Source organism: Henckelia pumila, chromosome 1, assembly GCF_033568475.1.
Source record: "Henckelia pumila isolate YLH828 chromosome 1, ASM3356847v2, whole genome shotgun sequence".
In the NCBI taxonomy this organism is placed as follows: Eukaryota; Viridiplantae; Streptophyta; class Magnoliopsida; order Lamiales; family Gesneriaceae; genus Henckelia; species Henckelia pumila.
This window is the reverse complement of record NC_133120.1, coordinates 25,729,423-25,801,511: the sequence shown is the minus strand read 5'-3', so window position 1 is coordinate 25,801,511 and position 72,089 is coordinate 25,729,423. Positions and strand designations below refer to the sequence as shown.

Sequence of the window (72,089 nt, the reverse complement as noted above, 5' to 3'; positions counted from 1 at the left end):
AAAGGTTTGCCGGGTTTTGACTATCGATTTTCCTTTTGTTTGTTGTCGCCGGTTTATCAATATAATTTATTGGAACGTCTTTTAGTTTTAAGTTGTATAGATCGTTTTCAAGTTGTCCATTTCCAATAAAACATTCATTCTTGTAAATATTGCAAATCCCATTCACAAAATTGCAAGAATAACCATCTCTATCTAGCATAGAAACAGAAATAATGTTTTTAATTAAATCCGGAACAAATAAAACATCTCTTAAAAATAACTTAAAACCGTTCTGCAAAATTAAACAAACATCTCCAATGGCTGTAGCTTCAACTCTGGAACCATTCCCGAGCCTCAGCTGGGTCTCACCCATTCTAAGCCTGCGACTTCTTGTCATCACCTGCAAATCATTACAAATGTGAGATCCACATCCGGTATCCAATACCCAAGAAGTAGTATTAAGTGAAATGTTTATTTCAATATAGAACATACCCTTTGCAGTTCCCAACTGCTCTAGATATTCCTTGCAGTTGCGCTTCCAATGACCGGGCTTCTTGCAGTAATGGCAAACATCCTTGGATTTTCCATTGTTTGAAGCCTTTGTCTTGTGCTTCTTCTCGGGCTCGACTTTCTTGGGTGGGGCAGAACGTTTCTTGCCCTTCATACTTGGCCCCTTCTTAGCAGAAGATGAGGAGCCCACCAAGAAAGCTGGCTTATCCTTCTTAAGTGTGGATTCATATGTAACGAGCATATTGACCATCTCTTCAAGGGTGGCCTCTATCTTGTTCATATTAAAATTTACCACAAATCCGTCAAACGAAGAAGGAAGAGACAGAAGCAGTAAATCCACATTGAGTTCATGCTCCAACACCAAATCTAGGGTCGCTAACTTCTGTATGAGCCAAATCACTCGTACCCCATGATCACGGACCGAAGTCCCTTCACGCATGCGACACGTCATTAGCTCCTTCACAGTAGCGAACCTTTCAGCCCTCGATTGAGCCCCAAAAAGTTCCTTGAGTTGAGCGTGAATGTCAGCAGCATTCACGGTGTCCTCAAATCGCCTCTGGAGTTCATCAGACATCGAGGCTTGCATATAGCATTTGGTCTTGATGTCATGGTCCCACCATGCATCAAGTTTGGCCAATTCCTCCGGACTTACGTCAGCTGGTGCTTCCTTCGGAGGTGATTTCTCTAACACGTAGAGCATCTTGTCCGAAGTCAAGACAATCTTCAACTTCCGGAACCATTCCGTATAGTTTGCGCCAGTTAACTTGTTTTGTTCGAGGATCGAGAATAATGGATTACGCTAATTCATTGTATGAAATACTGAAAAGAAAAACAGACATATATCAATGATTGTTTAACAATTTACTAAGACATAAAATAGGAGAAATTTAATTTTATGAATCTCACTCCCACTATTTTAACGATTTCACTACCCTCTAGTGAAAACGGGAAACTTTTTTCTTAGTGAGAACATGGAGTCCAATTGACAAACTTATGGTCCCGAATAATATCAGCCAACCATAATTCTCAAAAGGTAGAGCCCAATTGCTTCCAAAGCAACCCCCATGTGTTTACTTCATGTCCAATAAGGGCCCAATAATATGACGCCGTTTAAAGTGACATGTCAAGATGACCCATCAATATTAAGTTGTGATGGACGGTCGCCATGTGGATCCCCCAATAATATGAGCCGATCCCATGGGAGTTCCACCCAACTTACAACATGTGTCGATCCAATGTACAGCTTTCCGACGGACGGCCCCCCCCAATAATATGAGCCGGACCGTATCCGCGGGTAGCATCACATACATTGACCGTTGATGGAAGGTAGGAATATTTAAACAAATTTAAATTTCCTTTATTTATCTTGATATCAATTTTAAATCATATTTAAAATGAGGGATTTTTAATTATAAAAATATTTGTCTCATCATATTCAATTTATTGCATGCTTGCCGGATTCACGCAATTATGTCTAAAACATGCATACAATCATAATATCATATATTATATAGGATGATCGATTCCATTTCTAATTGACCCGTGGTTGCCAATCACGAGTCTTAGTCCAATCCTAGGTAATATGCAGTATGCAATGCAATCCTATTACATGTGCTTCCAATTTACATTTCTTCTGTCTTTATTGTCTGCTGGGCCCACCATTTTCAAATCTTGATCTCCCACTAAATCTAATGTATTTACAATAAATAACAATGACAAGTAGGGGATACATTTTTAGGGGTGGGAACGGGCCATAAACCAAGCCCACTTTTATTACATATGGCATTCATACTGGGCCATAAACCAGGCCCATTAATAAAACCAACAACAATAAAAACAAATGTAAATTCCTAACATACACCTACAAAATTGGTCATGGCAATCGATCATCCTTATCCAATAACATTTAATTCAAAATTAATTTATTGGATAACATGCAGTGGCAATTCAAATTTAAACAAGATAAAATCATATTTTACATATAAAATCTCATTTCACATATAAAATCATATTTTATCTCTTTATCAAATAAAATCATATTTTATCTACAAAATCCAATTTTATAGATAAAATCATATTTTACTTAATATATCCATAAGATCAAATCTTATCATCAATTGTACCAAAAATAATTGATTTCAAAATTCAATTTAAGGATAAAATATTAAAATTTTCCAAAAATTCAAATTTATCCAAAAATCAATTTTAAAATTTACGGACTCGAACAATTCGATCCGAAATCTCGTGAACCAATCAAAAACAATTTTTGACCGGACCAAAAATAAAATTTTAACACATTAAAATTAATTTTAAATAAAAAATTTAATTTTTCCCGCGGGCCGCCCGGGACACTCCCGGGCCGGCCCGCACCCGTGGGCGCGGGCCGGGGCAGCCCGGCTGCCCCTTTAGGGCAGCAACAGTTGCTGCCCTGGCGGCGCCTGGCGCCGCCCCTGGGCAGCGCCGAGCGCTGCCCTGGCGACGCCGTGCGGCGCCGTGCGCCGCCCGGGGCAGCAACAATTGCTGCCCCACCGGGCAGCGATCCAATCGCTGCCCGGGTTTTGCCCCGAAAATTTTTTTTTTTATTTAAAAATATTTATTTTGTTTCAAAAACCGAGACTCAAAAATTTTTGTACAATCGATTAATTTAATCGTTTGATCTGAGCAACCTGGCTCTGATACCACTGTTGGAAAACGCGGCTCTCAGATCAATCACGATTGATACCCGGTGCAGCGGAAGTTTAAAAATTTTATTATGGAACAATTCCATATTGTGGGTATCAACCGTTCAACGATTAAATTATAAGTGTGTGTAAAATTAAATAACTATTATTAAATTTTACCTTCAATCTCGAAGCGAGATTATTGGACACCACACAGATTTCTCTGCGCTTCTTGTATCTCCCAGGAACTGATGAACTCCTTCAATCAGGTCCACGAATGAGGTTTTAATCCCTCTGATAGATTGCACTAGAAAATCTATCAGAAGTTTTTCTGCGAAGAGATTAAACGAATCTGATTCGTTATTCCTGACTGCAATTCAAAATCACAGACCGGAATTTTCTCTGACAGAGAGGGAGGGGTGATCGGCCGAATTATTGAGAGAGAGGCTAGGGTTTTTCCGAAAACTCTGTCTCAAAATAATGACCTGTTGTGTTTAATTTCTGTACTGTAATAACTTATTTATAATGCAGGCCACTAACACCTTAGGGCCCATTAGTCATAAGTTGAGGCCCGACAAGCAAAGCCCGCATGTTCAGAAATTAATATAAAATTCATCGTGACTCCGATTGATAAACCGATTTTACCAATGTGCACAGAAACCATTTCTGCACATTTTAAAGTCAAGATAAATTTTCCTGAATCCGAATTCAGTGGTTTCCAAAAATGTACATCCCTATGTCATTTTAGGAAATCCTACTCCCTTACTCTTATTTAAGAAGTCTAACTTCTTTATTCATTAAATTTAACTCTTTAAATTTAACTATCTCAACGGGGATTAAAACTCCATTACACTGTGTGACCCTCAATGGTTCAGGGATACAGCTAGCCGTGGGCTCACAACTCCTTGTGACTCGGAACAACGATTTCCGACTTGCCCAACGAATCATGGTAAAGCGCCTAGCAACATCGCCCCATGATTCCCTAGGTATCACTGATAGTGCCTACAAGAACCAGTAGATTTTGGTTAGCGTACAGTACGGTCCCTTCATCCATATATCCCGATCGAATCAACAACCATTGGTATATCGAGAGTCGCTCAAGATTCGATAACTATGCAATACATCTTGAAGATCAAATTAGTGACATCGCATGTGCTACTAAGAAACCATTTCTTAAATCACATCAAGTACTCTGGCCAGAGATTCGTCACACTAATATCTCCTCAGATCGCATAGGACATCCACACTCGCAAGTATGTGGTGAATCCTTGACAACAATGCATCGACTCCTATATGTGTTGTAACTGTACCCAATCCCGACACCTGATGACCCCCATAGAGTCGGTAAACGAGTCAAAGCACAGTACTAGCATATAGAGTCTCCATGATGTTTCAAGTAGTAAGGACTAATGGTGTACAACCAAAACCGCGGACTTTATCCACTCGATAAGTGATAACCACTTGGAAAGTCCGGATAGGGTAGTTCGGTTATTCATCCTATGAATATCCATTTGCATGCTTCGAACATCTCCATGTTCCCTACCAATGAAACGTGGTACTCCGCATCGCAAATGCTAGTCTCAAACTCGAGCGATCCTTATCCTTATTATCGGACGGCTCAATTGACTAGGAACAGTTTAGAATATACAGTGACTATAAGATGTATTTCATGATAGACATCCCCATGTTCTACCACATCTTACATACACTATAGTATATTCAAGGTCTTTATCAAAACAACAATAGTATATCACAATATAACATTATGAAGAAAGATAAAGTTATTGCCATTAATAAAAGTGTAAATTATATTAAACAAAAGATCGTTTGTACAAAGAGTCATCAAAGCCCATAGCCACAAGTTGGCTCACTGGGCACCCACTCTTTCAACACAGATTTAAGCGGTCAAGTTTTTGGCGCCATTGCCGGGGACTGTTTGTGATATCAGAATTTTTGTTTCTCTTGAGATTAGACTGTATTTTAATATATTTTATTAAATTTTGAAATCTCTTCTTTTCTTTGAAATTTTCAGGTACTCATCTGCTAGACGAAGAGATGGAGGAAAACCGTACTGTTTGGGATCTGATTAGGCCTCCTGTTGAAGGATATGGATCTAGCATCGTTCGCCCCGCTGTTGAGGCGAACAATTTTGAGCTGAAACCCTCTACTATTCAGATGATCCAACTTCAAGCACGTTTTGGAGGCACTTCTATTGAGGATCCTTACGCTCATCTGGAGCGATTCCTGTCGATCTGCGGCACATTCAAATTTAATGGGGTAACCTCTGATGTAGTAAGATTGCGGTTATTCCCATTCTCTCTACAAGGTGAAGCGATTGAGTGGCTTGATGATTTACCTACAGGATCTATCACCACCTGGACTGAGCTTGTTCAAATATTCTTGAACAAGTACTTCCCTCCTATGAATATGACCAAATTGTTTTCAGATATTATATCTTTCAAGAAAAAGGAGGGTGAATCTTTACATGCGGCCTGGATCAGATTCAAGAAAATGTTGAGGATGTGTCCTCAACATAATCTCTCTCAAAGACAGCAAACTCAGACGTTCTACAATGGAGCCAATCAGTCGGTTTGATCTATGCTGGATGCGGCTGCTAATGGATGCTTATTTAGGAAGACGCCAGCAGACGCTTGGGAAATCATTGGCAACATGGCAGAGAGTAATATAGGGTGGCCGGATGTGAAGAAAAAGAAGGTGGCTAGAGTTCTAGAGGTCGATGCTTTAATGGTCTTGAATGCAAGGATTGACGCTCTGACACACCAAGTGGCATTTATGAAAGCAGTGCCAGTAAATCATGTACAAGGGAATCTGCAAGAAGAGCAGCAGTTGTTTGAAGTTGAAGCGGCTAATTTTGCATGAAATCAAGGACGGCAGCCGTACAACTCCTACTACAACAACTATAATCAGAATTAGTAGCCCAAGAAAGAGGAGAAGAAGCCGAGTTTTGAGGAAATCATGATGAAATATGTGGCTGTTACTGAGGCTCGCTTACAGAATCAGGAAAGTATGCTGCAGAAGTTAAAAATTCAGATGGGTCAGATCGCAACCCAATTGTCAAATTGCCTTGCTGGAGCTTTACCAAGTAACACTGAAACAAACCCCAGAGGCGTGAATGCTATCATGGTCGTGACTCGACCACAGTCTGAGGAGCAGCAGAGGGACGAATAGAAGATGATGGACGGGCCAAAAAATTCAAATTCCAAGGAGGAAATGCATGCTAAAAATTCCACAACGGCCGGTAAGAAAGTTAAGACTTCAAAATTTGAAGTTAATAGTGATGTTGATATTTCTACTTTACCTTTCTCTCATAGAGCTAAGCAACTGTTATTTGATTCTCAATTTAAAAAAGTTTCTTGAAATTTTCAAGAAACTACATATTAACATACCTTTTGCAGATGCTTTAGCTCAGATGCCGAACTATGCAAAATTTCTGAATGACTTGCTGAAGAATAAAAAGAAGCTGAATGATCTGGCGCAAGCAACAATGAATGAGGAGTGCTCGGCAGTGCTGCAGAATAGGCTCCCACCAATATCTCAAGATCCAGGGAGTTTTTCTATACCTTGCCAAATTGGAAATTTATCATTGAAGAATGTTCTGTGTGATTTAGGATCGAGCATAAATTTAATGCCTTATTCACTTGCTCAAAAATTAGGTATAGAAAATATTGAACCTGTCTCTATCTCTCTCAAATTTGATGATGGATCTATTAAATATCCGAGAGGGATAGAGGACAATGTCCTAGTCAAGATAGATCACTTTATTTATCCAGTTGATTTTGTTATTCTTGATATGAATGAGGATTATGAGGTTTCACTGATTCTAGGGCGTCCGTTTCTTGCTGCTAGTAGGGCCTTAATTGATGTGGAAAAAGGAGAGTTAGTGTTGAGAGTGAATGATGAGCAAGTCGTGTTTAATATGTTTAAGTCGGCTAGAGATAGCCCAAATTTAAAAGCTTGCTCTGCTGTCAATTTTATTGATGTGATTCATGATGTTGGGGAATGCCAGCAGGTTCAGCTCTCCGACAGAAAATGTCCCTTGCAAAATTTCTATAGAGGTGAAGCATGCAGTTGCAGAACTAATCTGAATTTTTCCAAGATGGTGCATAAGCCACCTTGAATGTCGCCACTCAAGAGAGGAATATAGTCGGGCTATAGACTATAAATTTAGCGTTGGTTGGGAGGCAACCCAGTGTTCTTTACTTTGCTTTTTAGTTTTTTTTTTGCGTATTTTTATTTTTGTATTTATTTGATTTTTGTTTCTTTCCCATGCCAGTTTGTTATGCCTGCTAATATACCCAGTCTGCTGCTGTCGTCCCAACTGATACTGTTAAGAAGGAAGAGGAAGAAGCATAAACCAGGGGAGTGTTATTTTTGTTTTCATTGTGTTTTTGTTCGTCTTGCATTTGTTTGTTTGTTCTTGTATTCTGTTCTTTGTTTCTAAAGCATTGAGGGCAATACTTTTGATAAGTATGTGGGGGGGGGGGGGGGGGGGCATAGACTAGTTTATTTTATTGTTTGTTATGTTTATGTTGCATTAGTAATGTTTTGTGTTTGTTTGCATCTAGTCTGTTTTTGTTGTTGTTTTTTTGTCTTGCATGAGTAGGATGAGTCATAATAGTCAATGATGATGAAGTTTATTTGAAAAAAAAGTTGGATTTTTGAAAAAATTTGCTCTTGACTTGACATGAGAAACTGTAGGTTGAACCGTGAATATTTATAAGCACTTGTGTTAGACCAGTGGACTGTAACGAAAGATTTGATGAAGTTTCTGTCTGTTTGACCATTGCACGGCAATAGGTGGTTTGTGGATCTTGATTGTGTTCTATGAATTTTGATGAGGTTCTAGTTTACACTTATGATCTTGGGCGCACCTAGAAATTTTTTTTTTTACAACTCCATCCGGTCCTTGAAAGGATTGAAATCCTAAAAGATTAAATTCATGGCTAAGTATGTGGATTAAATGGGGTTGATGCTCCATCCGGACTATAGACGAGGGGATTAGAAAAGGAAAAAAAATTTGTATCCTAGCCAGTTATTGCTAAGTCAGCGGGTAATTATTGGGGCTAAAGCAATACCGGGTGCAAAATCCGGAGGTGTGTAATTCATTATCTCAAGGGAGGTGGGTTTAGTCTAGAGGTCGTTGGAAGGAATGGACACTTGAGGAGTGAAACTTGCACTGATTTGTCATAGGTTGCTAAGTAGTTTCGAAACGAATTAGGTCTATGTTATATGAAACTGGAATGACAGTTCACACACACATGTTCACGTTAAACCGAATGTGTATTATGAAAATTTGAGAGCGTGTGTGATTTTGTTTTGTGATAACTTCTCGGAGGCTGTGCACTATCATGAATCGTCCTTACTTATGTTTTTATGTGCATATTGTTTTTGCATGTCTTGCTCGAGGGCGAGCAATGTTTAAGTATGAGGGTGTTGATAAGTACATTTTGTATGAATTGGTTCGTAATATTTTTATGTTTATTTTGGGTGTATTCATATTGTTTTGTGTGTTTTTATGTGTTTTATTGTATTCATGTGTATTTCACTCTCCAGGTTTTCTTTGTAGAAAAAATAGAAATTAAAAGAGTTTTGAAGATAAGAGAAGAAAAAGAAAAAAAAAGAAAAAAAAAACAAGCGCTAAAGAGGTGGTTTGCACAACATGTAGTGCAAACGCTCAATCCGGAGAAAACAAGCGCGTTAGCGCATGGAAGCATGAGATTAGCGCAATGACTTGCGCTATTGGGAGAATGATGATGCGCGATAGCGTAAGAAGATGGGCAATCATGCAATGAAGAGATGAAGACGCGCGCGAGTGAGTTTCATCCTCGCGCGAGCGCGTCAGGGAATTCCAGCAGAGTTGAATAAAGAACTCGCGCGAGCGATTTTATATCTCGCGTGCGCGCGAGAGGAGTACAGAAGCTGTTTTGAAGGCTTGCGCAGCGAGTTTTCTTCCAGGCGCGGGCGCGAGTTTGGGAAATTGAAAAGTCGGAAATTGTATTTTGTGAAGGAAATTAATTGGTACGGGATCCGGGATACTATAAATAGATGATTTTAATATTTTTTTTAAGGGTTCCCCCAGTCCCAAATTTTCCAGACGCAGAGGACGCGCAAGGCGGCTACTGCTTGGGAGAAGATTTCTTTCTTTTCTTTTATTTTTATTTTCAATTCATGATTAAAAACTTTGATTGTGAATTATGTTAAACTTTGAGAAGTTTTTCTTTTTTGATCTAGGTCACGTGATTGGACCAGACAATTTGTGACACCTATAATTTCTTAATTTAATTTTCATGCCTAAATTAGTCTTTAATATTTATTATTTTAATTATTTTAATTTTTTTATGATTAATTGGCTAAATTTTATAATCTTCCGCTCATTAGAATTTATTATTTTTGACTTTTTGCGTAGATTAATATTTTAATTCCCGGACTAGTAAAATCAATTTTAATATTTTAAATTTGGATTTTTAAGCTTGCATTTTTTTTATTTATTTATTTAGTGCGATTTAAATTGTAGTCCTAATTTTTTTTATTGATTTGACATTTTTTTAGTGTATAGCACTTTTTCCTAAATTTCTTAACACTTCCATTTTTCTAGGGTTACCTAATCTAGCACTTGAACTCAAGATTTAATCCTATCCACACACAAAACTCACACCACACGCACAACACACACATAACATAGCCGAGATTTTTTCCCCTGTTTCATGGAGGCCACGGCTTCGATTCTCTTCTTCCCTTAGCTCATCCATCTTCATTTTTTTCTCCTTTGGTGATTCACTCCAAGCAACAGGGCGAGCTGGTTATTCTTATTTTTTAGCTCATTTCCAGCCCATTCAAGCAACTCTACCTCCTAGCAACTCACGACATCAAGCCCTTTGGACATTTGTGCTTGTTCGAAAATCTCAGAGCTTTCCATTCGGAATTTTGTAGCTAGGCAAGGATATTGGTTTCATTCTTCACTATGTGGATTATATTAGTTAGTATGTTGCATTTTTCAGGAAGTTTTGAAATTCATTCTCGATTTTTTTGCCATGATTCGAGAAATGCCTGTTCTACGATGCAATTTTTTTTCTCAGAAAATCGTGCATATTTGCTTGGCTCGAATTGTTGCTGTGATTTTCAAATTTATGTGTTACATTTGATTGGTAGCTGTTCATAAGCATGTAGTTCGGTTATTTCGCGGATTTTCTTCACAGCTAGTGTTCGAATTCTAGCTTCAGATTTTTTTTACAGGGCTTGGTTCAATTTTTCCAGCTTTTCCTTTTTGCTTGTGGTGTTTAAAGTTTTCTGAGTTAGTTATAACATTGAGTTCGAACCATTTCCAGATATTTAGACTTCATGATACGTGATCGAATTCTCGGATTCTTTTGCTTGTGGTTCAATTCAAGTTTTCCAGATTATGTACATGCTTTCGAATTCGAGCACTTGGTGTTTGTTGTGTCGATGCGGATGGTGATTTAGAGCTACCATGGATGATATGTAGTTCACATGGTAGCGTTAAGATGTGTGAAGTTCGGAATGGGAGTTGGTTTGGAGGAAAATTCGAATGGCCTAGAGATAGAGGGCTCGGTTTGGGTTGGTTCGTGGGGCTGTGATTGGGCTGGTCATGTTGAGTTTCAAGGCAAGTTTTGGGTGAGCTAAAACATTGTTTTGGGCTAGGATAGTGGCTGGAGTTGTAGTCATTTACCTATGGGTGTTGGTTGATTTTGTAAAAGAAGCATGAGCAGATTTTTCGAGAGTGAGTGGGCTGTCCGGGAGCCGTTTTAAAACAGGGTCTAAACTTGTGTTTTTGGTTAAGGGCTCGGGTTAGAAAATGGTATAGGATGTTGGGAATGTGTTGGTTCAAGCAGGAATCAATTCGGTTAAGTTTGGGTCGAGATTTAGGTTTTTAGTGGATAAGACGCAGAAATGTATTTGAGAATAAGTGGCTGCTGCCCGGAAACCATTTTTTTAAAAAATGAACGCTTAGGAAATAAATTCCGAGGATGATCTTCCTACTTAGTTCTAAGTGTCGTGGAGTCGTGGTTTCAAGCGGAATCCTTTTTGGATAGGAATCGAGTAAGTTATAAGTTTTACGGGTAAACCGCTCAAATTTGTCGAAAGTGCTATTGTTGGGTTGAATTTTTCATCCTTTGGTTTAGTTCCTAAATTACCATCCCGATATCTCTTGCGTGAGTCATATGCATGATTATCGATCAATATTTTTGCATGTACATCACATTTACATATGTTTGCTAAGTCTTGTAATTATGGATAAAAGAAAATATTTTTTTTACGAACGAGGTGAGTTGATTGTGACTACAGTAAAATTCATGTGTTTGGACGGGCTGAGAGACGTCTTAGTTTCCCTTACCGAAATTCATGTGTATGGACGGGTTAGGAGAAATCTTGACTTTCCATACCAACCATAGGGCAAGATGGGTTGGGTGTTATCCTGACTTCCTTGCGGCATAGTGCACTATAGCCATGATCATGATCGTAACCCATAGAGTCACAATTCAAGGATCTAAGTTCTCAGTTGCAGTTCAAGTCATTTATGTACATGTTCAGCACAGTATATTCAGTTTCATATTTCATGTTTGACTTAGACATGCATATGTTACATTCATATTCATGTCATTTACTCAGAAAACATCTTTTTAAGTTTAAGGGCACAATAGTATTTTTATTACAAGTTATTTTTAATCTGCCTCTGTTTGTATTTATGTAGTACTCGTTATCCCCCCATATTCTTGCTGAGTCTTTCGACTCACTCCACTTATTTTTTTTTTTTCAGGTAATGACTATTATTTAGAGGCTGAGGGGCAGGATTCCCAGAGTGAGGTCGCCGGTGGTGCAGGCCCTTGACCGACGTGCTTTAGTTGTTCCGCAAACTCTGATGTTGTCCTTTTATTTATGAGTGGAATATTTTCTTACGCTGTCTGTCGTTTGCAGGAGGTGTTTTCCCTGCTTTAAAACTTTTGGCATGTAAACTTAACATTTTTATTCCGCAACTGAGTGGGATAAACTTCCCCTTTCTAGATTTTATGATTACCGTATTTGGATTAGATTTATCAGGCATCTATTTCTTTTGCTGAATTGCTGTCTGTGACAGGTTGGCTATGTAATAGTTTCAAACGGGTCATGGCAAAATTTTTGAAAAATCCCGTATTTTCTTTATTAAATTAAATCATTATATTAGTGGCATCTATCGATACGTTTCAGTTGGTATCAGAGCACGGTCTTGGTTTGGGCAGTGCCTACTACCGGTTGCCGAAACTCCAGGGATCTCTCCTCAAAGTCTGTAAGATTTATGTTTCATTTATTGCTATTTGTTCAGATTAGTAGCATTAGTTTCCTAATTAGTTGAGCATGTTTAAGTTTAGATAAAAATATTATCTTAAGTCGTGAAATTTGAATTTTTGGAATTTGAACTTGCGCACAGATGGCTCGCCATCGTGACCACAATGCACCTCCACCGCCGCCACCTCCTCTGAAAGAGTGGGTGCCCGGTTAGCCAACTTATGGCTAAGGGCTTTTATGACTCTATGTAAAACAATCTTTTGTTTAATATAATTTACACTTTTATAATGGCATTGACTTTATCTTTCTTCATATTGTTATATTATGATATACTATTGTTGTTTTGATAAAGACCTTGAATATACTATAGTGTATGTAAGATGTGGTAGCACATGGGGATGGCTATCATAAAACACATCTTATAGTCACTGTATATTCTAAACTGTTCCTAGTCAATTGAGCCGTCCGCAAATAAGGATAAGGATCGCTCGAGATTGAGACTAGCATTTGCGATGCCGAGTACCACGTTTCATTGGTATGGAACATAGAGATGTTCAAAGCATGCAAATGGATATTCATATGATGAATGATCGAACTACCCTATTTGGACTTTCCAAGTGGTTATCACTTATCGAGTGGATAAAGTCCGCGTTTTTGGTTGTACACCATTAGTCCTTATTACTTGAAACATCATTGAGACTCTATATGCTAGTACTGTTACAACACATATAGGAGTCGATGCTTTGTTGTCAAGGATTCACCACATACTTGCGAGTGTGGATATCCTATGCGATCTGAGGAGATATTAGTGTGACGAATCTCTGGCCAGAGTACATGATGTGTTTTAGGTTAATGGGTTATCCTAGTAACACATGCGATGTCACTAATAGATCTCCAAGATGTTATGCATAGTTATCAAATCTCGAACGACTCTCGATATACCAATGGTTGTTGATTCGATCGGGATATATGGATGAAGGGACCGTAATGTACGCTAACCAAAATATACTGGTTCTTGCAGGCACTATCAGAAATACCTAGGGAATCATGGGGCGATGTTGCTAGGCGCTCTTACCATGATTCGATGGGTAAGTCGGAAATTGTTGTTCCGAGTCACAAGGAGTTGTGAGCCCACAGCTAGCTGTATTCCTGAACCATTGAGGGTTACACAAGTAATGGATTACTAAAACCCGGTAGAGATAGTTAAATTTAAAGAGTTAAATTTAATGAAAGAGAAGTTGGACTTCTTAACTAAAGGGAGTGGGATTTTCTAAAATGACATAGGGATGGGCATTTTTGGAAATCAATGAATTCGGATTCAGGAAAATTATCTTGACTCTAAAAGATGCAGAAATGGTTTCTGTGCACATTGGTGAAATCAGTTTATCAATCGGAGTCACGATGAATTTTATATTAATTTCTATAACAACGGGCTTGGCTTGTTGGGCTTAAGTTATGGATTGTGGGCTTTAAGGAGTTAGAGTTCTGATACAATTATAACTAGAAATTATCTATAAATACATGTAGTGGGTTCGAAAATTGAAGAGAATTAATTCATCAAATTTTTGAACACACACATATTATTTTCTTAGGGTTTTTCGAAAATCCTTGTCCCTTTTCGGAGAAAATTCGGCTTGTGATTTTTATGAAAAATTACAATCTGAATTAACAAATCATATCTGTTTATTGTCTACGCAAACTTCTGATTGATTTCTAGTGCAGTCAATCAGAGGGTTTTGTTTTCTATTCGTGGACCTGATTGAAGAAACGTTCGTTCATCAGTTCCGGGGATATACAACAAGAGCAGATTAAATTCTGTTGGTGTCCATAATCTCGCTTCGAGATTTTAAGGTAAAATATTTAATTGTGATTATTTATTTTACTTACACAAATTTAATCGTGAAAGTTTTGATACCCAGATATGGAATCGTTTCATATTAATAAAATAAATTTTTTAAACTTTCGCTGTACCGGGTATCAATTCAAATTGATCTGAACACAGTTTTCCAACAGTGGTATCAAAGCCAGGTTGCTCAGATCAAACGATTAAATTAATCAATTTTACAAAATTTTTAAGCCTCGGTTTTTGAAACAAAACAAATTTTTTAAAATTAAATTTTTGACGGGCAAAACACGGGCAACGATGTGATCGCTGCCCAATGGGCAGCGACGGGCTGCCCAGCCCGAGCCCCGGTCGGGGCACGGGCTGCCCGGGATTGTCCCGGGCTGCCCGGAAAATTAAAATTTTAATTTTTGAAAAAATTTTGAATTTTTGAAATTCTAGTGTTTGATCCGATAGAAAATTGTTTTTGATTAGATCACGAGGCATCGGATCGAATTGTTCGAGTCCGAAATTTTTAAAATTGATTTTTGGATAAATTTGAATTTTTGGAAAATTTATAAATTTTATCCGTTAAATTAGATTTTATAAAATTAATTATTTTGGTACAATTGATGATAAGATATGATCTTATGGATGGATAAGATAAAATATGATTTTATCTTTTAATTATGATGCCATTGCATGTTTATCCAATTATTTTAATTATTGAATTAATTATTGGATAAAAGGATGATCGATTGCCATGACCAATGTTTTAGGTGTATGTTAGGTGATTTACATTTGTCTTATTGTTGTTGGTGTTTATTAATGGGCTTGGTTTATAGCCCAATATGATTGTCATATGTAATAAAAGTGAGCCTGGTTTATGTCCCGTTCCCACCCCTAAAATGTATCCCATATTTGTCATCGAAATTTATTGTAAATTTATTAGACTTAGTGGGAGACAAAGATTTGACGAAATGGTGGGCCCAACAGACAATGAAAACCGAAGAAATGTAAATTGGAAGCACAATGTAATAGGATTGCATTGCATACTTACATATCACCTAAGATTGGACTTAGACTCGTGATTGGCAACCACGGGTCGATTAGTTAATGGGATCGATCATTTTTAAAATAATATATGATATTATTGATGTATGCATGTTTAGACAAAATTGTATGAATCCCGCAAGCTTACATAAATTGCATGATGAGACAAATTTTCAAAATAAAATCCCTCACTTTAAATATGATTTAAAATTGATATCAAGATAAACAAAAGGAATTTTAAATATTGTTTAAATAGTCCTACCTTCCATCAACGATCAATGTATGTGATGCTACCCGCGGATACGGTCCGGCTCATATTATTTGGGGGTCCCGTTCGTCGGAAAGCTGTACATTAAATCGACACATGTTGTAAGTTGGGTTGAACTCCCATGGGATTGGCTCATATTATTGGGGATCCACATGGCGACCGTCCATCACAACTTAATATTGATGGGTATATCTTGACATGTCACAATAAACGGCGTCATATTATTGGGCCCTTATTGGACATGAGGTAAAAACATGGAGGTTGCTTTGGAAGAAATTGTGCTCTACCTTTTGAAAATTATGGTTGGCTGATATTATTCGGGACCATAGTTTGTCAATTGGACTCCATGTTCCCACTAAAGAAAATGTTTCTCGTTTTCACTAGAGGGTAGTGAAATCGTCAAAATAGTGGGAGTGTAATTCATAAAATGAAATTCGCCATATTTTATGTCTTAGTAAATTAATTAAACAAATCACTGATTATTGTCTGTTTCCTCTTCAGTATTATATTACGATGAATCCACGCAATCCACTGTTTTCAATTCTCGAACAAAACAAATTGACTGGCGCAAACTATACGGAATGGTTCCGTAAGTTGAAAATTATTCTAAACTCGGAGAAAATTTTCTACGTGTTAGAAAAGAATCCTCCAAAGGAAGCACCGGATAATATAAGTCCGGAAGAATTGGCAAAACTTGATCAATGGTGGGACCATGATATCAAGGCTAAATGCTATATGCAAGCTTCAATGTCTGATGAACTCCAGAGGCGATTTGAGGATGCCGTGAATGCTACTGACATACACGTGCACCTCAAGGAACTTTTTGGAGCTCAGTCAAGGTCGGAGAGGTATGCCACCGTCAGAGAGCTCATGGCGAGCCGCATGCGAGATGGGACTTCGGTCCGTGAGCATGGGGTGCGCATGATTGGGCTCATTGAAAAGTTGGTAACACTTGACTTGACTTTCGAGCATGAACTTAGCGCGGACTTGTTGCTTCTATCACTTCCTTCATCGTTTGACGGTTTTGTGATGAACTTCAATATGAACAAGATAGAGGCCACCCTTGAAGAGATGGTCAATATGCTTGTCACATATGAAGCCACACTAAAGAAGGATAAACCGGTACTCTTGATTGGCTCCTCTTCTAACTCTAAGAAAGGACCAAGTGGAAAGGGTAAGAAACGTTCTGCCCCGCCCAAGAAGATTGTACCAAATAAGAAGGGAAAGGTCAAGGCTTCAATTGGAATAAAAGATGAAAACGTTTGCCATTACTGCAAGAAACCCGGTCATTGGAAACGTAACTGCAAGGAATACCTCGAACAGTTGCGAACTGCAAAGGGCATGTTTTACATTGAAATAAATGTTTCGCTTAATACTTCTTCTTGGGTATTGGATGCCGTATGTGGATCTCACATTTGCAATGATTTGCAGGTGATGACAAGAAGTCGTAAGCTAAGGATGGGTGAGACCCAGCTAAGGCTCGGGAATGGTTCTAGAGTCGAAGCCAAAGCTATAGGAGACATTTATTTAGTTTTGCAGAACAATTTTAAGTTATTTTTGAGAGATGTTTTATATGTTCCGGATTTGGTCAAAAACATTATATCTATTTCCATGCTTGATAGAGATGGTTTATCTTGCAATTTTGTAAATGGGATTTGCAATATTTACAAGAATGAATGTTTGATTGGAAATGGACAACTTGAAAATGATCTATATAGCTTAAAATTAAAAGACGTTCCAATTAATTATGTTGATAAATCGGTAACAACAATTAAAAGGAAGGACGATAGTCAAAACCCGGCAAACCTTTGGCATGTTAGGCTAGGTCATATTTCCTCAAGGAGGATGAACAAGCTAGTGGGAGAGGGCATGTTTGACATGTCTGATATTAACTCTCTACCTACTTGTGAGTCCTGCCTAAAGTGAAAAATGACTAAATCTCCTTTCAAAGGGAAACCTGAGCGTAGTCAAAATCTGTTGGATTTGATCCATACAGATGTTTGCGGTCCATTTAGGATTGGTACTAAATGTGGCAACACCTACTTCATTACCTTTACTGATGATCATTCTAGGTATGGGTATTCATATTTAATGAAATATAAGTCTGAATCATTTGAAAGGTTCAAAGAATTCAAGGCTGAAGTAGAAAACAAACTAGGTAAAAGTATTAAGGCACTTCGATCGGATCGAAGTGGAGAATACTTAAGTACCGAGTTTTTGGACTATCTAAAAGAGAATGAGATTCTCTCTCAGTGGACTCCTCCTATGACACCTCAGCTTAATGGTGTTTCGGAGCTTCGCAATCGAACTTTGTTGGACATGGTTCGATCCATGATGAGCTTCACTGAGCTCCCACCTTCGTTTTGGGGATACGCGCTTGAAACGACGGTATTGTTGTTAAACAACGTCCACACTAAAGCAGTAAATAAAACACCATACGAGTTATGGAATGGCAAAGATCCTAAGTATTCGTACTTGAGGATTTGGGGATGTCCTGCTTACGTGAAGCAGACAGTGGGAGATAAGTTGGATAGTCGATCCTCCTTATGTTATTTTGTGGGGTATCCGAAGAATTCAATCGGATATTATTTCTATCATCCTAATGAAACAAAAGTGTTTGTTTCAAGGAATGCCACCTTCTTGGAGAAGGAGTTCTTATTGGATAATAAAGGCAAGATGATGGAACTCGAAGAAATTTGAGAAGAACCCGAGATACAAAATAACGATCCTACACCTCAAGAATCATCACAAGACACGCCTATTGCTAGAAGATCCGAGAGGACTTCTAGACCTCCTATTAGATATGGTCTTCTTTTTGAAGGGGATCAAGGTGAACCCTACATTGGATATGATCCAAGAAACTTCAAGGAAGCAATTTCTGATGCGGATTCAAATTTATGGCTTGAAGCTATGCAATCGGAAATTGACTCGATGCATTCTAGCCAAGTTTGGTCTTTAGTAGATCCTCCCGATGGAATTGTTCCAATTGGGTGCAAATGGATCTACAAGAGAAAGCTTGGGCCTGATGGAAAGGTATTGACCTACAAGGCACGATTGGTGGCAAAAGGTTATACTCAAAGACAAGGAGTTGACTATGATGAAACTTTTTCACCAGTCGCAATGTTCAAGTCCATAAGAATCCTTATTGCCATAGCAGCATGGTATGACTATGAGATATGACAAATGGATGTAAAGACTGCATTTCTTAATGGAAACAATAAGGAAGAGATCTATATGATGCAGCCTGAGGGATACACATTCATAGGAAGCGAGCATAAGGTATGCAAGCTTCAGAGATCAATCTATGGTCTCAAACAAGCATCAAGAAGTTGGAACCAGAAATTTGATGAAACGATAAAGGATTTTGGTTTTATCAAGAACCCGGAGGAACCATGCGTGTACAAGAAAGTAGTTAAGAATGCGGTAACATTCTTAGTACTTTATGTTGATGACATCCTACTCATGGGAAATGATGTAGGGATGTTGCACTCAACAAAGATATGGTTATCAGGTAGATTCTCGAAGAAGGATTTAGGTGATGCATCCTATATTCTAGGAATTCGGAAATATAGAGATAGATCTAAAAGAATGATAGGACTCACTCAATCAACCTACATCGACACCATATTGAAAAGGTTTTCTATGGATGAGTCCAAGAGAGGACATCTACCTATGTGTCATGGAGTTTCTCTATCCAAGTCTATGTGTTCCAAGACTGACGAAGAGATAGAGAAGATGACACACGTGCCATATGCGTCAGCCATTGGTAGTATCATGTATGGGATGATATCTACCAGACCGGATGTGGCCTATGCTCTAAGCGTCACGAGCAGATACCAAGCCAATCCCGGTCAAATGCATTGGAAAGCCGTGAAGGATATTCTTAAGTACTTGCGAAGGACTAAGAATTTGCTCATGGTTTATGGAGGGAGAGAATTGAAGTTGGAAGGCTATACTGACTCTAGCTTCCAATGTGACGTGGATGACTCGAAATCAACCTCTGGATTTGTATTCGTGCTCAATGGCGGTGCTTTCTCTTGGAAGAGTTCCAAGCAGGACACCACAGCGGATTCCACCACTGAGGCAGAATACATTGCAGCATCAGCTGCTGCTAAAGAGGCGGTTTGGATAGGGAAATTCATTTAAGAGTTGGGTGTAATTCCTGAAGCTGTTGGTCCAGTCCCGGTGTACTGTGACAACGCGGGTGTCGTTGCTCAGGAAAAGGAGCCAAGGTCTCATCAGAAGTCCAAACACGTACTGAGGAAATACCACATCATCCGGGAGATTGTGGAAAGAGGAGACATCAGTGTCGAGAGAGTGGCCTCTACAAAAAATATCGCTGATCCGCTTACTAAGCCCTTGCCAGGACCATTGTTTGACAAACATCGCGAAGAAATGAGATTACGTAGTATGACTAGTTGGCTTTAGGGCAAGTGGGAGATTGAAAGAGTGGGTGCCCGGTTAGCCAACTTGTGGCTAAGGGCTTTTATGACTCTATGTAAAACAATATTTTGTTTAATATAATTTACACTTTTATAATGGCATTGACTTTATCTTTCTTCATATGGTTATATTATGATATACTATTGTTGTTTTGATAAAGACCTTGAATATACTATAGTGTATGTAAGATGTGGTAGCACATGGGGATGGCTATCATGAAACACATCTTATAGTCACTTTATATTCTAAACTGTTCCTAGTCAATTGAGCCGTCCGCAAATAAGGATAAGGATCGCTCGAGATTGAGACTAGCATTTGCGATGCCGAGTACCACGTTTCATTGGTATGGAACATAGAGATGTTCAAAGCATGCAAATGGATATTCATATGATGAATGATCGAACTACCCTATTCGGACTTTCCAAGTGGTTATCACTTATCGAGTGGATAAAGTCCGCGTTTTGGGTTGTACACCATTAGTCCTTATTACTTGAAACATCATTGAGACTCTATAGGCTAGTACTGTACTTTGACTCGTTTACCGACTCTATTGGGGTCATCAGGTGTCGGGATTGGGTACAGTTACGACACATATAGGAGTCGATGCTTTGTTGTCAAGGATTCACCACATACTTGCGAGTGTTGATATCCTATGCGATCTGAGGAGATATTAGTGTGACGAATCTCTGGCCAGAGTACATGATGTGTTTTAGGTTAATGGGTTATCCTAGTAACACATGCGATGTCACTAATAGATCTCCAAGATGTTATGCATAGTTATCGAATCTCGAACGACTCTCGATATACCAATGGTTGTTGATTCGATCGGGATATATGGATGAAGGGACCGTATGAAAGAGTAGGTGCCCGGTGAGCCAACTTGTGGCTAAGGGCTTTGATGACTCTTTGTATAAACAATCTTTTGTTTAATATAATTTACACTTTTATTAATGGCAATGACTTTATCTTTCTTCATATTGTTATATTGTGATATACTATTGTTGTTTTGATAAAGACCTTGAATATACTATAGTGTATGTAAGATGTGGTAGAACATGGAGATGTCTATCATGAAACACATCTTATAGTCACTGTATATTCTAAACTGTTCCTAGTCGATTGAGCCGTCCGATAATAAGGATAAGGATCGCTCGAGTTTGAGACTAGCATTTGCGATGCAGAGTACCACGTTTCATTGGTAAGGAACATAGAGATGTTCGAAGCATGCAAATGGATATTCATACGATGAATGATCGAACTACCCTATCCGAACTTTCCAAGTGGTTATCACTTATCGAGTGGATAAAGTCCGCGGTTTTGGTTGTACACCATTAGTCCTTACTACTTGAAACATCATTGAGACTCTATATGCTAGTACTGTGCTTTGACTCGTTTACCGACTCTATTGGGGTCATCAGGTGTCGGGATTGGGTACAGTTACAACACATATAGGAGTCGATGCTTTGTTGTCAAGGATTCACCACATACTTGCGAGTGTGGATATCCTATGCGATCTGAGGAGATATTAGTGTGACGAATCTCTGGCCAGAGTACATGATGTGTTTTAAGAAATGGTTTCTTAGTAACACATGCGATGTCACTATTTGATCTTCAAGATGTATTGCATAGTTATCGAATCTCGAACGACTCTCGATTTACCAATGGTTGTTGATTCGATCGGGATATATGGATGAAGGGACCGTACTGTACGCTAACCAAAATCTATTGGTTCTTGCAGGCACTATCAGTGATACCTAGAGAATCATGGGGCGATGTTGCTAGACGCTCTTACCATGATTCGATGGGCAAGTCGGAAATTGTTGTTTCGAGTCACAAGGAGTTGAGAGCCCACGGCTAGCTGTATCCCTGAACCATTGAGGGTCACAGAGTAATGGATTTTTAATCCCCGTTGAGATAGTTAAATTTAAAGAGTTAAATTTAATGAACAAAGAAGTTGGACTTCTTATTTAAGAGTAGAGGAGTAAGATTTCCTAAAATGACATAGGGATGAGCCTTTTTGGAAATCACTGAATTCGGATTCAGAAAAATTTATCTTGACTTTAAAAGGTGCAGAAATGGTTTCTGTGCACATTGGTGAAATCGGTTTATCAATCGGAGTCATGATGAATTTTATATTAATTTCTGAACATGCGGGCTTTGCTTGTCGGGCTTGAACTTATGACTAATGGGCCCTAAGCTGTTAGCGGCCTACATTATAAATAAGTTATTGCAGTACAGAAATTACACACAACAGGTCACAATTTTCGAAAACCTAGTTATTTTCTCTCAAAAGTGGCCGCCCCCCTCCCTCTCTACTCGGGAAAATCCAGCCTGTGAATTTTGAATTACAGTCTGGTTTAACGGATCAAATTCGTTAATTCTCTTCGTAGAAACTTCTGATAGATTTTCTAGTGCAATCTATCAGAGGGATTAAATATCCGTTCGTGGACCTGATTGAAGAACAGTTCGTCCATCAGTTCCAGGGATATACAACAAGAGCAGAGCAATCTGTTGGTGTCCAAAATTTCGATTCGAGATTGGAGGTAAAAATTTATAATTTTTATTTAATTTTTACACACACAATTTAATCGTTAAGTTTTGATACCCATTATGGAATCGTTCCATATAAAATTTTTAAACTTCCGCTGCATCGGGTATCAATTCTGATTGATCTGATCGCCGCGTTCTCCAACAGTGGTATCAGATCCAGGTTGCTCAGATCAAGCGATTAAATTAATCGATTGTACAAAAATTTTTAAGCCTCGGTTTTTGAAACAAAATAAATATTTTAAAAATAAAAAAAAATTTTTCGGGCAAAACCTGGGCAGCTATTGGATCGCTGCCCGGGGAGGGGGACAGCGATGGTCGCTGCCCTAGGGGCAGCTGGGCTGCCCGGCCCGAGCCCCTTTGGGGCGCGGGCAGCCCGGGAGTGTCCCGGGCGGCCCGCGAAAAATTATTTTTAATTTTTAAATTAAAATTTTAATATGTTAAAATTCTATTTTTGGTCCGATCGAAAATTGTTTTTGATTGGTCCACGAGGCGTCGGATCGAATTGTTCGAGTCCGAAAATTTTAAAATTGATTTTTCGATAAATTTGAGTTTTTGGAAAATTTAAATATTTTATCCGTTAAATTGAATTTTGAAATTAATTATTTTTGGTACAATTGATGATAAGATATGATCTTATGGATATATTGAGTAAAATATGATTTTATGTATAAAATTGGATTTTATAGATAAAATATGATTTTATTTGATAAAAAGATAAAATATGATTTTGTATGTAAAATAAGATTTTATATATGGAATATGATTTTATCCTTTTAAATTTAAATTGCCATTGCATGTTATCCAATAAATTAATTTTGAATTAAATGTTATTGGATAAGGATGATCGATTACTATGACCAATTTTATAGGTGTATGTTAGGAATTTACATTTGTTTTTATTGTTGTTGGATTTATTAATGGGCCTGGTTTATGGCCCAATATGAATTGTCATATGTAATAAAAGTGGGCTTGGTTTATGGCCCGTTCCCACCCCTTTAAAATGTATCCCCTACTTGTCATTGTTATTTATTGTAAATACATTAGATTTAGTGGGAGATGAAGATTTGAAGATGGAGGTGGGCCCAGCAGACAATAAAGACAGAAGAAATGTAAATTGAAAGCTCAATGTAATAGGATTGCATTGCATACTGCATATTACCTAGGATTGGACTAAGACTCGTGATTGGCAACCACGGGTCGATTAGAAATGGAATCGATCATCCTATATAATATATGATATTATTGTTTGTATGCATGTTTTAGACAAAATTGTGTGAATCCGACAAGCATACAAAATTTTAAAATGATGAGACAAATTTTCAAAATTAAAATCCCTCATTTTAAATATGATTTAAAATTGATATCAAGATAAATAAAGGAAATTTAAAATTGTTTAAATGTTCCTACCTTCCATCAACGATCAATGTATGAGATGCTACCCGCGGATATGGTCTGGCTCATATTATTGGGGGGGGGGGGGGGTGGGCCCGTTCGTCGGAAAGCTGTACATTGGATCGACACATGTTGTAAGTTGGGTGGAACTCCCATGGGATCGGCTCATATTATTGGGGGATCCACATGGAGACCGTCCATCACAACTTAATATTGATGGGTCATCTTGACATGTCACAATAAACGGCGTCATATTATTGGGCCCTTATTGGACATGAGGTAAAAACGTGGAGGTTTCCTTGGAAGCAATTGGGCTCTACCTTTTGAAAATTGTGGTTGGCTGATATTATTTGTGTAGTACCTGAAATCCAATCTACTAAATCGCATGCATTAATTTAATAAATATTATGATTATTATTTTTAGTTTAATTGATTTAAATTCTTTATGTGAATTATGTGTTAATAAATATTTTTATTATTTATTCAAATGATTTTATTTTACTAGCTATTTAATTAATATTTTTAATTGTTTAGGTTTATGTGCCCAAATGATTTTTATTGTGAAATTTAAATTGCTTTAAATATTTTAAAGGTTTAAGCTTGCATATTTAAACGATTTTAGTTGTTTAGTTTATTCAGTAAAATTATTTTAACTGTTTAGCTTATTTATTTAAATACTTTTGATTGCCCAATTTATTTATTTTAGATAACCTAAATTTAGTGGTTAGTTATTTTAAATTATTTTAATGCTTATCTTATTTTATTTAAAATATTTTATCTGTCCAAATCATTTTAAGGTTTTTATTTCTGCTCGTGTATTTATTTAAATTACTTTTAAACGTTCGTCTAGTTTGTTTAAATTATTTTAATCGCTCTGCTATTATTTAAATATTCCATTTATTGCCGTGACATCAGAATATTTAAAGTGTTGATTTTAATTCCTAAGATAGTGCCTAAAATGCTTTTTATAAATATTTATTTATGATTTTAAGTGCTTAGAATTAATTGTTTAAATTTCCTTTAAAGTTCAAGTTGCTCAAATATTTTAAGTTATTTATTATTGAGATTTTTGAGACAGTGATTTCCGGTTCCTGTGTCCGGCGATGGTGGATTTCGGCGGTAAATTCCAAGAGTTTATTTTAAAAAGTTTAGTAGAAAGGAAGGAGGAAAAATTTAGGAGGGGATTCAAAAGTTAGAAATTTTCGGGTATCAGAAATCATTTTCCTTAGTATTGCAATATTGGGCTTATTCTTTGACTTTTTCGAAAGTAAGAATTTTCATAAACTCGGATTAGTAAAACCCAATTTAATACTTTTGATTAGGGGTTTTTAAACTTAGAAATTTTATTAGTGTAAGTTAGTAGACAAAAGTTGTAGTACTTTAAAGTTGTACTTTTAAAAGCACTCCCACCTACTTTTAATTACTTACACCTATACATACACACACATGTACACACTACACACATATACACATATTAAAGTTTAAATTATAACAAAAACCCTAGCCCCTAAAGGAGAGCCTTAGCCGCCCCTTCACTCTCTCATTCATTCCCATTTCCCCTCCCCAAATCGGTTTCTCCTCCTTCACCTTCTAGCCGCCGCCGCCGCCACTTCCGACCGCCGCCACCACCGGAGCACCATCTTAGGAGTCTTTGCTTGGTCCTAGCTTGAAGTTCCAGCCCACTCATCCCTTTGATTTCGAAATTTTTGGTATTTTAGGTGGAAGGCAAGTATAAGCTTTCTTTGGGCTCTCATTCAAGCTATTTATGATCTTGCTCCTAAATTATTTTATAATTTCGAAATGCTTGTTATTTGATGCACGTGAGGTTCGAATTTATGTCCATTTTCAGTAGGGTTCATGTGAAATTTTTGAAAATTGTTGTGCTATAAATTTTTAAGAGTTGCATGATGATTTATGATTGAAGGCATGAGGAGTTTTGATGGCATATGTTGATTTCAAAAATTTCAGAAGTTATGCCCTATTGATTTTCAAATTTTTCATGAGGTTAGAGTGGTATTTGAAGTGTGGTTGAAGCATTTTGTTGATTTTCAAAGGGTTGCATTGTTTGCTCAAAAGTTGGAGGCATTTTGGTGCATAAATTGGATGTTTTTGTATTGTGGAGTTGGAGTGTGGTAAGGGGCTGCCTAGGTGGTTGTGAAAAGTCATAAGTCATGTCTATAATGGTGTTTGATGGATTGGTATGGGGTAGAGTAAAGGAAAAAGGGCTTGGGATTGAAACATTGGGGTAGAAGTGAAGTTTAGAGTAACCTCCTTGAGCAGGGCAGTTACTGTTCCGGGGCATGGGAGGATTTGGCCGAGGTCTGGGCGTGGTTAGGGCTTGTCCTAGGTCAAGTTCATGATGTTGTGGTCATGTCGGTATAAAATGGGCTCGTTTCGGTTAATTTTTCAATAAGATATGGATTTTTGAAGTTAAGGTGTCGGTGCAGAATTTTAGGACAAAAGTGGGCTGTCCAATTTTTGTTTTTGGTCTTTTTGCTTGGGCTTTCAAATGAAGTTTCAAATTGGTCCATTGGTTAGTTGGTAGTTTTTTTTGGAGAGTGTGGGTTCGAGCAGATTTGGTTTTGGTCAAGGGGTGCTAGAGTTAAGAGATTTTCGGTGCAATTGCTCGGGCTTTGACTTTGAATGTGAGGATTTGAGTTAAGGTTGGGTTAGCACCTAGGGGCAGCCACTCACCCACCTTGCATCCATATTATTATTGAGTTGAGTCTCATTTCTCTAAAGTTGCATATTCGCGTGCATATGTCTTATTCTTGAGTAAAGCAAAGTTTAAAGAAAGTCTTTTCATATCTTGCATGCTAAAGAGTGTGAGTCGAGTCATAAAGAAAGAAAAGAAAGGAAAGAAAAATGTTTTTGAAAGAGGTGATTTGGTTGTGACAAAGAGGTGTATTGCTAGGTCGGGGGATGCCTCGGTCTACTTACCAAAAGTTATAGAGGTTTAGGGAGGGAGCAGGAGACATCTTGTTTACCCTACCCATGAAGGGCAATGTGGGGTCTGGAGAAATCTCGATGCTCTTGCCAACAGAGGGGCAATGTGGGATCGGGAGAAATCTCGGTCTCCTTGCCATAGAGGGGTTAAGTTCGTCGGGAAAAATCTCGTCGTCTTGCCGGCATAGTGCACTGCAGCCATGATCATGATCGAAACAGAGAGTCACAATTCAAGGATCTGATTTCTAGAGGAAAAAGGAAAAGAAAAGAAAAGAAAAGTTAAAGTTTCAAAGTAACGGTTGACTCGTCTTACGTTTATGTCAGTCAGTCAGTAATGCATGAGGTTCAGTTGAAAGTTATGAAAGTTGAAAGTCTCCCATAGCGTGAGTTTATCAGTGCATGTTATTATACCTTCTAGTTTCATGCATATTTTCAGTTAAAGTTCAAAGTATACTAAGTATCATAGTTTGAGTAAAGCATCATGTATTTTTAAACCTTGATATTCAATTGTTTATGCTTGTTGAGTCTTTAGACTCACTATGCTTGTTTGATTGCAGGTGATGAGTTTTATGTTGAGGCGACGGAGGGGCAGGATCCACTGGGTTGAGGCCACTGGTAGTGCGAAGCCCAATGACCGTCGCTGTTGCATGTTTAAGTTTTCCGCATACTAACTCTGATATGTATTAAAGTGTTTGAAAGTTGAAGTATTTGAGGTCTTTAGCCAGAATGTGTTTCCCTGTGCTTATGTTGAAGTTTATTTCTTGGTTTACTTTATGTTGTAACCCGGAGGTGGTTACTCAGTCATTGCATGTTTATGATTAGCGCATTTGAGCTTATGTTGAAGTTTATTTCTTGGTTTACTTTATGTTGTAACCCGGAGGTGGTTACTCAGTCATTGCATGTTTATGATTAGCGCATTTGAGCTTATGTTGAAGTTTATTTCTTGGTTTACTTTATGTTGTAACCCGGAGGTGGTTACTTCGTGCTTGCATGTTTGTGATTATCGCATTTGAGACCTTTAGTCGTCGTTTCTTTCTTTTATTTGAACTGCTGGTCGGGAAAGGATGGCTTGTTTACTTTTCAAACAAGTCATGACAAATTTTTTTTTTAAAAATCAGTACTTTCTTTATTATTTAATTAAAGCTTAGAGGTTAGGGTCGTTTCAATTCGGGACCATAGTTTGTCAATTGGACTCCATGTTCTCACTAAGGAAAACAGTTTCCCGTTTTCACTAAAGGGTTGTGAAATCGTTAAAATAGTGGGAGTGAGATTCATAAAATAAATTTTGCCTATTTTATGTCTTAGTAAATTAATTAAACAATCACTGATATTTGTCTGTTTTTTTTCAGTATTTCATAAAGATGAATTCGCGTAATCCACTTTTCTCGATCCTCGAACAAAATAAATTGACTGGCGCAAACTATACGGAATGGTTCCGTAAGTTGAAGATTGTCTTGACTTCGGAGAAGATGCTCTACGTGTTAGAAAAATCTCCTCCGAAGGAAGCACCAGCTGACATAAGTCCGGAAGAGTTAGCCAAACTTGATACATGGTGGGACCATGATATCAAGGCCAAATGCTATATGCAAGCCTCGATGTCTGATGAACTCCAGAGGCGATTTGAGGACACCGTGAATGCTGCTGACATTCACGTACAACTCAAGGAACTTTTTGGGGCTCAATCGAGGGCTGAAAGGTTCGCTACTGTAAAGGAGTTAATGACGTGTCGCATGCGTGAAGGGACATCGGTCCGTGATCATGGGGTACGAGTGATTTGGCTCATACAGAAGTTGGTAACCCTTGATTTGGTGTTAGAGCATGAACTCAACGTGGACTTACTACTTCTATCTCTTCCTTCTTCGTTTGACGGATTTGTGGTGAATTTCAATATGAACAAGATAGAGGCCTCCCTTGAAGAGATGGTCAATATGCTTGTGACATATGAATCCACTTTAAAGAAGGATAAACCGGCTTTTTTGGTGGGCTCCTCTTCTTCTGCTAAGAAGGGGCCAAGTACAAAGGGTAAGAAACGTTCTGCCCCACCCAAGAAAATCGAACCCGAGAAGAAGTACAAGACAAAGGCTTCAAACATGGAAAAGTCCAAGGATGTTTGCCATTACTGCAAGAAGCCCAGTCATTGGAAGCGTAACTGCAAGGAATATCTAGAGCAGTTGCGAACTGCGAAGGGTATGTTCTATATTGAAATGAATGTTTCACTTAATACTACTTCTTGGGTATTGGATACCGGATGTGGATCTCACATTTGCAATGATTTGCAAGTGATGACAAGAAGTCGCAGGCTTAGAATGGGTGAGACCCAGCGGAGGCTCGGAAATGGTTCCAGAGTTGAAGCTAAAGCTGTGGGAGATGTTTATTTAAATTTGCAGAACGGTTTTAAGTTACTTTTGAGAGATGTTTTATTTGTTCCAGATTTGATTAAAAACATTATTCTGTTTCTATGGTAGATAGAGATGGTTATTCTTGCAATTTTGTGAATGAGATTTGCAATATTTACAAGAATGAATGTTTGATTGGAAATGGACAACTTGAAAATGATCTATATAACTTAAAACTAAAAGACGTTCCAATAAATTATGTTGATAAACCGGCAACAACAAACAAAAGGAAAATTGATAGCCAAAACCCGGCAAACCTTTGGCATGCTAGGTTAGGTCATATTTCCTCAAGGAGGATGAACAAGCTAGTGGGAGAGGGCATGTTTGATATGTCTGATATTAACTCTCTACCTACTTGTGAATCCTGCCTGAAAGGAAAAATGACTAAATCTCCTTTTAAGGGGAAACCTGAGCGTAGTCAAAATCTGTTGGATTTGATCCATACAGATGTTTGTGGTCCATTTAGAGTCGGTACTCAATATGGCCACACCTACTTCATTACCTTTACTGATGATTATTCTAGGTATGGGTATTTATATTTAATGAAATATAAGTCTGAAGCATTTGAAAAGTTCAAAGAATTCAAGGTTGAAGTAGAAAACAAGCTAGGTAAAAGTATTAAAGCACTTCGATCAGATCGAGGTGGAGAATACTTGAGTACCGAGTTTTTGGACTATCTGAAAGAGAATGGGATTCTCTCTCAGTGGACTCCTCCTATGACACCTCAGCTGAATGGTGTATCGGAGCGTCGTAATCGAACTTTGTTTGACATGGTTCGATCCATTATGAGCTTCACTGAGCTTCCACCTTCGTTTTGGGGATATGCGCTTGAAACGGCGGTATTGTTGTTGAACAACGTCCACACTAAAGCAGTGGACAAAACACCATACGAGTTATGGAATGGCAAAGCTCCTAAGTATTCGTATTGAGGATTTGGGGATATCCTGCTTACGTGAAGCAGACAGTGGGAGATAAGTTGGATAGTCGATCCACCTTATGTTATTTTGTAGGGTATCCGAAGAATTCAATCGGATATTATTTCTATCATCCTGCTGAAACAAAGGTGTTTGTTTCAAGGAATGCCACCTTCTTGGAGAAGGAGTTCTTATTGGATAAGAAAGGCGAGATGATGGAACTCGAAGAAATTCGAGAAGAACCCGAAATACAAAATAACGATCCTACACCTCAGGAACCATTGATAGACACGCCTGTACCTAGAAGATCCGAGAGGACTTTTAGACCTCCTATTCGATATGGTCTTCTTCTTGAAGGGGATCAAGATGAACCCGATGTTGGATGTGATCCAAGAAACTTCAAGGAAGCAATTTCTGATGCGGATTCAAATTTATGGCTTGAAGCTATGCAGTCGGAAATAGATTCGATGCATACAAACCAAGTTTGGTCTTTAGTAGATCCTCCCGATGGAATTGTTCCAATAGGGTGTAAATGGATCTACAAGAGAAAGCTTGGGCCTGATGGTAAGGTATTGACCTACAAGGCGCGATTGGTGGCGAAAGGTTATACTCAAAGAGAAGGAGTTGACTATGATGAAACCTTTTCACCAGTTACAATGTTCAAGTCCATAAGAATCCTTATTGCCATAGCTGCTTGGTATGACTATGAGATATGGCAAATGGATGTGAAGACTGCTTTTCTTAATGGAGACATTAAGGAAGAAATCTATATGACGCAGCCTGAGAGATACACATCCATGGGAAGCGAGCATAAGGTATGCAAGTTTCAGAGATCAATCTATGGTCTAAAACAAGCATCAAGAAGTTGGAACCAGAAATTTGATGAAACAATAAAGGATTTTGGTTTCATCAAGAACTCGGAGGAACCATGCGTGTACAAGAAAGTAGTTAAGGATGCTGTGACATTCTTAGTACTTTATGTTGATGACATCCTACTCATTGGGAATGACGTAGGGATGTTGCAGTCAACAAAGATATGGTTATCAGGTAGATTCTCGATGAAGGATTTGGGTGAGGCATCCTATATTCTAGGGATACAGATCTATAGAGATAGATCTAAGAGAATGATAGGACTCACTCAATCAACCTACATCGACACCATATTGAAACGGTTTTCAATGGATGGGTCCAAGAGAGGACATCTACCCATGTGTCATGGAGTTTCTCTATCCAAGTCTATGTGTCCCAAGACTGATGAAGAGATAGAGAAAATGACACATGTACCATATGCGTCAGCCATAGGTAGTATCATGTATGGGATGATATCTACCAGACCGGATGTAGCATTTGCTCTGAGTGTCACGAGCAGATATCAAGCTAATCCCAGTCAAATGCATTGAAAAGCCGTGAAGGACATTCTTAAGTACTTACAAAGGACTAAGAATATGTTCATGGTATATGGAGGAAGAGAACTAAAATTGGAAGGCTATACCGACTCTAGCTTCCAAAGTGACGTGGATGACTCGAAGTCAACCTCTGGATTTGTGTTCATGCTCAATGGCGGTGCTGTCTCTTGGAAGAGTTCCAAGCAGGACACCACAGCGGATTCCACCACTGAGGCAGAATACATTGCAGCATCAGCTGTTGCTAAAGAGGCCGTTTGGATGAGGAATTTCGTCCAAGAGTTGGGCGTCATTCCTGAAGTTGTTGGTCCAGTCCCGGTGTACTGTGACAACATGGGTGCCGTTGCTCAGGCAAAGGAACCAAGGTCTCATCAAAGATCCAAACACGTACTGAGGAAATACCACATCATCCGGGAGATTGTGGAAAGAGGAGACATCACTGTCGAAAGAGTGGCCTCTGCAGACAATATCGCTGATCCACTTACTAAGCCCTTGCCAGGACCATTATTTGACAAACATCGCGAAGCAATGGGTCTACGTAGTATGACTAGTTGGCTTTAGGGCAAGTGGGAGATTGAAAGAGTAGGTTCCCGGTGAGCCAACTTGTGGCTAAGGGCTTTGATGACTCTTTGTATAAACAATCTTTTGTTTAATATAATTTACACTTTTATTAATGGCAATGACTTTATCTTTCTTCATATTGTTATATTGTGATATACTATTGTTGTTTTGATAAAGACCTTGAATATACTATAGTGTATGTAAGATGTGGTAGAACATGGAGATGTCTATCATGAAACACATATTATAGTCACTGTATATTCTAAACTGTTCCTAGTCGATTGAGCCGTCCGATAATAAGGATAAGGATCGCTCGAGTTTGAGACTAGCATTTGCGATGCAGAGTACCACGTTTCATTGGTAAGGAACATAGAGATGTTCGAAGCATGCAAATGGATATTCATGCGATGAATGATCGAACTACCCTATCCGGACTTTCCAAGTGGTTATCACTTATCGAGTGGATAAAGTCCGCGGTTTTGGTTGTACACCATTAGTCCTTACTACTTGAAACATCATTGAGACTCTATATGCTAGTACTGTGCTTTGACTCGTTTACCGACTCTATTGGGGTCATCAGGTGTCGGGATTGGGTACAGTTATAACACATATAGGAGTCGATGCTTTGTTGTCAAGGATTCACCACATACTTGCGAGTGTGGATATCCTATGCGATCTGAGGAGATATTAGTGTGACGAATCTCTGGCCAGAGTACATGATGTGTTTTAAGAAATGATTTCTTAGTAACACATGCGATGTCACTATTTGATCTTCAAGATGTATTGCATAGTTATCGAATCTCGAACGACTCTCGATTTACCAATGGTTGTTGATTCGATCGGGATATATGGATGAAGGGACCGTACTGTACGCTAACCAAAATCTATTGGTTCTTGCAGGCGCTATCATTGATACCTAGGGAATCATGGGGCGATGTTGCTAGACGCTCTTACCATGATTCGATGGGCAAGTCGGAAATTGTTGTTCCGAGTCACAAGGAGTTGTGAGCCCACGGCTAGCTGTATCCCTGAACCATTGAGGGTCACACAGAGTAATGGATTTTTAATCCCCGTTGAGATAGTTAAATTTAAAGAGTTAAATTTAATGAACAAAGAAGTTGGACTTCTTATTTAAGAGTAGAGGAGTAAGATTTCCTAAAATGACATAGGGATGGGCATTTTTGGAAATCACTGAATTCGGATTCAGAAAAATTTATCTTGACTTTAAAAGGTGCAGAAATGGTTTCTGTGCACATTGGTGAAATCGGTTTATCAATCGGAGTCATGATGAATTTTATATTAATTTCTGAACATGCGGGCTTTGCTTGTCGGGCTTGAACTTATGACTAATGGGCCCTAAGCTGTTAGCGGCCTACATTATAAATAAGTTATTGCAGTACAAAAATTACACACAACAGGTCACAATTTTCGAAAACCTAGTTATTTTCTCTCAAAAGTGGCCGCCCCCCTCCCTCTCAACTCGGGAAAATCCAGCCTGTGAATTTTGAATTACAGTCTGGTTTAACGGATCAAATTCGTTAATTCTCTTCGTAGAAACTTCTGATAGATTTTCTAGTGCAATCTATCAGAGGGATTAAATATCCGTTCGTGGACCTGATTGAAGAACAGTTCGTCCATCAGTTCCAGGGATATACAACAAGAGCAGAGCAATCTGTTGGCGTCCAAAATCTCGATTCGAGATTGGAGGTAAAAATTTATAATTTTTATTTAATTTTTACACACACAATTTAATCGTTAAGTTTTGATACCCATTATGGAATCGTTCCATATAAAATTTTTAAACTTCCGCTGCACCGGGTATCAATTCTGATTGATTTGATCGCCGCGTTCTCCAACACCGTACTGTACGCTAACCAAAATATACCGGTTCTTGCAGGCACTATCATAAATACCTAGGGAATCTTGAGGCGATGTTGCTAGGCGCTCTTACCATGATTCGATGGGTAAGTCGGAAATTGTTGTTCCGAGTCACAAGGAGTTGTGAGCCCACGGCTAGCTGTATTCCTGAACCATTGAGGGTTACACAAGTAATGGATTACTAAAACCCCGTAGAGATAGTTAAATTTAAAGAGTTAAATTTAATGAAAGAGAAGTTGGACTTCTTAACTAAAGGGAGTGGGATTTCCTAAAATGACATAGGGATGAGCATTTTTGGAAATCACTGAATTCGGATTCAGGAAAATTATCTTGACTCTAAAAGATGCAGAAATGGTTTCTGTGCACATTGGTGAAATCAGTTTATCAATCGGAGTCACGATGAATTTTATATTAATTTCTATAACAACGGGCTTGGCTTGTTGGGCTTAAGTTATGGATTGTGGGCTTTAAGGAGTTAGAGTTCTGATACAATTATAACTAGAAATTATCTATAAATACATGTAGTGGGTTCGAAAATTGAAGAGAATTAATTCATCAAATTTTCGAACACACACATATTATTTTCTTAGGGTTTTTCGAAAATCCTTGTCCCTTTTCGGAGAAAATTCGGCTTGTGATTTTTATGAAAAATTACAATCTGAATTAACAGATCATATCTGTTTATTGTCTACGCAAACTTCTGATTGATTTCTAGTGCAGTCAATCAGAGGGTTTTGTTTTCTATTCGTGGACCTGATTGAAGAAACGATCGTTCAATCAGTTCCGGGGATATACAACAAGAGTAGATTAAATTCTGTTGGTGTCCATAATCTCGCTTCGAGATTTTAAGGTAAAATATTTAATTGTGATTATTTATTTTACTTACACAAATTTAATCGTGAAAGTTTTGATACCCAGATATGGAATCGTTCCATATTAATAAAATAAATTTTTTAAACTTCCGCTGCAACGGGTATCAATTCTAATTGATCTGAACACAGTTTTCCAACATCCTCCGCCCCCTCCACCAGTTGATGTTGGGGCTCAAGTGCTAGCCGGCATGGCTCGTATCTTAGAGCAGCATGACAAGGCCCCGAGCGCTAGACCTAGGCGCTCTATGAGCAGTTCAGGAAGATGGATCCTAAGGATTTCTCTGGTACTACGGATCCGATGGTAGCAGAGGACTGGATTCGCTCGCTAGAGGCAATTTTCCGCTACATGGAGTTGGGAGATGCGGACCGAGTCGTTGTATGATTTTCCTTCTCAAGGATGACGCCGATTTGTGGTTTGAGGGTGTGGAGAAGACTGTTGATGTCACCACACTGACTTGGAAAGCATTCAAGACTCTATTCTTTGAGAAGTACTTTACGGCTGAGGTGAGGGCGCATATGAAGAAGGAGTTTATGTGTCTCCGGCAGGGAGATCTGACTGTATCCGAGTTTGTTCGGAAGTTTGAGAGGGGCTGCCACTTCGTGCCATTGATAGGGAATGATGAGGCGGAGAAGTTGCAGCACTTTGTTGCATGTCTGAGGCCTACCATTCGTAGGGATGTGATGATGGCTGCGCCAATGGATTATGCAGCTGCCGTCAGGAAAGCTATGAGGTCCGAGCAGTCCTTAAAGGACATCAGTGCCGAGGTTCATGGCAAGAGGACCTTCACTCATCAGGGTCACCAGCAGCAGCAGGGCAAGAGGCCATTTACTGGGCCACAGAGACAGCAGGGACCGTTCAGACCACAAGGGCATCTGGCCCATAGGCCCCAGGGGCACCATACTCAGAGACCTCAGGGGCACCAAGCCCAGAGACCCGCTTCTCCCAAGACTGGGGAGAAGCCTTTTTGCCCGGATTGCAAGCATGCCCATAATGGGCAGTGTCTGGCAGGTGCCGGAGTCTGTTATCGGTGTAAGAAGCCAGGACACGTGGTTTCAAATTGCCTGTTGCGCAAGATGCTGACTCAGGGGAGAGTCTATGTGATACAGGCCGAGGAGGCTGATCCCGATACCACGCTCATCACAGGTAATATTTAGAGCTTTTGATTAAGGGTGATTTAATTCACTTGTAGATGCAATTTTTGATTATGAGCTTTTCTTATTGGGAATGTGAACTTATTAGGTAGCATGCTTCGTGTTAGTCATCTGTATTGGCATGAATAATTTTGATTTTTGGGAATTCGATGACTTAGAATGAACCTAAGTAGGACTAGTATTGTTTGTTTTCAATCTTTTCGTGGTAGTAATCACCTTTAATGCAGGCAGAATTTTAGTAGCCGGTGTGGCCACTAGAGCCTTGTTAGACTCGTGGGTTACACATTCCTTCATTTCGGAGGCTTTTACCCGCAAAAGGGGTATTGAGTGTGAAGAGCTGTTTAGAGGATTCACAGTGACCATCCCATCAGGGGAAGAGTTGTCCACGAGGAATATAGTGAAGAATATTGAGCTCTTGTTGCAAGGGCAACCAGTGAGTGCCGATCTGATAGTGTTGCCCATGCCTGAGTTCGACTTGATACTTGGGATGGACTGGATGACGAAGAACGCTGTGGTGATTGATTTTCAGCAGCGATCAGTGATGGTCAGACCGGAGGGAGAGGAACCATTCTGGTTCGAGGCTACTAGGAGTTCAAAGAGGACTCAGATTATATCTTTCATGCAAGCTAAGTAGTTGGTGCATGATGGATGTGAGGCATTCTTAGCCAGTGTATCTTTGACAGAGTTGCCAGCACGTCCAGATATTTCAGATGTGGACATTGTCAGAGATTTTGAGGATGTGTTTCCAGGCGATGTTGCAGGTATTCCTCCTGATAGAGAAGTCGAGTTCTCTATCGACTTGGTACCGGATACTGTTCCAATTTCTAAGGCACCATATAGATTGGCTCTTATGGAAATGAAAGAACTGAAAGAGCAGATTCAAGAGTTTCTTGTTAAGGGATTCATACGCCCTAGTTTTTCTCCGTGGGGCGCACCATTCCTCTTTGTGAAAAAGAAGGACGGAAGCCTAAGGTTGTGCATTGATTACCGACGGCTGAATGGAGTGACGGTGAAGAAAAAGTACCCGCTTCCTAGAATTTAGGATCTCTTTGATCAGTTGCGAGGAGCCTCTGTATTTTTGAAGATTGATCTTTGTTCCGGTTACCACCAGTTGAAGGTGAAGGAGTCAGATGTGTTCAAGACAACATTTAGGACTCGTTATGGCCACTACGAGTTCCTTGTGATGCCGTTTGGAATGACGAACGCGCCCGCGGTCTTCATGGATCTTATGAACCGCGTGTTCCAGCCGTACTTGGACCAGTTTTTCATCGCTTTCATTGATGACATTATTATTTACTTGAAGGATAGAGAGGAGCATTCGCAGCATTTGAAGACAGTTCTTGAGGTACTCCGAGAGCAAAAGTTGTTTGCCAAGTTTGAGAAATGTGAGTTTTGGTTGGACAAAGTAGCATTCTTGGGCCATATTATTTCCAAAAGTGGAGTAGAAGTGGATCCTTCCAAGGTTCAAGCAGTGAAGGAGTGGTCTATACCTAGAAATGCATCGGAGATTCGCAGTTTTCTCGGATTGGCCGGTTACTATAGGAAATTTATCAAGGGCTTTTCGTCAATTGCTGTGCCCTTGACAACATTGACCAAGAAGAATGCTAAGTTTGTTTGGAGCCCGAAGTGCTAAGAGAGCTTTGATGTGTTGAAAGAGGCACTTACATCGGCACCATTGTTAGCCATGCCATCAGGAGATTTCGTGGTTTACTCCGATGCTTCCAAGTTGGGACTTGGGGCAGTGCTTATGCAGCAAGATAGAGTCATTGCTTATGCTTCTAGGCAGTTGAAGGAGCATGAGAAGAACTAACTTACTCATGATTTAGAGTTAGCAGCTGTGATTTTTGCACTCAAGATTTGGAGGCACTACCTCTATGGAGATAAGTGTAAGATATTCACCGACCATAAAAGCCTCAAATACTTCTTCACCCAGAAGGAGTTGAACATGAGGCAACGTAGATGGTTAGAGTTGGTGAAAGAATATGACTGCGACATTAGTTACCATCTGGGTAAGGCTAATGCCATCGCAGATGCGTTGAGTAGAAAGACAGCAGTGATTGCCTCTTTGACAGTGTCTAGACCGTTGCAGGATGAGATTCAGAGATTTGGGCTGGAGTTCTATGCCAAGGGTAGAGCTCCGAGATTGTCAGCTTTGACGGTGCAGACTACTTTATTTGAACGTATCAAAGTTGCTCAAGCTGTTGATGAGCAGTTGAGTAAGTGGAGACAAAGAGCCGACGAGAGAGGCAGTGACCTGTATTTGGTAGTAGACGGGATCGTGAGGTTCAGAGGTAGACATTGGGTTCCCACAGGTGATTCTCTGCGAGTTACTATCATGGAAGAGGCACATACATTGCCCTACTCTATCCACCCAGGCAGTACGAAGATGTATCGGGACCTTCAGCAGTTATATTGGTGGCCAGGCATGAAGCGTGATATCGCCCGATTTGTGTCAGAATGTCTGACATGTCAGCAGGTCAAAGCAGAACATCAGAGACCTGCAGGGTTGCTTAAGCCACTCCCTATTACCGAGTGGAAATGGGAGAACATTACCATGGACTTCGTTGTTGGCTTGCCGAGGACTGTGAGAGGTTCGAATGCTATTTGGGTTATCGTCGACCGTCTTACTAAGTCAGCGCACTTTTTGCCAGTAAGGACGAATTTCTCTATGACTCAGTATGCAGATTTGTATATCCGGGAGATAGTCAGACTACATGGTATCCCTATTTCCATAGTATCTGATAGAGATCCATGGTTTACTTCGTATTTTTGGAAGAGTCTCCACTCAGCTTTGGGGACGAAGCTTATGTTTAGCACTGCCTTTCACCCACAGACGGATGGACAGTCCGAGAGAGTGATTCAGATTCTAGAGGATCTTCTGAGGGCCTGTGTTATTGACTTCCATGATAGTTGGGAGTCGAGGTTACCATTGGTGGAATTTGCTTATAACAATAGATATCAGGCCACCATTGGTATGGCGCCTTACGAGGCACTCTATGGGAGACCGTGTAGATCAACGGTGTTATGGACCGAGATTGGTGAGAGGTCAGAGTTAGGACCCAAGATTATTCAGCAGACTGCCGAGGTTGTAGCCAAGATCCGCGATAGGATGAGGACTGCATAGAGTAGGCAGAAGAGTTATGCTGACCATAGGATGAGAGACTTGGAGTTCTCGGTGGGAGATCATGTGTTTGTCCGAGTAGCTCCTATGAAGGGTGTAATGAGATTTGGGATGAAAGGGAAATTAGCACCGAGATTCATAGGACCCTTCGAGATATTGGAAAGAGTAGGAAAATTTACTTATAGGGTGGCCTTGCCTCCTAACCTTGATGGAGTTCATAACGTCTTCCACGTATCGATGCTGAGGAAGTACGTCTCGAATCTGTCCCATGTGCTTAGCATGGAACCTCTTCAGTTATCTCCTCACATGACGTATGAGGAGAGGCCCACCCAGGTTTTGGATCGACAGGAAATGAGACTCCGTAACAAGTCGATTCCTATGATCAAAGTGAGATGGCAGAACCATTCAGAGGAAGAGGCCACTTGGGAAGCAGAGGCAGATATTAGGACTCGTTACCCAGAACTCTTTGGTAAGTCTTAATTTCGAGGACGAAATTCCATATTAGGGAGGGAGGAATTGTGACGCCTAAAAATTTTTAATTTAATTTTCATGCTTAAATTAGTCTTTAATATTTATTATTTTAATTATTTTAATTTTCTGTGATTAATTGGCTAAATATTATAATCTTTCGCGCATTAGAATTTATTATTTTGACTTTTTGCGTAGATTAACATTTTAATTCCTGGACTAGTAAAATCAATTTTAATATTTTAAATTTGGATTTTTAAGCTTGCATTTTTTTATTTATTTATTTAGTGCGATTTAAATTTTAGTCCTAATTTCTTTATTGGTTTGACATTTTTTAGTGTATAGCACTTTTCCCTAAATTTCTTAACACTTCCATTTTTCTAGGGTTACCTAATCTAGCACTTGAAATCAAGATTTAATCCTAGCCACACACAAAACTCACACCACACGCACAACACACACACAACATAGCCTAGATTTTTTCCCCTGTTTCATGGAGGCCACGACTTCGATTCTCTTCTTCTCTTAGCTCATCCATCTTCATTTTTTTTCCTTTGGTGATTCACTCCAAGCAATGGGGCGAGCTGGTTCATCTTCTTTTTAGCTTATTTCCAGCTCATTCAATCGACTCTACCTCCTAGCAACTCACGACAGCAAGCCCTTCGGACATTTGTGCTTGTTTGAAAATCTCAGAGCTTTCCATTTGGAATTTTATAGCTAGGCAAGGATGTTGGTTTCATTCTTCACTATGTGGATTATATTAGTTAGTATGTTGCATTTTTCAGGAAGTTTTGAAATTCATTCTCGATTTGTTTTGCCCTGATTCGAGAAATGCCTGTTCTACGATGCTATTTTTTCTCAGAAAATCGTTCATATTTTCTTGGCTCGAATTGTTGCTGTGATTTTCAAATTTATGTGTTACATTTGGTTGGTAGCTGTTCATAAGCATGTAGTTCGGTTATTTCGCGGATTTTCTTCACAGCTCGTGTTCAAATTCTTGCTTCAGATTTTTTTTACAGGGCTTGGTTCGATTTTTCCAGCTTTTCCTTTTTTCTTGTGGTGTTTAAAGTTTTCTGAGTTAATTATAACATTGAATTCGAATCATTTCCAGATATTTAGACTTCATGATACGTGATCGAATTCTCGGATTCTTTTGTAAGAGTGGGTGCCCAGTGAGCCAACTGTGTGGCTATGGGCTTTGTTGACTCTTTGTATAAACAATCTTTTGTTTAATATTATTTACACTTTTATGGCAATGACTTTATATTACTTCATATTGTTATATTGTGATATACTATTGTTGTTTTGATAAAGACCTTGAATATACTATAGTGTATGTAAGATGTGGTAGAACATGGAGATGTCTATCATGAAATACATCTTATAGTCACTGTATATTCTAAAACCGTTCCTAGTCGATTGAGCCGTCCGATAATAAGGATAAGGGTCGCTCGAGTTTGAGACTAGCATTTGCGATGCGGAGTACCACGTTTCATTGGTAGGGAACATGGAGATGTTCGAAGCATGCAAATGGATATTCATAGGATGAATAGTCGAACTACCCTATCCGGACTTTCCAAGTGGTTATCACTTATCGAGTGGATAAAGTCCGCGGTTTTGGTTGTACACCATTAGTCCTTACGACTTGAAACATCATGGAGACTCTATATGCTAGTACTGTGCTTTGACTCGTTTACCGACTCTGAGGGGGTCATCAGGTGTCGAGATTGGGTACAGTTACGACACATATAGGAGTCAATGCATTGTTGTCAAGGATTCACCACATACTTGCGAGTGTGGATATCCTATGCGATCTGAGGAGATATTAGTGTGACAAATCTCTGGCCAGAGTACTTGATGTGATTTAAGAAATGGTTTCTTAGTAGCACATGCGATGTCACTAATTTGATCTTCAAGATGCATTGCATAGTTATCGAATCTTGAGCGACTCTCGATATACCAATGGTTGTTGATTCGATCGGGATATATGGATGAAGGGACCGTACTGTACGTTAACCAAAATCTACTGGTTCTTGTAGGCACTATCAGTGATACCTAGGGAATCATGGGGCGATGTTGCTAGGCGCTTTACCATGATTCGTTGGGCAAGTCGGAAAGTGTTGTTCCGAGTCACAAGGAGTTGTGAGCCCACGGCTAGCTGTATCCCTGAACCATTGAGGGTCACACAGTGTAATGGAGTTTTAATCCCCGTTGAGATAGTTAAATTTAAAGAGTTAAATTTAATGAACTAAGGAGTTGGACTTCTTAAAATAAGAGTAAGGGAGTAGGATTTCCTAAAATGACATAGGGATGGACATTTTTGGAAACCACTGAATTCGGATTCAGGAAAATTTATTTTGACTTTAAAACGTGCAGAAATGGTTTCTGTGCACATTGGTGAAATCGTTTCATCAATCGGAGTCACGATGAATTTTATATTAATTTCTGAACGAGCGGGCTTTGCTTGTCGGGCCCCAGCTTATGACTAATGGGCCCTAAGGTGTTAGTGGCCTGCATTATAAATAAGTTATTTCAGTACAGAAATTACACACAACAGGTCATTATTTTTGAGAGCAATTTTTCGAAAACCCTAGCCTCTCAAAACGTTCTTTGGCCGCCCCCTCCCTACTCTGTCAGAGAAAATTCCGGTCTGTGATTTTGAATCGCAGTAAGGAATAACGAATCAAATTCGTGTATTCTCTTCGCAGAAAACTTCTGATAGATTTTCTAGTGCAATCTATCAGAGGGATTAAACCTCTGTTCGTGGACCTGATTGAAGGCGTTCATCGGTTCCAGGGAGAGACAACAAGAGCAGAATTGTTCTGTTGGTGTCCATTAATCTCGTTGCGAGATTTGAGGTAAAATTTATTTAATTGTTATTTAAATTTTACACACACGTAATTCAATCGATGAACGGTTGATACCCATACCATGGAAACGTTCCATGAAAAATTTTTAAACTTCCGCTGCACCGGGTATCAATCGTAATTGGTCTGGGAACTCGCCAGTTTTCCAACAGTGGTATCAGAGCCAGGTTGCTCAGATCAATCGATTGAATTAATCAATTGTACAAAATTTTTGAGTCTCGGTTTATGAAACAAAATAAATATTTTTAATAAAAAAAAAAAAAAATTTTTTCGGGGCAAAACCCGGGCAGCGATTGGATCGCTGCCCGGTGGGGCAGCAATTGTTGCTGCCCCGGGCGGCGCACGGCGCCGCCCAAAGGGGGCGCACAGCGCCGCCCAAGGCGGCGACCGTCGCCGCCCAGGGCGGCGCACGGCGCCGCCCAGGGCAGCGCTGTGCGCTGCCCAGCGCAGCACTGGGCGCTGCGCAGGGCAGCGCTCGGCGCTGCCCAGGGGCGGCGCTCGGCGCCGCCCAGCGCAGCGCTGGGCGCTGCGCAGGGCGGCGCTCGGCGCCGCCCAGGGCAGCGCACGGCGCCGCCCTAAGGGGGCAGCCGGGCTGCCCCCGGCCCGCGCCCCGGGTGCGGGCCAACCCGGGAGTGTCCCGGGTGGCCCGCGGGAAAAATTAATTTTTAATTTTTTATTAATTTTAATATTTAAAATTTTATTTTTGGTCCGGTCAAAAATTGTTTTTGATTGGTTCACGAGATTTCGGATCGAATTGTTCGAGTCCGTAAATTTTAAAATTGATTTTGAATAAATTTGAATTTTTGGAAAATTTTAATATTTTATCCGTAAATTGAATTTTGAAATCAATTATTTTGGTACAATTGATGATAAGATATGATCTTATGATATATTAGATAAAATATGATTTTATTTGTAAAATTGGATTTTATAGATAAAATATGATTTTATTTGATATGGAGATAAAATATGATTTTATATGTGAAATGTGATTTTATATATAAAATATGATTTTATCTTGTTTAAATTTGAATTGCCACAGCATGTTATCCAATAAATTAATTTTGAATTAAATGTTATTGGATAAGGATGATCGATTGCCATGACCAATTTTGTAGGTGTATGTTAGGAATTTACATTTTGTCTTTATTGTTGTTGGTTTTATTAATGGGCCTGGTTTATGGCCCGATATGAATGTCATATGTAATAAAAGTGGGCTTGGTTTATAGCCCGTTCCCACCCCCTAAAAATGTATCCCCTACTTGTCATTGTTATTTAATTGTAAATACATTAGATTTAGTGGGAGATCAAGATTTGAAGATGGTGGCCCAGCAGACAATGAAGACTGAAGAAATGTAAATTGGAAGCATATGTAATAGGATTGCATTTGCATACTGCATATTACCTAGGATTGGACTAAGACCCGTGATTGGCAACCACGGGTCAATTAGAAATGGAATCGATCATCCTATATAATATGTGATATTATGATTGTATGCATGTTTAGACATAAATTGCGTGAATCCGGCAATGCATGCAATAAATTAAAAATGATGAGACAAATATTTTTATAAATAAAATCCCTCATTTTAAATATGATTTAAAATTTATATCAAGATAAATAAAGGAAATTTAAATATTGTTTAAATGTTCCTACCTTCCATCAACGGTCAATGTATGTGATGCTACCCGCGGATACGGTCCGGCTCATATTATTGGGGGGCCCGTTCGTCGGAAAGCTGTACATTGGATCGACAAATGTTGTAAGTTGGGTGGAACTCCCATGGGATCGGCTCATATTATTGGGGGATCCACATGGCGACCGTCCATCACAACTTAATATTGATGGGTCATCTTGACATGTCACTTTAAACGGCGTCATATTATTGGGCCCTTATTGGACATGAGGTAAATACATGGGGGTTGCTTTGGAAGCAATTGGGCTCTACCTTTTGAGAATTATGGTTGGCTGATATTATTCGGGACCATAAGTTTGTCAATTGGACTCCATGTTCTCACTAAGGAAAAAGTTTCCCGTTTTCACTAGAGGGTGGTGAAATCGTTAAAATAGTGGGAGTGAGATTCATAAAATTAAATTCGCCTATTTTATGTCTTAGTAAATTGTTAAACAATCATTGATATATGTCTGTTTTTTCTTTTCAGTATTTCACACAATGAATTCGCGAAATCCTTTATTCTCGATCCTCGAACAAAACAAGCTGACTGGCGCCAACTATACGGAATGGTTCCGGAAGTTGAAGATTGTCTTAACTTCGGAGAAAATGCTCTACGTGTTAGAGAAAGCACCTCCGAAGGAAGCACCAGCTGACATAAGTCCGGAGGAATTGGCCAAACTTGATGCATGGTGTGACCATGACATCAAGACCAAATGCTATATGCAAGCCTCGATGTCTGATGAACTCCAGAGGCGATTTGAGGACACGGTGAATGCTGCTGACATTCACACGCAACTCAAGGAACTTTTTGGGGCTCAGTCGAGGGCTGAAAGGTTCTCTACTGTTAAGGAGTTGATGACGTGCCGCATGCGTGAAGGGACTTCGGTCCGTGATCATGGGGTACGAGTGATTTGGCTCATACAGAAGTTAGCGACCCTTGATTTGGTGTTGGAGCATGAACTCAATGTGGACTTGCTGCTTCTATCTCTTCCTTCTTCATTTGATGGATTCGTGATAAATTTTAATATGAACAAGATAGAGGCCACCCTTGAAGAGATGGTCAATATGCTCGTTACATATGAATCCACACTTAAGAAGGATAAGCCAGCTTTCTTGGTGGGCTCCTCATCTTCTGCTAAGAAGGGGCCAAGTATGAAGGGCAAGAAACGTTCTGCCCCACCCAAGAAAGTGGAACCCGAGAAGAAGCAAAAGACAAAGGCTTCAAACGATGGAAAATCCAAGGATGTTTGCCATTACTGCAAGAAGCCGGGTCATTGGAAGCGCAACTGCAAGGAGTATCTTGAGCAGTTGGGAACTGCAAAGGGTATGTTCTATATCGAAATAAACATGTCACTTAATACAACTTCTTGGGTATTGGATACCGGATGTGGTTCTCACATTTGCAATGATTTGCAGGTGATGACAAGAAGTCGCAGGCTTAGAATGGGTGAGACCCAGCTGAGGCTCGGGAATGGTTCCAGAGTTGAAGCTACGGCCATTGGAGATGTTTGTTTGATTTTGCAGAATGGTTTTAAATTATTGTTGAGAGATGTTTTATTTGTGCCAGATTTAATTAAAAACATTATTTCTATTTCTATGCTTGATAGAGATGGTTATTCTTGTAATTTTGTGAATGGGATTTGCAGTATTTACAAGAATGAATGTTTAATTGGAAATGGACAACTTGAAAACGATCTATACAATTTAAAACTAAAAGACGTTCCAGTAAATTGTATTGACAAACCGGCGACAACAAACAAAAGGAAAATCGATAGTCAAAACCCGACAAACCTTTGGCACGCTAGACTAGGTCATATTTCCTCAAGGAGGATGAACAAGCTAGTGGGAGAGGGCATGTTTGATATGTCTGATATTAACTCTCTACCTACTTGTGAATCCTGCCTAAAAGGGAAAATGACTAAATCTCCTTTTAAGGGGAAGCCTGAACGTAGTCAAAATCTGTTGGATTTGATCCATACAGATGTTTGTGGACCATTTAGAGTTGGGACTCAATATGGCCACACCTACTTCATTACCTTTACTGACGATTATTCAAGGTATGGGTATTTATATTTAATGAAATATAAGTCTGAAGCATTTGAAAAGTTCAAAGAATTCAAGGCTGAAGTAGAAAACAAGCTAGGTAAAAGTATTAAAGCACTTCGATCGGATCGAGGTGGAGAATACTTGAGTACCGAGTTTTTGGACTATCTAAAAGAGAATGGGATTCTCTCTCAGTGGACTCCTCCTATGACACCACAGCTTAATGGTGTATCGGAGCGTCGTAATCGAACTTTGTTGGACATGGTTCGATCCATGATGAGCTTCACTGAGCTTCCACCTTCGTTTTGGGGCTATGCGCTTGAAACGGCGGTATTGTTGTTGAACAACGTCCACACTAAAGCAGTGGACAAAACACCATACGAGTTATGGAATGGCAAAGCTCCTAAGTATTCGTACTTGAGGATTTGGGGATGTCCTGCTTACGTGAAGCGGACAGTGGGAGATAAGTTGGATAGTCGATCCAGCCTGTGTTATTTTGTGGGGTATCCGAAGAATTCAATCGGATATTATTTCTATTATCCTGCTGAAACAAAGGTGTTTGTTTCGCGGAATGCCACCTTCTTGGAGAAGGAGTTCTTATTGGATAAGAAAGGCGAGATGATGGAACTCGAAGAAGTTCGAGAAGAACCAGAAATACAAAATAACGATCCCACACCTCAGGAACCATTGCTGGACACGCCTGCACCTAGAAGATCCGAGAGGACTTCTAGACCTCCAGTTCGATATGGTCTTCTTCTTGAAGAGGGTCAAGATGAACCCGACATTGGATGTGATCCAAGAAGCTTCAAGGAAGCAATTTCTGATGCGGATTCGAATTTATGGCTTGAAGCTATGCAATCAGAATTGGATTCGATGCATACTAACCAAGTCTGGACTTTAGTGGATCCTCCCGATGGAATTGTTCCAATAGGGTGTAAATGGATCTACAAAAGAAAGCTTGGGCCTGATGGTAAGGTATTGACCTACAAGGCGCGATTGGTGGCGAAAGGTTATACTCAAAGGCAAGGAGTTGACTATGACGAAACCTTTTCACCAGTTGCAATGTTCAAGTCCATAAGAATCCTTATTGCCATAGCTGCATGGTATGACTATGAGATATGGCAAATGGATGTGAAGACTGCTTTTCTTAATGGAGACATTAAGGAAGAAATCTATATGAAGCAGCCTGAGGGGTACACATCCATGGGAAGCGAGCATAAGGTATGCAAGCTTCAGAGATCAATTTATGGTCTAAAACAAGCATCAAGAAGTTGGAACCAGAAATTTGATGAAACAATTAAAGACTTTGGTTTCATCAAGAACCCGGAGGAACCTTGCGTGTACAAGAAAGTAGTTAAGGATGCGGTGACATTCTTAGTACTTTATGTTGATGACATCCTACTCATTGGGAATGATGTAGGGATGTTGCAGTCAACAAAGATATGGTTATCAGGTAGATTTTCGATGAAGGATTTGGGTGAGGCATCCTACATTCTTGGGATACAGATCTATAGGGATAGATCTAAGAGAATGATAGGACTCACTCAATCAACCTACATCGATACCATATTGAAACGGTTTTCAATGGATGGGTCCAAGAGAGGACATCTACCCATGTGTCATGGAGTTTCTCTATCCAAGTCTATGTGTCCCAAGACTGATGCAGAGATAGAGAATATGACACATGTACCATATGCGTCAGCTATAGGTAGTATCATGTATGGGATGATATCTACCAGACCGGATGTAGCATTTGCTCTGAGTGTCACGAGCAGATATCAGTCTAATCCTGGTCAGATGCATTGGAAAGCCGTGAAGGACATTCTTAAGTACTTGCGAAGGACTAAGAATATGTTCATGGTTTATGGAGGACGAGAACTCAAACTGGAAGGCTATACCGACTCTAGCTTCCAAAGTGATGTGGATGACTCGAAGTCAACCTCTGGATTTGTGTTCATGCTCAATGGCGGTGCTGTCTCTTGGAAGAGTTCCAAGCAGGACACCACAGCGGATTCCACCACTGAGGCTGAATACATTGCAGCATCAGCTGCTGCTAAAGAGGCCGTTTGGATGAGGAATTTCGTCCAAGAGTTGGGCGTCATTCCTGAATTTGTTGGTCCAGTCCCGGTGTACTGCGACAACACGGGTGCCGTTGCTCAAGCAAAGGAACCAAGGTCTCATCAAAGATCCAAACACGTACTGAGGAAATACCACATAATCCGGGAGATTGTGGAAAGAGGAGACATCAGTGTCGAACGAGTGGCCTCTGCAGACAATATCGCTGATCCACTTACTAAGCCTTTGCCAGGACCATTGTTTGACAAACATCGCGAAGCAATGGGTCTACGTAGTATGACTAGTTGGCTATAGGGCAAGTGGGAGATTGTAAGAGTGGGTGCCCAGTGAGCCAACTGTGTGGCTATGGGCTTTGTTGACTCTTTGTATAAACAATCTTTTGTTTAATATTATTTACACTTTTATGGCAATGACTTTATATTACTTCATATTGTTATATTGTGATATACTATTGTTGTTTTGATAAAGACCTTGAATATACTATAGTGTATGTAAGATGTGGTAGAACATGGAGATGTCTATCATGAAATACATCTTATAGTCACTGTATATTCTAAAACCGTTCCTAGTCGATTGAGCCGTCCGATAATAAGGATAAGGGTCGCTCGAGTTTGAGACTAGCATTTGCGATGCGGAGTACCACGTTTCATTGGTAGGGAACATGGAGATGTTCGAAGCATGCAAATGGATATTCATAGGATGAATAGTCGAACTACCCTATCCGGACTTTCCAAGTGGTTATCACTTATCGAGTGGATAAAGTCCGCGGTTTTGGTTGTACACCATTAGTCCTTACGACTTGAAACATCATGGAGACTCTATATGCTAGTACTGTGCTTTGACTCGTTTACCGACTCTGAGGGGGTCATCAGGTGTCGAGATTGGGTACAGTTACGACACATATAGGAGTCAATGCATTGTTGTCAAGGATTCACCACATACTTGCGAGTGTGGATATCCTATGCGATCTGAGGAGATATTAGTGTGACAAATCTCTGGCCAGAGTACTTGATGTGATTTAAGAAATGGTTTCTTAGTAGCACATGCGATGTCACTAATTTGATCTTCAAGATGCATTGCATAGTTATCGAATCTTGAGCGACTCTCGATATACCAATGGTTGTTGATTCGATCGGGATATATGGATGAAGGGACCGTACTGTACGTTAACCAAAATCTACTGGTTCTTGTAGGCACTATCAGTGATACCTAGGGAATCATGGGGCGATGTTGCTAGGCGCTTTACCATGATTCGTTGGGCAAGTCGGAAAGTGTTGTTCCGAGTCACAAGGAGTTGTGAGCCCACGACTAGCTGTATCCCTGAACCATTGAGGGTCACACAGTGTAATGGAGTTTTAATCCCCGTTGAGATAGTTAAATTTAAAGAGTTAAATTTAATGAACTAAGGAGTTGGACTTCTTAAAATAAGAGTAAGGGAGTAGGATTTCCTAAAATGACATAGGGATGGACATTTTTGGAAACCACTGAATTCGGATTCAGGAAAATTTATTTTGACTTTAAAACGTGCAGAAATGGTTTCTGTGCACATTGGTGAAATCGTTTCATCAATCGGAGTCACGATGAATTTTATATTAATTTCTGAACGAGCGGGCTTTGCTTGTCGGGCCCCAGCTTATGACTAATGGGCCCTAAGGTGTTAGTGGCCTGCATTATAAATAAGTTATTTCAGTACAGAAATTACACACAACAGGTCATTATTTTTGAGAGCAATTTTTCGAAAACCCTAGCCTCTCAAAACGTTCTTTGGCCGCCCCCTCCCTACTCTGTCAGAGAAAATTCCGGTCTGTGATTTTGAATCGCAGTAAGGAATAACGAATCAAATTCGTGTATTCTCTTCGCAGAAAACTTCTGATAGATTTTCTAGTGCAATCTATCAGAGGGATTAAACCTCTGTTCGTGGACCTGATTGAAGGCGTTCATCGGTTCCAGGGAGAGACAACAAGAGCAGAATTGTTCTGTTGGTGTCCATTAATCTCGTTGCGAGATTTGAGGTAAAATTTATTTAATTGTTATTTAAATTTTACACACACGTAATTCAATCGATGAACGGTTGATACCCATACCATGGAAACGTTCCATGAAAAATTTTTAAACTTCCGCTGCACCGGGTATCAATCGTAATTGGTCTGGGAACTCGCCAGTTTTCCAACATCTTTTGCTTGTGGTTCGATTCAAGTTTTCCAGATTATGTACATGCTTTCGAATTTGAGCACTTGGTGTTTGTTGTGTCGATGCGGATGGTGATTTAGAGCTACCATGGATGATATGTAGTTCACATGGTAGCGTTAAGATGTGTGAAGTTTGGAATGTGAGTTGGTTTGGAGGAAAATTCGAATGGCCTAGAGATAGAGGGCTCGGTTTGGGTTGGTTCGTGGGGCTGTGATTGGGCTGGTCATGTTGAGTTTCAAGGCAAGTTTTGGGTGAGCTAAAACATTGTTTTGGGCTAGGATAGTGGTTGGAGTTGTAGTCATTTACCTATGGGTGTTGGTTGATTTTGTAAAAGAAGCATGAGCAGATTTTTCGAGAGTGAGTGGGCTGTCCGGGAGCCGTTTTAAAACAAGGTCTAAACTTGGGTTTTTGGTTAAGGGCTCGGGTTCGGAAATGGTATAGGATATTGGGAATATGTTTTTTAAGCGAGAATCAATTCAGTTAAGTTTGGGCCGAGATTTAGGTTTTTAGTGGATAAGACGCAGAAATGTATTTGAGAATAAGTGGCTGCTTCCCGGAAACCATTTTTTTAAAAAATTAACTCTTAGGAAATAAATTCCGAGGATGATCTTCCTAATTAGTTCTAAGTGTCGTGGAGTCGTGGTTTCAAGTGAAATCCTTTTTGGATAGGAATCGGTAAGTTATAAATTTTACGGGTAAACCTCTCAAATTTGTCGAAAGTGATATTGTTGGGTTGAATTTTCCATCCTTTGGTTTAGTTCCTAAATCACCATCCCGGTCTCTCTTGCGTGAGTCATATTCATGATTATCGATCAATATTTTTGCATGTACATCACATTTACATATGCATGCTAAGTCTTGTAATTATGGATAAAAGAAAATATTTTTTTTACAAACGAGGTGAGTTGATTGTGACTACAGTAAAATTCATGTGTTTGGACGGGCTGAGAGACGTCTTAGCTTCCCTTACCGAAATTCATGTGTATGGACAGGTTAGGAGAAATCTTGACTTCCCATACCAACCACAGGGCAAGAAGAGTTGGGTGTTATCCTGACTTCCTAACGGCATAGTGCACTGCAACCATGATCATGATTGAAACCCACAGAGTCACAATTCAAGGATCTAAGTTCTCAGTTTCAGTTCAAGTCATTTATGTACATGTTCAGCGCAGTATATTCAGTTTCATATTTCATGTTTGACTTAGACATGCATATGTTACATTCATATTCATGTCATTTACTCAGAAAACATCTTTTTAAGTTTAAGGGCACAATAGTATTTTTATTACAAGTTATTTTTAATCTTCCCGTGTTTGTTTTATGTAGTACTCGTTATCCCCCCCATATTCTTGCTGAGTCTTTCGACTCACTCCACTTATTTGTTTTCAGGTGATGACTATTATTTAGAGGCTGAGGGGCAGGATCCCCAGAGCGAGGTCGCCGGTGGTGCAGACCCTTGACCGACGTGCTTTAGTTGTTCCACAAACTCTGATGTTGTCCTTTTTATTTATGAGTGGAATATTTTCTTACACTGTCTGTCGTTTGCAGGAGGTGTTTTCCCTGCTTTAAAACTTTTGGAATGTAAACTTAACATTTTTATTCCGCAACTGATTGGGATAAACTTCCCCTATCTAGATTTTTTGATTACCATATTTGGATTAGATTTATCAGGCGTCTGTTTCTTTTGCTGAATTGCTGTCTATGACAGGTTGGCTACGTAATAGTTTCAAATGGGTCATGGCAAAATTTTTGAAAAATTCCGTATTTTCTTTATTAAATTAAATCATTATATTAGTGGTATCTATCGAGACGTTTCACAATTTATGTAGAAAACTTGGATATTTATTTGAGATTTTCTAGACTTGATTTTATTTTATTGATTATCGAATTTATATTTGTCTTGTGAATTACCTGACCAGTTTTTTGTTCACATGTTAATTGATTCCAATTCGACAGAGGAGGTTTCGATTTTGATCACTCAATAATCAACATATTGTAAAACCAACTAGAAATAGAATTTGGTTTTATTATGCGGTTTGGTTGTAAACTGAATTATCACGGTTCGTCATGCATTCAAATTTGATTAGAATTACGAAAGATTAATCCGTCAATATTTGAATAGGTTTGATTGGGCTAGAAATAGTCCTTTGAATAATTTTGGAGAATTCCCGTGAATTAAGATTAAGTCTGAGTCTTAAATCGACTTCTTGTTACATGAATTTTTTGGTACCTACGTGAGTTCTTGATCGAGCTTTTCCCAAATTGAATTTTAATCCAAAATTGTTGCTGCGTTATTATTGAGTTGAATTTTAATTTCAATTGAATTTCTTAGTTAAAATCTAAAACCACACTTTTTGATTAGTATAGATTAAGTAGAAATAATCAGGTCCTCGTCAAGTAATTAACAGAAACCTACCGCCAGTTACTCCTTCGAACGAGCAAGCTAGTACCGAAACTGATCAGATGGACGTCATAGCGACGCCTATGAAAACCTTACTGAAGATGTTTCAGTCGTTTAACCCACCAATCTTGCAGGGTACATAGAATCCGGTTGACTGTGAGAGCTGTTTGGACGATATAGATCAGCTTTTTGATTCTCTTGACTATTCTGATGACCGCCGAACCAGGTTGGTTATTCATCAGCTACGAGGTGTTGCTAAGAACTGGTGGATCACGTCGAAGAGAGCCATTGAAAATCGAGGTACTGCTATTAACTGGAATCTTTTCAAATCTGAGTTTTATAAGCGGTTTTTCCCAGTTTCATACCGAAAGGATAAGGGAGCCGAGTTTGCCACTCTGAGGTAAGGGAACTTGAACATCGAAGAGCATGTATCCAAGTTTGATAGTTTGCTGAGATTTGCACCGCACATTGCCGACAACGAAGAAACAAAAGCCGATCAGTTCATCAATGGCTTGTACCCCGAGATCTTCACGTTGGTAAACACTACTAGGCCCGATAACTTTGCGGATGCCATGAATCATGCATAGGGAGCGGAAGCATGTTTGATGAGACAGAGAGGAAATCATATGGTACCTCAGCAGCAGAGAGAGTCTCAGAACCAACCGTCTCAGTATCAGAACTAGCCATCGCAGTATCAGAACCAACCACAGAGTTTTTAAGGAGGAAGCAGTGGGGGTAACAGAAAGGATCATTTCAGAGAAAAAGGGAAACATTTCAAGAAACAGGGGAACAGTTCTTCTAGATCCAGTGGCTCCAAGAAATTTGGTTCAGGACAGAGTTCCTAATTTTCAAATTTGTTCTGCAACAAGTGTAGAGGCAGACACTCCCAAGGGCAGTGTGTAGGAGTCTTCGGGAAGTGCAATATCTGTCAACAGCCAGGACACTTTGCTAAGGTGTGTTCTCAGCGAGGTAAAGATCGAGCTCAGAGTGGGAGTTCTAATAGACCTTCAGCTCAGCCGGAGAGGCAGACTTCTGCAGTTCACTCCTTCCAGCCTCAGCAGTAGAATAGATAGGGAGGTAACCCGAGTGCAAAGCAGCCTCCGAGACAGCAGGCACGAGTCTTTGCTCTGACAGAGGATCAGGCTGAGGCAGCACCTGGCGATGTTATAGCAGGTAACTGTTCGATTTTTGGTTTTTCTGCTCATGTATTGATAGATACGGGTGTGTCTCACTCTTTTATATCTGAGAAATTGTTTTGATGTATGCCTTGCCTTGTGAGCCTTTACCTGCTGTAGTAGCTGTTACTTCACCTTTGGGTGGGGGAATTGTGTCCTTAAGATTTGTTCGGAACTTTGAACTTCGTTTCGAAGGTAACGTGATTAGTTTTGATTGTATTGTGCTTGGGTTGTCAGATTTTGACTGTATTATCGGTATATATGCTTTGACCAAGTACATGGCTACCGTTGACTGTTTTCAGAAAGTAGTCCGTTTTAGATCGGAGACGGCACAGGAGTGGACATTATTCGGTAAGGGTTCTCGATCCAAAATTCCTTTAATATCTGTTTTGTCGATGTCTCGTTTGTTACAGAAAGGAGCAGAGGGATTCTTGATCTATGTAGTAGATGTCCTAAAATCTAGCCCAGAATTGGTTGATATACCAGTGGTTAGAGAATTTGTTGACGTCTTTCCAGACGAGATTCCTGGATTGCCGCCTATTCGAGAGATCGAATTCAGCATTGATTTATTTTCAGGTACTCAACCTATTTCAAAAGCTACTTATCGTATGGCACCGGTCGAATTGAGAGAATTGAAAGAACAGCTAGAGGATTTGATTTCCAAGGGATACATCAGACCTAGTTTGTCACCTTGGGGTGCTCCTGTTCTCTTTGTGCGAAAGAAGGATGGTTCTATGCGGCTCTATATTGATTTTCGTCAACTAAATCAAGCGACAGTAAAGAATAGGTATCCTTTACCTCGAATAGATGACCTTTTTGATCAACTGTTGGGTTCTTCTGTCTATTCAAAGATTGATCTAAGGTCGGGATTTCATCAGCTGAGAGTGCGAGAGGAAGATATTCCTAAGACCGCATTCAGAACGAGGTATGGTCATTTCGAGTTTATAGTCATGCCGTTCGGTTTGACTAGCTCTCCAGCGGTTTTTATGGGTTTGATGAACCGTATCTTTCAGCGTTATTTGGATGAGTTTGTTATTATCTTCATCGATGATATTCTTATCTATTCGAAGAACCGTACTGACCATGCAGAGCATTTGAGGATCGTCTTGTAGACTTTGCGGGCTGAACAGTTGTTTGCTAAGATATCTAAGCATGAGTTCTGGTTGGACCGAGTTGTCTTCCTCTATCATATTATTTCAGGAGATGGGATTTCTGTCGATCCCAACAAGATCGAAGCGGTTATGAATTGGCCTAGACCGACATCAGTGCCTGAGATCAGAAGCTTTATGGGTTTAGCTGGTTATTATCGCCGATTCATCAAGGGATTCTCATCTATTGCAAAGCCGATTACCCAGCTGACTCAGAAGAATGCGCCTTTTATCTGGACTGCAGATTGTGAGGCTAGTTTTGTTGATCTGAAGAAAAGACTGACCAGTGCTCTGATTCTTTCTATTCTATCAGGTACTGGAGGTTTTACCGTTTATTGCAATGCCTTTCATTGAGCTTGGGATGTGTTATTGTGCAACATAAGCACGTGATAGCGTATGCATCGACGCAGCTGAAGCCGCATGAGGCTCATTATCCGGTTCATGATCTTGAACTCACTGCGATCGTATTTGCTTTGAAGATCTGGCGTCACTATCTGTATGGTGAGTCTTTCGAGATCTTTTTTGATCATAAGAGCCTTAAGTATTTTTTTTCACAGGTGGAACTTAATATGAGACAGAGAAGATGGTTAGATTTGTTGAAGGATTTCGACTGTGAAATCAAATACTACCCGAGAAAGTCGAATGCAGCTGTAGATGCCTTGAGCCAAAAGCTTTGTTCTTTATCTCTTTATACTATCGGTGTTTCTCAGTTGATAGATGATTGTTGCACTTTTGGTTTGGAGTTTGAAATAGACAGGAAGACGATCAGAGTATTTGCTATTAAAGCCGAGCCAGAGTTATTTATTTTGATCAAAGAAGCACAGAAGTCTGATACGAGCACTCAGAATTCAGTAGAGAAAGTCAGATCAGGGCATCAGTCGCAACTCCAGGTTAGAGATGATGTTTTGTTTGTGAATAATCGTATTGTTGTGCCCGATGTTTTGGAGTTGAGGCAGCGTATTCTCCGAGAGGCACATTGCAGTCAGTTCAGTATTCATCCTGGAGGTCGGAAGATGTATAACGATATGAAGAATCAGTTATGGTGGAAGAAGATGAAGAGCGATGTTGTGATATTTTTATCCCAATGTTTTAACTGTCAACAAGTGAAAGCAGAGAGGAAGCGACCGGGTGGTCTGTTGCATAGTATATCAGTTCCTCAATGGAAATGGGATCACATTTTGATGGATTTCGTCACGAAGATACCGCGTTCTATTCAAGGATGCGATGCTATTTGGATAGTGATCGACAGATTGACAAAGTCTGCTTTCTTTATTCCGTAAAGGATTGTAGTAACCCAGATTCCATTTTAAGATAATAATATGTTAAACAAGATTAAGGGTTAGTAATTAACCAATTCCGGGGTTTAATTGGACTTCAAAATTAAGAATTGGATTCCAAAGTTTTGGCCAGTTTGGACGGTCCGAAGAGGACTTCGGACAATCCGAACATAGCAAGCTGGGGCCTCCAAAGAAAGGCATGTTGACTTCGGAGTTAAGGCACGTTCGGATGGTCCGAACTAGGATCGGATGGCCCGAACTCCCTTGTGCGAAGCAGGCAGGATTACTCAGCCATGGATTTTGACAAAGTGTCGGATTTAGAACACTTCGGACGGCCCGAAGTGGCGATCGGACAGTCCAAACTCGACGTGTCTCGCATGTAGGCAGTGAGCTGGATCGGACGATCCGAACATGATTTTGGAGGCTCCGAACTTGATCGGAAATTTTCCTATAAATAGGGCTCATTCGGATTCATTTTGAATTATGAATTCCGAGTTTCCTTCTTCAGTTATATAGTGTGATATATACATTTGAGGGCCCTATCGGTTATAATAAAAGTTCTGGAATAACCAAGGCGTGGTTATAGTCATCCAGGACTAGCGACTCCAAAGGGCTTAATACGGACGAAGGTATGGTACGAGAATCTATTTAAGTTTTGGGAGTACTTATTAGCTTAGTTAATGCTTATAGAACTTGTGTAGTGATACGGTGAACTTTTGAATATAGGCTTGGAACTTAGGATACTAATAAGACTTGAACTAGCCTAGAGGTACGTACACAGTGACTGAGATTGCCACCGAGTATACATGTTTATATGTTGCATTTATTTGGCATTATTATGTGGCATGATGCATGTTTTACCGCTTTCTATATTCATAAATCATGTGCACATACACGTTGAGCCTATAACTTGTTATACCTGATTATAGAGCCGCTCAGCTCTATACTCGATATTCTGTCACTGAGAGTACCGCGATGGCGGGGACATGTATGTCTGACTACTCTGGTGTACTAGACAAGTGTGGTTGCACCCAGAGGTTGATCCGTGCGGTGGCAGCACTCATGTGGCGCGGGTACTGAGCATGACTTTTCAGATGACCTTTTACCAGTCATCACGTTGCATGCATCATATATATGTTTTCTCATGTTTATGTACTGGGCGTTAGCGCTCACGTCCTAGTTGTTATCTTGGACACCCTATTCCACGGGGCAGGTCACAGGATGGACGGAGCCGGTAGTTCGAGGCAGGACTAGAGAGTCGGAGCTTTACAGGGGATTTTATACAACATGATTGGTTTAGCTGTATAAATGTTTTAGACAGTTTTATTTTGATATTTTTGATATGGTTGTATCACTACAGTATTAAGCCTGGATATGTTTTTACTAAGCTGATATGTAAATTATGGATTATGTTTCCGGACGTTGTACTCTGTTAAGCATTCTTGCTTTATTAAGTTTAATTCATTCTATTAGTTGTCAGTTAGTAGGTGATTCAATGCAGGGTAACTACATTTTTGGTATCAGAGCATGCTTAGATTTTGGGAATTAGTACTTCGGATTTAGTCTAGTCTTGAATTTTGCGCATTTTGGATTTTAAATGTGCAAATCTTTTCAGGATATGGCCGGGAGAGGTGATGAGAGCCATGGTAGTGTTGTCCAGGAAGGTGGTCATCATCATCGTCACTATCGCCATCATCATGAGGATCGACATCGTCCTTATGAGAGTAGACGTCGCTATACTATCAATAAGTTTATGCAAGTAGGACCGAAGCCTTTATTGTGTGGAGAAAATCCTGAACAAGCAAGAGGTTGGATGTCTAAACTTGAGAGTTCTTTTCGAGCTTTCGATTGCACTGAGGAGCAGAAACTGGAAGTTCTAGAATTTGTTCTAGAAGATCGAGCACGCTTATGGTGGGATGCCAAAGCTACTCAGGCACGTACAGAGAGAGGACATGTGACTTGGGGGGATTTTTGTCAGCAGTTTCAGAAATTTTATTTTCCTCCAGCAGTTTTCCAGGCACGATCTATGGATTTGCTGACTCTGAGGCAAGGATCAATGACTATTGATCAATATCAGCAACGATTTATTGATCTGCTACCTTTAAGTCCTCATATCAGTGACAGTGATGCGTCAAAGTATGATATCTTTCTGCAAGGTTTGAATCAAGATATCTACTCACAAGATGTCGTATGTGATGATCCAAAATCTTATGAGACTTTGGTAAACCATTGCCGTCAAGTGGAGAACAACAATAGACGAGCACTATTGATGATTCCAAGACAACCTAGTGGATCTCTTGGGCCTATGGCTCAATCTGTTGTGCAATCTGGACCTATGTCTTCTTCTACTACTTCTTCATCTGGTTCTCGTGGCTCACTAGGTACATTCCATTTTGGGAAAAAGAAGAAGAAGGAGGAGTTTTGCAGTCACTATGGTGGGAAGCATCCTGCAGCTTCATGTCGGAAGGCCACTGGTGCATGTTATATTTTTGGTGAGCAGGGACTTCTGCGGAGAGATTGTCCTTAGCTTATGGGTTCTGCTAGTGGATCGGGGTCACAGGTTGGATATCAGGATTCTACTTTTCCACGTCAGCAGCCAGCACCACAGAGTTCTTCTGGTTACCGTCCACAGACTCAAGGGCAGGTATTTGCTCTGTCTCAGGAACAGGCTACTGAGGGAGGTGATCGCATGTTGGAAGGTACCTTTTTGTTATGTGGTATTCCTGCACTTATTTTAATTGATATTGGAGCATTGCATTCCTTTATTTCTAGTCGCTTTGTTAAGAGACATAGATTATCTCATGTATAATTAGATATGAATTTAGTTGTATCTACTCCGTTAGAGTAGGAGGTAGTAACTAAGCGTCTAGTGATGGGTTGCCTTCTAGAGTTTGAGGGTCACGTGTTATCGGCTAATCTGATGATATTAGAGATGACAAATTTTGACTGTATTTTGGGAATAGATATGCTGACTTTGTATCACGCTACTGTGGATTGTTATCAGCGTCTTGTACATTTTCATCCTGTTGAGGGTGAGAGCTAGTACTTTTATGGTGAGGGTGCACGACCTCCGATGCCACTTGTATCGGCTCTGAAGGAATGTCATGTCTTGGAGTCAGGTGGGGAGGACTACCTTATTTATGCAGTTGATATGTCCATGAGTAGTCCAGGTATTGATCAGTTACCAGTTGTCAGCGAGTTTTATGATGTATTCCCTGATGAGATCCCTGGCTTTCCTCCGTTTTGAGAGGTTGAATTTGGTATTGATTTAGTACCAGGAACTACACCTATATCCCGAGAACCTTATCGTCTGGCTCCATCAGAGATGAGGGAATTGAAACAACAGTTGCAGGATCTGCTTGATAAGGGATATATTAGTCCGAGTGTTTCTCCGTGGGGAGCACCTGTTTTGTTCGTCAAGAAGAAGGATGGATCGATAAAATTGTGTATTGATTATAGGCAGCTGAATCATGTCACCATCAAGAATAAGTATCCTTTGCCGCGGATTGATGATCTGTTCGATCAATTACATGGTACTTCTGTCTATTCTAAGATAGATCTGAGATCGGGATACCATCAAATGCGGGTATGAGACTCAGATATTTCTACGACTGCTTTTAGAACAAGATACGGGCATTATGAATTTCTGGTGATGCCATTCGGTTTGACGAATGCACCGGCAGACTTTATGAATCTGATGAATTAGGTATTTCGAGAATATCTGGATAGATTCGTCATCGTCTTCATTGATGATATTCTTGTCTATTCTCATTATAAGGATGAGCATGCACAACATTTGAGGATTGTATTGCAGACGTTACGAGATAAGCAGCTGTATGCAAAATTGAGTAAGTGTGAATTTTGGCTTGATCGGGTAGTGTTTCTCGGTCATGTGATTTCAAGTGTAAGGAATATCTGTTGATCCTAGTAAGATAGAGGCAGTGCTGAACTGGTATCTTCCGACGACAGTTGCTGAGATTCAATGTTTCTTGGGTCTAGCTGGTTATTATCGTCGGTTCATCGAGAATTTTGCACAGTTGGCCAGGCCTTTGACAGCTTACATGGAAAGATGTTGCCTTCATATGGTCCTTGGATTGTGAGGAATCATTTCACGAGATGCGTATACATCTTAATACTGCACCTGTGCTACCTCTACCTTCTGGATCGGGAGGTTATATTGTCTACACTGATGCCTCTGGTCAGGGGCTAGGATGTGTTCTGAGACAGCATGGACATGTTATTGCCTATGCTTCTCGACAGTTGAAGACACGTGATGGAAATTATCCAGTGCATGATCTCGAGTTAGCCGCCATTGTATTTGCGCTCAAGATTTGGAGACATTATCTTTATGGCGAGAAATTTGAGACATTCATGGATCACAAAAGTCTGAAGTATTTATTCACTCAGTTGGAGTTGAATATGCGACAGAGACGCTGGATGGACTTATTGAAAGATTATGATTGTGAAATTAAGTATCATCCAGGTTCTGCTAATCTTACTGCTGATGTCTTGAGTTGGCAGGTGAGACTTTCTGCACTTCTGACTAGTGATTTATCTCATATGATTCAGGAATGCTGTTCACTGAGTTTTACGCTCAAGCATAAGAAAGGAAGAAATGAAATTTGGTTGTATACTATTTTATCTGAGCCAACATTGTACTCTCGAATCAGAGAAGCTCAGATATCTGATGTTAAGACTCAGTGTTTGGCACGTCTAGCCAACGGAGTTAATACATCTGGATTCCATTATCAGTTAGATAGTTTATTGTGCTTATCGAATCGAGTGGTTGTACCTGATGTTGCGGAGCTCAGGAATGATATTCTTTCTCAAGCTCACAAGAGTCGATTGTCAGTTCACCCTGGAAGCATGAAAATGTATAAGGACTTGCGAACTAGATTCTGGTGGAAGGGGATGAAGCGAAGTTTATATCAATTTGTTTCTCGATGTCTTGTTTGTCAACAGGTCAAGGCTGAACACCGACGACCAGGTGGATTACTGTAGAATCTTGAGATTCCTGAATGGAAGTGGGAGCACGTGACTATGGATTTTGTCACCCACTTGACTATAACTTCATGTCAGTGTGATGCTATCTGGGTCATTGTTGACCATTTGACAAAATCAGCACACTTTATTCCTTACAACCAAGAGTATTCTTATAATCGCATGACACACTTATATATCCAAGAGATAGTGCGATTGCATGGGATTCCATTGAACATAGTCAGCGATAGAGACCCGCAATTTACCTCATGTTTCTGGGGTAGTTTTCAGCGGGTTTTGGGTACCACTATGAGTTTAAGTACTGTATATCATCCGGAGACTGACGGGCAGTCGGAGCGGACGATTCGTACGTTGGAGGATATGCTACGTTCATCTGTCATGGATTTTGGTTTGTCTTGGCAGGATAAGTTACCTTTGATCGAATTTGCCTACAATAACAGTTATCATCGTAGTATTGATGAGACGACCCTAACCCTCTAAATAAAAATAATATATAAAGAATTGCGGAATTAAAATTTTTTTTTTGCCATGACTCGCTTTAAAATATTGTAAGCCCAACTGACACAGTCAGCAATTCAAATCAAAATAAAATAAACACAAGATAAAAATCCAAATACGATAGTCATAGAATCCAGAAAAGGGAAGTTAATCCCACATAGTTGCGGAAAAATAAACTGTTAAGTTTACATGCCAAATATTCTAAAGTAGGGAAAACACATCCTGCAAATGACTGACAGTGTATGAAATACAACAACTCATAAATAAAAACATCAGAATTTGCGGAACAACTAAAAGCACATCGGTCAAGGGCCTGCACCACCGATGACCTCGCCCTGGGGATCCTGCCCCTCGATTTCAGTGAAATACTCCTCACCTGAAAGCAATAATTGTAGTGAGTCTAACAGACTCAACAAGAATATGAAGGGGGGATAACGAGTACTACATAATCACAAGCACACGGAAATAAAAAAATAGCTGATACTGAAAGTACTATTATGCCCTTAACTTTAAATGAGAGATTTATAAAATTAATGAGAACATGACGTAACATATGCATGGCTAAGTCGAATGTAATCAAAGTAAATGTATAAAAATGGTTCTGAACATAAACATTTGAATAATGAACTTAGATCCTTGAATTGTGACTCTGTAATTTCGATCATGATCATGACTGCAGTGCACCATGCCGCAAGGAAGTCAGGATATCTCCCAACTCGTCTTGCCCTGTGGGTGGTAAGGGAAGCCAAGATTTCTCTCGACTCGTCCAAACCCATAAATTTGGTAAGGGAAGCTAAGACGTCTCCTAACTCATCCAAACACATGAATATTTTGGTAAGGAAAGCTAAGACGTCTCTTAAATCGTCCAAAAACGTGATAAATGTAGTCACAATCATCTCACTTCGTTCATAAAATATTTTCTTTCGTACTCGATTATGGAACTTAGCATGCATATGTAAATATATCGCATTTGTAGACATTTAATCGATAATCATGCAAAAGACTCACACATGGATGACTGTGATGGTGATTTAGGAGGCAAACGAAAGGATGTAAATTTAACCCATAAATTTGCACTTAAGACAAATTCGAGCGGTTTACCCGTAAAATTTGTAACTTGCTCGATTCTTATTCAAAAAGTGTTCCGCTTGAAACAACGACTCCATGACACTTAGGAATAAACCAGGAAATCATCCTAGGATTTTATTTCCTAAGCAATCATTCTATGAAAAACCAAATTCCGGGCAGCAAGCCTCTTTGCTCCAAAATTCTGCACCTAATCACCATTTCAAAACCCGAGCCCTTAACCAAAACCCGAGTTTAAACCCTGCTTTGAACCGGCTTCCGGACAGCCCACTCACTCTCAAAAATTCTGCTCATGCCTCAATTTCAAACTCAACCAACACACCTAGGCAATTGTCTACAACTCCAGCCACTTTCCTAGCATCAAAACCAACATTTAAGCTCACCCAAAACCCCCTTTAATACTCAACACAACCATCCCATCTCAGCCCCACGAACCAACCAAAACCGAGCCCTCTATCTCTAGGCCATTCGAATTTCCACTAAACCAAATCCCATTCCAACTTCTCTCATCCAAACGCTAACATGTGAACTACATATCACCCATGGTAGTTCCTCAATCACCATCATAATCAACACAATTAAAACACCACATTTTTCGAACCCATGCTACAAAAAGTTTCTAAAAATTTCGGCATTCGCAAGGCATAACAAATCTGGAATTTTGAAAGTAGCATGACATCCAAACATTGCATTTCAAGTTCATAAATATATCATAACCCATCAAACGATACGATTTCACAAGAAAAATTCATTAAAATCTCGGCTGGAAATGGGAAAGGGGAACTCGAGCAGGGCACTAACACATATATTCATATATACTTCAAAAATTTTCAAGAAAATTCAAGCCACATAATGTATAATCTACAATGGGCAAGGAAGAAACCATATCCAAGCCTAGCTAAGTCGAAAAAAATCGATTGGAAAAAATGCTGGCAGCGGCCAAAATGAGCTGGGAATGAGCTGAAAATAGAGCTTAAATGGAGAGGAAACAGCTCGATCAGCTGTCCAAGAAGATGCTTCGCCGGAGAGGAAAGAAATGGGAGGAGTTGCGGCGTCGGCTAGGCTTGAAGAAGAAAGAAAATGGGAAAGCCGATGGAATTTGGGGAAGAAGAATGTATGTGTGTGTCGTGAGGTGTGTGTGTGTGTGGCATGAGTTTGTGTGAGAAATGAGGGTGTAAAGTGTTGGAGGCTAGGGTTTAATTAAGTCCAAGTGTGATAAGTATATGTGTAAGCATAAAAATGTGATTGTGCGAAGTTTAGGGAAAAAGTGCTAAACCAAACTAATAATTAAGACTACAAATTAAGTCGCACTAAATAAAAATGCAAGCTTAAAAATCCTAACTTAAAATATTAAATTTGATTTTACTATTTCGGGATATAAAATGCTAATTTTCGCAAAATTTAAAAATAATAAATTCTAATGCGCTGAAAAAAAATGTAATAATTAGCCAATTAACACAGAAAGTTAAAATAATTAAAAAATCATAAATATTAAATACTGATTTAGGCATGAAACCTAAATTAAAAAATTCTAGGCGTCACAATTCCTCTCTCCCTAATATGAAATTTCGTCCTCGAAATTAAGACTTACCAAAAAGAATTGGGTAACGAGTCCTGATATCCACCTCTGCTTCCCAAGTGGCCTTTTCATCCAAATGGTTCTGCCATCTCACTTCGATCGTAGGAATCAACTTGTTACGAAGTCTCCTCTCCTGTCTATCTAGAATCCGGATGGGCCTCTCCTCATACGTCATGTGAGGAGATAACTGAAGAGATTCCATGCTAAGCACATGGGACGGATTCGAGACGTACTTCCTGAGCATCGATATGTGGAAGACGTTATGAACTCCATCAAGGTTAGGTGGCAAGGCCACCCTATAAGCCAATGCTCCTACTCTATCCAATATCTCAAAGGGTCCTATAAACCTCGGTGCCAGTTTCCCTTTCTTCCCGAATCTCATTACACCCTTCATAGGAGCTACTCGGACAAACACATGGTCTCCCACCGAGAACTCCAAGTCTCTCCTCCTATGATCGGCATAACAATTCTGCCTCCTCTGTGAAGTCCTCATCCTATCATGGATCTTGGCTATGACCTCGGAGGTCTGCTGAACAATCTCTGTTCCTAAATCTGACCTCCCGCCAACCTCTGACCATAATATCGGTGATCTACACGGTCTCCCATAGAGTGCCTCGTAAGGCGCCATACCAATGGTGGCCTGATAGCTGTTATTATATGCAAATTCCAACAAAGGTAACCTCAACTCCCAACCATCATGGAAGTCAATAACACAAGCTCTCAGAAGATCCTCTAGAATCTGAATCACCCTCTCGGACTGTCCATCCGTTTAGGGGTGAAAGGCAGTGCTAAACAAAAGCTTCGTCCCCAAAGCTGAGTGAAGACTCTTCCAAAAATACGAAGTAAACCGCGGATCTCTATCAGACACTATGGAAACAGGGATACCATGTAGCCTGACTATCTCCCGGATATACAACTCCACATACTGAGTCATAGAGAAATTCGTCCTTACTGGCAAAAAGTGCGCTGACTTAGTAAGACGGTCGACAATAACCCAAATAGCATTCAAACCTCTCACTGTCCTCGAAAAGCCAACAACGAAATCCATGGTAATATTCTCCCATTTCCACACGGGAATAGGGAGTGACCTAAGCAATCCTGCAGGTCTCTGATGTTATGCTTTGACTTGCTGGCATGTCAGACACTCTGACACAAATCGGGCGATATCGCGCTTCATACCCGGCCACCAGTACAACTGCTGAAGGTATCGATACATCTTCGTACTGCCTGGGTGAATAGAGTATGGAGATGTATGCGCCTTTGCCATGATAGTAACTTGTAGAGAATCACCTGTGGGCACCCAAAATCTATCTCTAAACCTCACGATCCCGTCTACTACTGAATACAAATCACTGCCTCTCTTGTCAGCTCTCTATCTCCACTTACTCAACTGCTCATTAACTGCTTGAGCAACTCTGATATAGTCAAACAACGTAGTCTGCACTGACAAGACTGACAATCTAGGAGCTCTACCCTCGGCATAGAACTCTTGTCCGAATCTCTGAATCTCATCCTGCAACGGTCTAGACACCGTCAAAGAGGCAATCACTGCTGTCTTTTTGCTCAATGCATCTGCGATGACATTAGCCTTACCCGGATGGTAACTAATGTCGCAGTCCTAGTCTTTCACCAACTCTAAACATCTCCGCTGCCTCATGTTCAATTCCTTCTGGGGGAAGAAGTATTTGAGACTTTTATGGTCGGTGAATATCTTACACTTCTCTCCATAGAGATAGTGTCTCCAAATCTTGAGAGCGAACACCACTGCTGCCAACTCCAAATAATGAGTAGGGTAGTTCTTCTCCTGCTCCTTCAACTGTCTAGAAGCATAAGCAATCCCTATCTTGCTGCATAAGCACTGCCCCAAGTCCCAACTTGGAAGCATCAGTATAAACCACAAAATCTCCCTCTCCAGATGGCATAGCTAACACTGGTGCCGTCGTAAGAGCTTTCTTCAACACATCGAAGCTCTCTTGACACTTTGGCTTCCAAATACACTTGACATTCTTCTTGGTCAATGCTGTCAAGGGCACAACAATTGCTGAAAAGCCCTTGATAAACTTCCTATAGTAACCGACCAATTCGAGAAAATTGCGAATCTCCGATGCATTTCTAGGTACAGACCACTCCTTCACTGCTTGAACCTTGGAAGGATCCACTTCCACTCCACTCTTGGAAATAATATGGCCAAAGAATTCTACTCTCTCCAACCAAAACTCACATTTCTCAAACTTGGCAAACACATTTTGCTCTCGGAGTACCTCAAGAACCGTCTTCAAATGCTGCGAATGTTCTTCTCTATCCTTCGAGTAAATGAGGATATCATCAATGAAAACAATGATAAACTGGTCCAAGTACGGCTGTAACATGCGGTTCATAAGATCCATGAAGACCGCGGGCGCGTTCGTCATTCCAAATGGCATCACAGCTTGAGCAACTCTGATACGTTCAAATAAAGTAGTCTGCACCGTCAAAGCTGACAATCTGGGAGCTCTACCCTTGGCATAGAACTCCAGCCCAAATCTCTGAATCTCATCCTGCAACGGCCTAGACACTGTCAAAGAGGCAATCACTGCTGTCTTTCTACTCAACGCATCTGCGACGACATTAGCCTTACCCGGATGGTAACTAATGTCGCAGTCATATTCTTTCACCAACTCTAACCATCTACATTGCCTCATGTTCAACTCCTTCTAGGTGAAGAAGTATTTGAGGCTTTTATGGTCGGTGAATATCTTACACTTCTCTCCATAGAGGTAGTGCCTCCAAATCTTGAGTGCAAAAACCACAACTGCTAATTCCAAATCATGAGTAGGGTAGTTCTTCTCATGCTCCTTCAACTGCCTAGAAGCATAAGCAATGAATCTATCTTGCTGCATAAGCACTGCCCCAAGTCCCAACTTGGAAGCATCGGTGTAAACCACGAAATCTCCTTCTCCTGATGGCATGGCTAACACTGGTGCCGATGTAAGTGCTAAAAGAGTGGGTGCCCGGTTAGCCAACTTGTGGCTAATGGATTTTATGACTCTATGTAAAAAAATCTTTTGTTTAATATAATTTACACTTTTATAATGGCATTGACTTTATCTTTCTTCATATTGTTATATTATGATATACTATTGTTGTTTTGATAAAGACCTTGAATATACTATAGTTTATGTAAGATGTGGTAGCACATGGGGATGGCTATCATGAAATTGAAAGAGTGGGTGCCCGGTGAGCCAACTTGTGGCTAAGGGCTTTTATGACTCTAAGTATAAATAATCTTTTGTTTAATATAATTTACACTTTTATAATGGCATTTACTTTATCTTTTATCATATTATTATGTTGTGACATACTATAAGATGTTTAGATGAAGACCTTGAATATATTATAGTGTATGTAAGATGTGGTAGCACATGGGGATGGCTATCATGAAACACATCTCAAAGTCACTGTATATTCTAAACAGTTCCTAGTCAATTGAGCCGTCCGTTAATAAGGATAAGGATCGTACGAGATTGAGACTAGCGTTTGCGATGCCGAGTACCACGTTTCATTGGTATGGAACATAGAGATGTTCAAAACATGCAAATGGATATTCATATGATGAATGATTGAACTACCCTATCCGGACTTTCCAAGTGGTTATCACTTATCGAGTGGATAAAGTCCGCGGTTTTGGTTGTACACCATTAGTCCTTACTACTTGAAACATCATTGAGACTTTATATGCTAGTGCTGTACTTTGACTCGTTTACCGACTCTATTGGGGTCATCAGGTGTCGGGATTGAGTACAGTTACGACACATATAGGAGTCGATGCTTTGTTGTCAAGGATTCACCACATACTTGCGAGTGTGGATATCCTATGCAATCTGAGGAGATATTAGTGTGACGAATCTCTGGCCAGAGTACATGATTTGATTTAAGAAATGATTTCTTAGTAGCACATGCGATGTCACTATTTGATCTTCAAGATGCAATGCATAGTTATCGAATCTCGAACGACTCTCGATTTACCAATGGTTGTTGATTCGATCGGGATATATGGATGAAGGGACCGTACTGTACGCTAACCAAAATCTATTGGTTCTTGCAGGCACTATCAGTGATACCTAGGGAATCATGGGGCGATGTTGCTAGGTGCTCTTACCATGATTCGATGGGCAAGTCGGAAATTGTTGTTCCGAGTCACAAGGAGTTGTGAGCCCACGGCTAGCTGTATCCCTGAACTATTGAGGGTCACACAAGTAATGGATTTTTAATCCCCGTTGAGATAATTAAATTTAAAGAGTTAAATTTAGTGAATAAAGAAGTGGGACTTCTTATTTAAGAGTAGAGGGAGTAAGATTTCCTAAAATGACATAGTGATGGACATTTTTGGAAACCACTGAATTCGGATTCAGAACATTTATCTTGACTTTAAAAGATGCAGAAATGGTTTCTGTGCACATTGGTGAAATTGGTTTATCAATCTGAGTCACGATGAATTTTATATTAATTTCTGAACATGCGGGCTTTGCTTGTCAGGCTTGAACTTAGGACTAATGGGCCCTAAGCTGTTAGCAGCCCACATTATAAATAAGTTATTGCAGTACAGAAATTACACACAACTTACACTCAGATTTTCGAAAACCCTAGCCTCCAGTCTAGGAATTTCGGCCGCCCCCCTCTCTCTGTCTTAGAGAATTTTCAGTCTGCGAATTTTGAATTTGCAGTCTAAATTAGCAGATCATATCTGTTCTATCTCTTCGTAGAAACTTCTGATAGACTTTCTAGTGCAGTCTATCAGAGGGATTAAACTTCTGTTTGTGGACCTGATTGAAGAATTGTTCGTTCATCAGTTCCTGGGATATACAACAAGAGCAGTTTAATCTGTTGGTGTCCATAATCTCGTTTCGAGATTTTAAGGTAAAATTTATATTGTTTAAATTTTATATTATCAATTTTAATCGTAGGAATTTGATACCCATATGGAATCGTTCCATGTAAAATTTTAAAACTTCCGCTGCACCGGGTATCACTTTATTTTTCGATCCGGAGAACGACCGTGTTCCAACATGAAACACATCTTATAGTCACTGTATATTCTAAACTGTTCCTAGTCAATTGAGCTGTCCGCAAATAAGGATAAGGATCGCTCGAGATTGAGACTAGCATTTGTGATGCCGAGTACCACGTTTCATTGGTATGGAACATAGAGATGTTCAAAGCATGCAAATGGATATTCATATGATGAATGATCGAACTACCCTATTCGGACTTTCCAAGGGGTTATCACTTATCGAGTGGATAAAGTCCGCGATTTTGGTTGTACACCATTAGTCCTTATTACTTGAAACATCATAGAGACTCTATATGCTAGTACTGTACTTTGACTCGTTTACCGACTCTATTGGGGTCATCAGGTGTCGAGATTGGGTACAGTTACGACACATATATGAGTCGATGCTTTGTTGTCAAGGATTCATCACATACTTGCGAGTGTGGATATCCTATGCAATCTGAGGAGATATTAGTGTGACGAATCTCTGGCCAAAGTACATGATGTATTTTAGGTTAATGGGTTTTCCTAGTAACACATGCGATGTCACTAATAGATCTCCAAGATGTTATGCATAGTTATCGAATCTCGAACAACTCTCGATATACCAATGGTTGTTGATTCGATCGGGATATATGGATGAAGGGACCGTACTGTACGCTAACCAAAATCTACTGGTTCTTGCAGACACTATCAGTAATACCTAGGGAATCATGGGGCGATGTTGCTAGGCGCTCTTACCATGATTCGATGGATAAGTCGGAAATTGTTGTTCCGAGTCACAAGGAGTTGTGAGCCCACGGCTAGCTGTATTCCTGAACCATTAAGGGTTACACAAGTAATGGATTACTAAAACCCCGTAGAGATAGTTAAATTTAAAGAGTTAAATTTAATAAAAGAGAAGTTGGACTTCTTAACTAAAGGGAGTGAGATTTCCTAAAATGACATAGGGATAGGCATTTTTGGAAATCACTGAATTCGGATTCAGAAAAATTATCTTGACTCTAAAAGATGCAGAAATGGTTTCTGTGCACATTGGTGAAATCAGTTTATCAATCAGAGTCACGATGAATTTTATATTAACTTCTATAACAACAGGCTTGACTTGTTGGGCTTAAATTATGGATTCTGGGCTTTAAGGAGTTAGAGTCCTGATACAATTATAACTAAAAATTATATATAAATATACTGCAGTGTTCGAAAATTCCATAAAATTTTTAGTCTTGCAATTTTCGAATTTCAGCCTATATTATTCAAGGGGATTTTCGAAATCCTCTGTCCCTTTTGGAGAAAATTCGGGTTGTGATTTTTGTGAAAAATTACAATCTGAATTAACAGATCATATCTATTTATTCTCTACGCAAACTTCTGATTGATTTCTAGTGCAGTCAATCAGAGGGTTTTGTTTTCTATTCGTGGACCTGATTGAAGAAACGTTCATTCATCAGTTCCTGGGATATACAACAAGAGCAGATTAAATTCTGTTGGTGTCCATAATCTCGCTTCGAGATTTCAAGGTAAAATATTTAATAGTGATTATTTGTTTTACTTACACAAATTTAATCGTAATGTTTTGATACCCAGATATGGAATCGTTCCATATTAATAAAATAAATTTTTTAAACTTCCGCTGCACCGGGTATCAATTCTAATTGATCTGAACATAGTTTTCCAACAAGTGCCTCTTTCAACACATCAAACTCTCTTAGCACTTCGGGCTCCAAACAAACTTAACATTCTTCTTGGTCAATGCTGTCAAGGGCACAACAATTGACGAAAAGCCCTTGATAAATTTCCTATAGTAACCGGCCAATCCGAGAAAACTTCGAATCTCCGATGCATTTCTAGGTATAGACCACTCCTTCACTGCTTGAACCTTGGAAGGATCCACTTCTACTCCACTTTTGGAAATAATATGGCCTAAGAATGCTACTCTGTCCAACCAAAACTCACATTTCTCAAACTTGGCAAACAACTTTTGCTCTCGGAGTACCTCAAGAACTGTCTTCAAATGCTGCGAATGCTCCTCTCTATCCTTTGAGTAAATAAGAATGTCATCAATGAAAACGATGACAAACTGGTCCAAGTACGGCTGGAACACGTGGTTCATAAGATCCATGAAGACCGCGGGTGCGTTCGTCATTCCGAACGGCATCACATGGAACTCGTAGTGGCCATAACGAGTCCTAAACGCTGTCTTGAACACATCTGATTCCTTTACCTTCAACTGGTGATAACCGGAACAAAGATCAATCTTTGAAAATACAGAGGCTCCTTGCAACTAATCAAAGAGATCCTCAATTCCTGGAAGTGGGTACTTGTTCTTTACCGTCACTCCATTCAGCCTTCGGT

General features: G+C 39.8%; 2 protein-coding genes and 1 long non-coding RNA gene across 3 annotated transcripts in view; 2 read left to right on the top strand and 1 right to left on the bottom strand.

Annotated features, from left to right (window-relative positions):
• Positions 1-25,493: 25,493 nt before the first annotated feature.
• LOC140876413 (uncharacterized) lies at positions 25,494-27,786 on the top strand. The gene is made up of 2 exons (XR_012148784.1): positions 25,494-25,705; positions 27,484-27,786. It is a non-coding gene; the product is annotated as an uncharacterized lncRNA (long non-coding RNA).
• Positions 27,787-35,328: 7,542 nt separating this feature from the next.
• Positions 35,329-37,144, top strand: LOC140860619 (uncharacterized). Its single transcript, XM_073263622.1, has 3 exons — positions 35,329-36,094; positions 36,330-36,646; positions 36,737-37,144. The coding sequence occupies exons 1-3, from the start codon at positions 35,329-35,331 to the stop codon at positions 37,142-37,144; spliced, it is 1,491 nt and encodes a 496-aa protein (XP_073119723.1).
• Positions 37,145-66,528: 29,384 nt separating this feature from the next.
• The window catches only part of LOC140860598 (uncharacterized), a 7,467-nt gene continuing 1,906 nt past the window's right edge, over positions 66,529-72,089 (bottom strand). Inside the window, exons 4-7 of the mRNA XM_073263602.1 lie at positions 72,067-72,089; positions 71,473-71,964; positions 67,135-67,320; positions 66,529-67,011 (exon numbers count right to left, since the gene is read on the bottom strand). The exon at positions 72,067-72,089 is cut by the window's right edge and continues 759 nt beyond it. Coding sequence (XP_073119703.1) covers positions 66,529-67,011; positions 67,135-67,320; positions 71,473-71,964; positions 72,067-72,089 — 1,184 coding nt within the window. The remainder of the gene's footprint in view (positions 67,012-67,134; positions 67,321-71,472; positions 71,965-72,066) is intronic.

Coding starts and splice junctions, on each gene's coding strand:
- LOC140860619 (XM_073263622.1), top strand. CDS start 35,329: ATGATTTTCCTTCTCAAGGATGACGCCGATTTGTGGTTTGAGGGTGTG. Junction 36,095..36,329: donor CGATACCACGCTCATCACAG/GTAATATTTAGA, acceptor CCTTTAATGCAG/GCAGAATTTTAGTAGCCGGT. Junction 36,647..36,736: donor TTCAGCAGCGATCAGTGATG/GTCAGACCGGAG, acceptor CAAGCTAAGTAG/TTGGTGCATGATGGATGTGA.